The sequence below is a fragment of the Oncorhynchus mykiss genome, chromosome 8, assembly GCF_057628025.1.
Source record: "Oncorhynchus mykiss isolate SJ-2025 chromosome 8, ASM5762802v1, whole genome shotgun sequence".
NCBI classification, from domain to species: domain Eukaryota; kingdom Metazoa; phylum Chordata; class Actinopteri; order Salmoniformes; family Salmonidae; genus Oncorhynchus; species Oncorhynchus mykiss.
Genome location: NC_143029.1, coordinates 52,527,980 through 52,597,500, shown reverse-complemented (window position 1 = coordinate 52,597,500; position 69,521 = coordinate 52,527,980). Strand labels below are relative to the sequence as shown.

The 69,521-nt window shown below is 42.8% G+C and overlaps 1 protein-coding gene across 1 annotated transcript; it reads right to left on the bottom strand.

The window, feature by feature from the left end:
- Positions 1-12,589: 12,589 nt before the first annotated feature.
- On the bottom strand, positions 12,590-58,982 carry ephb3a (eph receptor B3a). Its single transcript, XM_036985602.2, has 15 exons — positions 58,237-58,982; positions 43,701-43,765; positions 38,986-39,658; positions 34,950-35,105; positions 33,083-33,418; positions 32,430-32,554; positions 31,604-31,760; positions 30,586-30,694; positions 30,274-30,326; positions 29,319-29,441; positions 27,243-27,490; positions 19,866-20,081; positions 19,071-19,220; positions 16,987-17,180; positions 12,590-14,573 (listed from the first exon to the last, which is right to left on the bottom strand). The coding sequence occupies exons 1-15, from the start codon at positions 58,298-58,300 to the stop codon at positions 14,459-14,461; spliced, it is 2,784 nt and encodes a 927-aa protein (XP_036841497.2). The 5' UTR covers positions 58,301-58,982; the 3' UTR covers positions 12,590-14,458.
- Between the last annotated feature and the right edge of the window lie 10,539 nt (positions 58,983-69,521).

The window sequence follows — 69,521 nt, the reverse complement described above, 5'->3', positions numbered from 1 at the left end:
AAGTGTCACGGGCAACATCATCATGAAAGTCCATTCACTTGAAAACTTGACTGCTGATATGCAAAACGTTTTGGATACAGTGGTTTTTGAGTGGATTTTCCCTTCAACCTTTTACTGCAGTGGGCTAAATCAGGGTCACACAGAGTCTTTCTTGGTAGTCTTAAACAAATAGACTTTGAAACAAAAGTATACACCTCACATACATGGTTAGGGGATTTGTCAGACATAGAGTTGAAATGTATTAGATTTTGAGTTTGCATCCCAATATTCCAATATTACACTTATAAATATCACAGAAGACTGAAATACAACAAAACTGTTTGACATAGAAAGACCAGATTTGTCAGGTTAATTGTTTTAATAAAAAATAAAAACAATTATGAAATTAATATTAATAACATTCCACCCATGAGGCCAACAAGGCGCTTTTGGTCATTGACTGCAGGAAAGGGCTACTGGAAATCACACTACTGAGGGGGGGGGGGGGGGGGGGGGTAAACACAGACGGTCCCGAGTTAATGACCTTAAACAACATATTGACTCCTCCCCTCAGAAGGCTAATTTACAATAATGTAAGTTATAGAAGTTGTCTGCTGCTGGGTACTTGACTTAGCTTAGCCTACACAATATAAAAGGCTTAGAAGAAGTCAATGACACTCTTTTGCACTGTCCTAGTTATTTCTGCATTTAAAGGATGATAAAATCTTGACATTAGATTAATTGGGGCAAAAAAATCACGTGGTTATGTGTTATACTGGCTGCAAAGGTCAGCATTTTCTTCCCTTAAAAATGTCAGGGTTTTAGATTTTTAAGGAGACAAATGTGCGGGAGTATCTCTTATGAGGGTGCTACTTTACATAATAGCTATGCAATTGCTTTTTTTTTTTTAATCAAAAGACTAAAAAAGGTGCAGCATTACCAAGAAACTAATACCATTGTATTCATTCACCTACTAAAGCAGTATTGCCAGTATGAATGAGAACGAGAGGGAAAAAAGAGGAAGCAACGTAAAACTCTCTTTGCTTCCTGTTCTGAGTGGGCCTCAATGTGTCAGTTAATCATTAATCTAACTCCATCTACTACTGATAACTTATGTGGTTAAAAGCAGTGAATATACTTTTTATTTATTTATTTGATTGAACCTTTATTTGACTAGGCAAGTCAGTAAAGAATAAATTCTCATTTACGATGACAGCCTACCTAGGCCAAACCCTAACGACGCTGGGCAAATTGTGCGCCGCCCTATGGGACTCCCAATCACGGCCGTTTGTGATACAGCCTGGAATCGAACCCGGGTCTGTATCACTGAGACGCAATGCCTTAGACCGCTGTGCCACTCGGGAGCCCAGTATCAAACATTCATCAAAGCTAAGATTAAGTTACCATAGTAAACACAATCAGTCTTCTTTTTTACAGTTAAACCATATGTGTCAAGTTCTGACCATAGTTTTGAGCCGCCAGTCTCCCATCTGTCAGCCAGGAGCCGCCAGAGCCGCCAGTCAGCCAGGAGCCGCCAGAGCCGCCGGTCAGCCAGGAGCCGCCAGAGCCGCCAGCCAGGAGCCGCCAGAGCCGCCAGCCAGTCAGGAGCCGCCAGAGCCGCCAGCCAGTCAGGAGCCGCCAGAGCCGCCAGCCAGCCAGGAGCCGTCAGTCAGCCAGGCGATGCCAGAATCGCCCTTCACTCCAGAGCTGCCGGAGTTACCCGCCTGTCCGGCGCTGCCGGAGTCTCCCGCCTGTCCGGCGCTGCCGGAATCTCCCGTCCATTCGGGACCCATGGCTAGGGTCCCCAGTCGGAGGTCGGCGGTGAGGGTCGTCACTCGTAAGAGGCCACGGGGGCGGTTGAGGAGGTGGACAAAAACTGTGGTGAAGTGGGGTCCACATCCCGCTCCAGAGCCGCCACCACGGACAGACGCCCACCCAGACCCTCCCCTATAGGTTCAGGTTTTGCGTCCGGAGTCCGCACCTTTGGGGGCGGGGGGGGGGGGGGGGGCCTAGTATGGTTCTCAATCAGAGGCAGGTGTCGTTAGTTGTCTCTGATTGAGAATCATACTTAGGTAGCCTGGGTTTCCCTTTTGGTTTGTGGGTGTTTGTTTCCGTGTGAGTGTTTGGGCCACACGGTACTGTTTTGTAAATTCACATCATCGTTTATTGTTTTGATTCAGTGGTCAGTGCCTTCTTTAATTAAAATCATCATCAACACTTACCACGCTGCGCTTTGGTCCTCCTCTCTATCTACCGACGAAAAACGTTACAATATGTGCATCTATCATTACTTTCTGCAGCGCCCATCTCACCAAATGACTCACTGTTCATGAATTTAAGATAAAGGGTCCTCGTAAAAATCCATCTCCACCTGCCTCTCAGCCTCAAACCCCTCCCTGGCCTGGCTCTCGGGCTTACGTGCCAAATGGCACCCTATTTCCTACATAGTGCACTCATTTTGACCACTGTATAGGGAGTAGAGTACCATTTGTGACGCAGCCTCAGCTTCTCCTTTACTGTCGAGGGCTTTGTTTGCACTAGCTCCCGCAAAGGCTTCATTGTGACTCTAACGACAAAATCAGATTAGTGAGAATTCACAGTTTGGTGGCATGCCAAACACTTTGATGACCAAGATACAAGAGCTGCAAAGAAAATCTCATCTTCCAAGAAGTCCAATGCCAACTGATTTAACTCATTGGGGTTTAGTTCAGCGGAAATGTCAGTTTTTAAATCAGTTTTCTGTGAAGTCTGGGAGAAACTCATGTTATCTTCAGTCAGCCCTAAGAAGCTGTGCAGATGGATCCTTTGAAAACGATGCACTGAATCATTCATAGTTTTGTTTCCTCAAGTTCAACCCGCTAGTAATACAAAGCATCCAATCATCTTGGTATTTTGCAAACATGAAAGTTATCTTAAGTATGCTATTGAAATATGTATATTTAATATAGCCTACATACATTGTTTTGAAAATCCTTCATTTCTAGAACTATTTTCTTAAAATTGAAGTTTTCAAATATACTTGCAGAACTACATGTTGTACTAGCTAATAGTGAGCCCCAAAGTACAGCAACCCTCCCTACTGTACTCCAGTCTATCTCCCAGTACTCATTATCCTGACAAATCTTTCACTGTGCTATGTTCTGCTGTGAATGAACAAAGGGAGCTCGGGGCGAGGAACAGGAATAGAGGAATAGAGGATGAGAGTCTCGGAGCTTGAAGCGATGTTGGGTGTGTGGAAGTAGATTCACATCTCTTTACATACAGCTGGGGCTCAATTAGTGGCCATTTTGCCTAATTAGGTACACTCAGCCCAATTCATTGCTGAGAAAACAAATGTTGTGTGTCCAATCCCACCCCACATCTGTCTAGCTGCCTCTGAGGCAGCCTTTAGGCCTGACATACTGAAGCACACAAGCAGCTTCTTCGGCAGTGTGAAGACTCTAAGGAAAGGAATTGAGCATCTATTTCAATTCCAGTAGCTTCTAAGCCAAGGTAGCTTTGATTTTGAGTAAAAAAGTATTTGCTGTACCCAAATTCACCTCACTGTTTTTGTTGTTGTTACTGTTTATGACTGCAATTATACCTTGACAAATGAGTCGTCTCATAAAGTAGGCTGGCTTTCAAAGTGTGTTTCTAATAGTGAGTGAAAAATAAAGTAGTGGCAACTTCACTTTAAATGAGTAAAGTGAGAAAGATCCATCTAGAAATTTGTGAAAATCGCCTCAGAAGTGTCTGTGTCACTCTTGTCTCATGATATGTGTTAAATTGCCCCCCAAGAGAGTTTGGGGGCCCATACTGTCAATCTCTATACTCCAACTGCGTACGCTATTAATTCACCAGACGAGACAGGTCCTTGGCAGAAGGGTCAGGCTTCTCCAAACGATCTGCCGACCCTTTCATCCCATTCTCTCATCCCTTATCATCGGCGCGCTTCTCTCCATCTAGCTGTTGCCATGGCTACCGTTCGCCAGGGACGAGGGAATGAGAAACCCACTGGAGTTCAGTGGAAAAATAACTCCTATTCTCTGTTATGTAGGGCTAAATCCCGTCTTTTCAACCTCCTTTGATGGAGACATTAAACTTGTAGGAGAGAAGGGTGTACCTCACAACCTACTGTACAGTTAGAGCAGCTGAGGTATTCAGCTCAGAATGTTTTAGGTAGGTCTACATCCAATGGTTATTATTCCCAAATTTTCCACAATTTGTGAATGGGTCCTTCCATGTGCATTTTTGGAAGTTATATATTTATTTCACCTGAGACCTGGAACACATTTTTAAGGGCTCATCCGGGAGTTTAATATCTTACACTCTGGGACGATCTAACGTATGAAATACATTATGGAATGTATAGCATGTACAGTATGACGTCACTTTTACTTTGGTATGCTAGGTGGGAAGGAACAAAGCTCATTTAGACTCAACAAAAGGTAAAAGGTCACTTATAGTACACCTTGATGATTTTTTTTTTTAGGTCAAAGAGTGTGAAGAATAGAAGAGACAACTGGATGACTTCACCATGAGGATGTTTCTATCCTGGCCCAATGGCAGGATGACTATACTAGGGAAACATCGACATCACTGACAGATCGTTACACACACACACACACACACACACACACACACACACACACACACACACACACTGAACTCCGCAGAGGTCTGTGAGAGAGCATTGTGCACTGCTCACCGCTACTACTCTTACTCACACACGACGGGTTCCATTCAATTACAGAGGTCAGCAGCAAGATACAATGTAGTCCAAAACTGACAACAGTACTAAAAGGTTGTCATTGGTAATAATAATTATTTCAATCAAGTACAGGCTTAACTGAATGACAACAGAGGCAGACTACAATATGGAATTTTACTGAAAAGTTCGGTGTAGGCCTCGTCTCCAAGGAATGCTCCTCAGAGTCAGATGCTGCTGACAGGTTGCCCTATGCTGGGCAGCTGGCATCGAACCCCCCCTGGGGATCCGATGACGGGGCTTCAGTTGGTGGTAGTGGGGGTGTGAAAGGTCATTGGAAGACCGTTGCTGAAAAACAGCAAGTGGAAGACACAAGGTTGGAGTTGACATATAAATACTCCCCTAGATTCAAGCCCATTGGTTGAAAGAAAGGAAAGTGGTTACTGCACGAGTGAGCCTACAGGTTAATCAGCAACCGTGGTGTAATTTCCTTAGTGTGACATGCTCATAGACTGAAGTTAATACAGTACGTGAATGACATTCCACACATGTGCTAATAGTAAAGGAGGAGTAGAGAAGTGACGCTACACTGATGAGGTAGCATCATGACACTTCCTATAAATACCTGTTATGCTGACGAGGTAACATTATATACACTACCTACAAATACCTGCTATGCTGACGAGGTAACATGATAGACACTACCTACAAATACCTGTTATGCTGATGAGGTGACATTATACACACTACTTACAAGTTCCTGTTATGCTGACGAGGTAACAGTATACACACTACCTACAAATACCTGTTATTCTGACGAGGTAACATTATAGACACTACCTACAAATCCCTGTTATGCTGACGAGGTAACATTATAGACACTACCTGTAAATACCTGCTATGCTGATGAGGTAACATTATAGACACTACCTGTAAATACCTGCTATGCTGATGAGGTAACATTATAGACCTTATCTATAAACACCTGCTATGCTGATGAGGTAACATTATAGACACTACCTACAATTTCCTGTTATGCTGACGAGGTAAAATTATAGACACTACCTACAATTTCCTGTTATGCTGACGAGGTAACATTATAGACACTACCTGTAAATACCTGCTATGCTGATGAGGTAACATTATAGACCTTATCTATAAACACCTGTTATTCTGACGAGGTAACATTATAGACCCTATCTATAAACACCTGCTATGCTGACGAGGTAAAATTATAGACACTACCTACAATTTCCTGTTATGCTGACGAGGTAAAATTATAGACACTACCTACAATTTCCTGTTATGCTGACGAGGTAACATTATAGACACTACCTGTAAATACCTGCTATGCTGATGAGGTAACATTATAGACACTACCTACAAATTCCTGTTATGCTGACGAGGTAACATTATAGACACTACCTATAAACACCTGTTATTCTGATGAGGTAAAATTATTAACACTACCTATAAACACCTGCTATGCTGACGAGGTAACATTATAGACCCTATCTATTAACACCTGTTATTCTGACGAGGTAAAATTATAGACACTACCTATGAACACCTGTTATTCTGATGAGGTAACATTATAGACCCTATCTATAAACACCTGTTATTCTGATGAGATAACATTATAGACCCTATCTATAAGCACCTGTTATTCTGATGAGGTAACATTATAGACCCTATCTATAAACACCTGTTATTCTGACGAGGTAACATTATAGACCCTATCTATAAACACCTGTTATTCGGATGAGGTAACATTATAGACCCTATCTATAAACACCTGTTATTCTGACGAGGTAACATTATTAACACCACCTACAAACACCTGCTATGCTGACGAGTGAGATAGGAAGCGATGTGAATTATATGGATTTACTGGATGAATGAAAAAGCCTTACGGATTGACCTTTTGTAAACTACATCACATGCCACCTGGGACATAAATGTATAACCTCTCATGTCCGTCAATAACAAAGGACGCATCACACACAGTGGCATACGCCAAATTGATTGGACTAAGCCGTTCACTTTTTACTCCCGTATAGTCATTTGTCAGCTGAGGGTTGTAAAAGTTAAAACAGGGGTTAAGCATGTGCTAGCTGGAGCTTTATGGACCAGACTGGAGTATTATGGGGTGTGTGATAAATTGTCGATGTCAGGCGTTTCCATGGGGATGATGACTTGAAAGCAAGACAAGGGAGCATGAGCATGTGAGATTGCAAGCCAGCCCATCAAACGCTCAACAGGCTCATTCATTTCACATATACCAGGTAGTTTCAGATAATAAGAATCTGCCACGGTATGCCTTTGTGTTTGTTAGTCATTGGAGGTGGCTTTGTTGCTATGGTAAACGCATCTCAAAATCAAGACTTTTGTGTTGGTTGAGGAGATCAGTTTGCCTGTCTCTCCTTATCGTTTCAGATATAAATCCTGTTGAAATGGTCCCCAAAGCTGTTCTCACTCCAGTGTCAACATGCCCTAGGGCCAAAACAAGGCCATTCTTGAAATAATATTTTCGAACTACAACTGCCTGCTATGGCTACATTGCACAGATACAGCTTTTTTGGTGAGGAATTTCAAGCTTTAGATCCAGCAACCCCTTTCACTTTCTCTCTTTCTTCCCATCTGTTCAGAGACATCATCGCCCCAGTATCAACCAACCTCCAGTAAGTTTGCTCAAAGGCCTATGTTACCCATCTATCCCTCTTTTCCCCTTCCCTGGTGTGGTTTGCAAATGCAAGTCGGAGGTTTGTGGGACCTTCCAATCCCATCAGCAAACACACGGACGCATAATCAGGCCAAATCTGCCCTTTCTCCTTCACCTATTCACATGCAAGCTAATTGTCTCGGTAGGCTCTTCTCTTCAACCAGTGTCCATCACTGTGATTGGATGACTGCTTGACACCACAAGTCAGTGATCAGGCCTTCTTTCCCACAATGCAATTGGGTAACACTTTACTTACAGTATTTTTTGACTCTCGCCAATGGCTTAAATCTCTGATTTGAGGTCTTTGAGCTTGTGTGATTCCAATAATAGGGCACATTCTCGTTGAATGACGCCAGACTCAATCATCTCAAACTCCCAATCAGTGGATTGGCATAATTGTGATGCAGCTCCACATGATGTGTAGATCGGTGAATTAGTGTCATCCCTCGAGCCATGATGAGCAAGCGTCAAATAACAAACCACATAGGTTCACTTATATTCAGAGACCAATGATCAAAACGTATCTACTTTTACTTCTACCACAAGACCACTTCATCCTTCTCTCTCTTTTCTTTTTCTGATGACCCCCTTCGTCCCCCCCAGGCACATTCTGATGCGCATCCGGCACCCTGTCCATCAGACTCAGGCCCTCTGGAGCATTGACACCAATTGGATCAATGGTAGGCTTAGGTGGCCTCTTAGCAGATCACAACACTGGCACACATGCTTCATGCCTCCTCAGCCTCACCGGCCGAACACAAAGTGCACTGTCATGCTAATGCGAAAACATTGGAAACTAAGGATGTTAATGACAAAGGCTGCTGGGAGTTGCTGGGTTGACTTCAAGACAGGAAAACAGGGAAATGTTTGGCAGCATTGCTTAGGTTATTTTTGTTTGTCACAATTATACAATTTTAAGAATTATTACAATTATTACAATTCAATCGAGCTATAACGCGGACCTTCTGCGATAAGGTTTGAATCCATCCCTATGTTCGTTAGCGGTATGAAGGTTCACCTCAACAATGTTTCTGTGTGTGATGCGATCACTATAATAAAAGTGTATGGGCCTTATTCATACCGCAACATTTTGCAATTTCCCAACAACTTCGCCTGTCAACTTTTCCCCGTCCTCCTTGATACAACCTTTCATCTGCTGTGTTGAGGTTTCCTCCGATAGAGAGATAGCAGGCATAGTTGAAAGGCAGATCTTTTTGTGACTATCCCAGCAGTTTTCAGCCAAGCAACCTTTCGTTTTCTACATAAAGGGGGTAGTTTTCCACTGATGGGACCGTACAGACACCATCATCTGCCCCACCGGCAGAAAATCGCTACTCTGTTAAAATGCCCTGATGCGTAGCAAACTCTGGCTCTGACCTCGCCCCAAATCTGCCTGCTTGCAGAGCCTCCTGTAATTGGAGACATTACATTTGCTTTGGACAGAATGGCAAATGAGTGCTTTGAGCTTAGGCAGAAACCGTACCGGTGAAATCAGAAGGTGATACATGAGAGAGGGGGAAGTCACTGCCAATCCACTGGTCGTATGTGGGGGCCGGGGTTGGGGGATGTATCTGTGTGTGTGGGGAGTGGGGAGTGGAATAGGGTGGGTGTGTGTTGGAGGGATGGCATGTGTGCTTTATGTGTGTGTGTGTGTGGCTGTGTGCGGGTGGGAAGGGAGTGTGTGCGTTGTGTGTGCATGTGCAAGCAAGTGTGCATGTATGTATTTGTCTGCGTTTGGATACATGTTTGAGCGTGGGTACATGCTGGCACGTGTGTGGATGATTATCCTTCCCCCACACGCAGTCTCATGTAGACACAGTATTAAGTACAAGAGCTTGTCAGTTGTTAATCTCACATTTATCATAGGATCACACTGGTGATGTGGGGATTTGACGTTTTACTGCACGAGTGTCTGGCCATCGATGAGCATACGACAAGTAAGCAGGAAATAAATTGCCCTGAAATTGACTGTCATCTATGTGCCGCGTCCTCCATTTTTACTCCATCAAGCACACTCATTAAAATCTATGGATGAACTGTCTCAGTTGATTTCTCATTACCTAATAGTCTGTAATATGGGGATGGTGTCGCATCTTTTCCTGTGAGCTTGCTGTCATCTCGCATTAAATTGGAGAATAAAAAATTAGTTCCGAGACACTCCCAGTGAGATTAAGTGAGCGATGGAAGATTGAAGATTTCTAGTCCATGGTGGCCCTGAGAGATTGTAGAAAAATAGAATGCGAAATCCCACTACGGGCACTACTGGTCTTAGTCAATATCAAGCATACACAATGTCTGAAGCCAATAGCAAGTCAATGCCCTCTCCTTTGAAGAGCTAGTGCACTGAAGAGCCTCTATGAAGCAACAGCTACAGTACTAGTAGTCTTCTTCTTTGCTACGAGTCTCACGTCAAAGGGTCCGAATACTTCTGTAAATGTAACAAGAATAAAGCTATATGAGAGAGCCATGTGAAGGGAATAATAATTATTATATTTAGCCCAAGGGCACCACAACCACTGGCTGCAAAAGACATGGATTTTTTTTAGGGGGCATTACGGACACACAAAGGACATGCTGCCGGGAAATTCTGGGCATTATCAAGTGCTTGTCAAATTGTGAATGAGAGACTGATGAAGTGTGTGCAGCCTGTGCAAATAACAAAGCGGAGCTCATGCCTTTCATGCAACCTTTTTCAAATCATCATTGGAGTCGCATCTTGCAGCCTTATAATGTACTGTATTCCAAAATGAAAACATATAGCCCAACGTTTGTATCACAACTAAAGTTGCATAAATAACTCTAAATTAAGCAAATAGGAGTACCTGTTTCTTTGTTAACCCCTCAACACAGAATAGCCGCATGTGCGCACTCCCTCAAATCGCTTGGAGAAAATATCCTTTCTATTTTATTCAGCTATATTCAATTGTATTCTTCATACAATAAAATCATATAAAATAAATGCCACGAAATTCTAAGCAAATCTAAATAAACTAGTGTACCCCACAGCCATATGGTCAGCTCAGAGAATGCTATTCTGTTATTCTGAAATAGACTACATTTTCTTCCTGTCATGTACCTTTAGACCTGTCTAAAATAAATAATGGATTTATTGTGATGGTGTAGGCTGCAGGAGCCTACCTTATCCATTCGATCCCTGATTTATTGAAGGAGGGACTCATTTTATAAATTCAAAAGTATTTGGCTGTAATGTTACAATATTTTCAGACAAGGGTGGCTACCATCCTCCAGGATAGCTACTGGGTGTGCAGGCTTTTGTTCAAGCCCTGGTCTAACCACATTGTAGCCTAAACATCAGCTGATCAACAGGACCTTGATAAGCAGACTTGGGTGTTTCAGTGCTGGATCAAAAGCCAAGCCTGCACACCCAGAAGATCTCCAAATGGAGGGTTGACAACAGTGCAGTTCTATGTGTGGGGCTGTGCCTTGATCAAGGGCACAATGGCAGGAGGTGGTAGGTCGACATGGGATCAGACACAACAGCATTCCAGTGTCAGTAATGCTTACATTTTCATGTAGGCTATAATAATAAACATGGACATTTGGTTAAAAGTCATGGAGAAGTCATGGAAAATGTGTATACCCTTAACAGGGAATAATCAGAGGTCTCGATAGCATAATGTAATGTGTGAAATTTGGTGAACATAGTCTAATGGACGGACTTGGAAAAAGAGCTCCTGCACGTATTCCATCCCAAGTCAAGCACGGTAGAGAATGGAAGTTTGAAGACGTTCAAAGTTCCTCCATAGGTATAATTCTGTGAGCCTAATTCAGATAATGTATGTCATAACGAGATGTCCAGCTCTTCACGCCAAGCCTCCTCCTCCACCCTCTCTCCCCACCTAGACAAATTTCAGTCGCATCTCACGCACTACACTGGCTGTCCATCGTGTATGTATACAACCCAAGCCTAGGCAGCTGATAGCACCCATGCACTGCCTAGGCTAAAACAACTATTGCTTGTCCACTCCATAGCAAACTGCTCTATCCTCACTGATTGCGAAGTCATTTCATGTCGAGATAATTTAAAAACATTTTTATTTTAGAGGTTTAGATGTAGGAACAGAAAATAACAATGTAAACCTGCACTTTGAAGGGGGTTTGAACCGGTTCGGAAGTTATTTTGCAGATAGGAACAGGGGAACGGAACAAAAAATCATTACAGTTCGGTTCAGAGCTTAACAATTTCAGTTCCAATCCCTTCTTTTCATGTAGCCTAATTTTGGACAAGCAAATGTTTTAACCACCGATCAAGCAACATTATGGACTAAACGTTCAAATCCTGTTTCTGCAACAATACTGATCAAATTAAGATCCTACACTTGTATATGAATAGGCTGTCTCCCATCAATGTATAGTGATGTCCGTCACCATGCAACTTACTGTGGGCTATAGTAGAAGAAGCATATCTTCCCCACAAGCCACACTATAACACAGATATACTGATACCAATTATATACAAGATGGAATTCATGCCAGAGCTGACCCATATATCTCAATGACGATCCCCATGTTGTTTATGAACTGGGACACAGTAGCAAGTTATCTCTAACAATTCTATATGGTTTCTATATGGTATGTCTCTCTTGATGGGCCTAGTAAAAATACAGTATGTCTACCCTCTCAAGGACATATCGGAGGAGGACGGACAAGTCACCATTGATCTCTCCTCAGGGAGATTCTCCTATGCCTGCTGGCTCAACATTGAGTCCAAAGAAATCCCTAAATATGCATAGGGCTTCAGAACCCTCCGTGAGGATCCGTTTCAACGCAGTCAATAAGAACATAACATCAGTCTCCACAGCTAGCGTGTTGCCGGGTGACAGCTCCGCTCATCAATATTGACAAGAGAAAACCGATGTGGCATGATGCGATTGTGTACAGGTTGCCAAAAAAAATGCACAAAGACACAGTACCAGCTTTAGAGTGATGCCAGGGTATCTTGCTTCTTTGAAGCTTCTCCAACGACGGAGGGCAAATCTATAGTCCTGCTTTCTCACTAATCAGCTGTGTGGACTGGTCTTTGATTAAGCTTAAAAGTGATTGGGTTCTATAACTAATATGATATTCCTAAAAGCTGAACGTACTTGCTATTTCCTCTGTTCGTCCTACAACTGGAAGAAGAGAAGACATGGAATGACTTTCTGCTGGACCCGCGGAGAAATCAAAGAGAATACCATAGATCACTTTAATAATTTATTTGCATATGATTATCGTAAAAATACTCAAAGAGAAATGTGTATTTTGTTCTTTTTTTTACAATTCCATACATCTTACTCTTACAGAAAGAAGTCTGCACTGACGGACATACATTTTCGTATTTTTCTTCTTTCACATAGATTTTCTTTTTTTTCCTGGTACATGGCCCCTTTAAACGGTAATTTTCCTTTTGATGTTGCCTCTCACCAGCAACCAACATCCAAACAAGGGTTCACACGGAGGCCAGAGGGTGAAGTGAAGATGAACTCTGAGCGGATTGGTGTAGTACGGATGGGGATCATATAATAGCTATAGCACAGCGGCAGTGTTAATGTGAGAGATTGATGCTGACAGCTGGTCGTACTTAAAAATAAAAAAAAACGAGTAATTAACTGAATAATTCAAACTACATTAACATTTTGTGGGTCAGGTTGATGTTACGGTCACATAGTTATTATCTCAATGGTGACCTTTTTTATTTGCATTGATCCTTGACACATTTGACTAAAGAATAGATCTGACACATCAACAGTCTGGTTCCATACTGTATGTGCTTTAGCCAACTCCCCTGACTACCGTTGTCAGGCCAAACATGTTAGGCATGACAATGGATGAACACAGAGAGGAGTTGGTTGAGGCACAAAGGGACTGGAGCCCCAGGCTAAGATATCAGCAGCTAGTCCAGAATAATGGAATTGACAACTGTACTGACACGTTGAAAATGTGAGCCAGCACTGGTGACTAGAAATAGCTATTGTTCACCATTAACCCTTTCCTACGAGCAACAGCCTCCGTAAAATATTTGATTCTTGTTTAATCATTAAATTCACTGTTTAGTGTATTGAGTTTAATGTGTGAATATTATATATATATATTTTTTTAACAATAAGTAATAACTTAGCATCCAAAACAAGGCATAGTTGAATAAAATAAGAGTATGAAAATATGGCATATGTCTGTAGAGTAACAGTTATGCGGAACCGTCGTCTCTTGTTTCCATGGTGTTCATCCACAACAGTTCCACTTTGGCATGGCATTGCACACGACGGTGTGTCCTGTACAGTCAGACAAGTCCTTCTCAGTCACCCCCTTTATCCAGAGTAGGTGAAGAGGACACATAACAACACATACAGCACCATGAAACCAAAACCCCCCAGGAACATGGAAGACCACATTTAAAAGAAAGTGGATGAAACCAGATATAATAAAAAAAACAGCAATTGTTATAGACGTCTAAAATCAGGTTCTCTGGCCATGGGCACTGGGATACAATCTTTCAGGTGCCCACATTCATTTAGAATCCATAGAACCCATCCTTAAAGTCCCATGTGTGAACAAGCCTTTTTTGCATCACCATTGCCCTCGTTCCTTTCCAGACGTCGAAGTCCACAGTATCCATGCCCATTCCCATCCATGGTCAAAGTCAACGATAAGAGGCATGGAAAACATTTTGGGAAAAGAACACATCCCAGAAAGCACATGCAGACATGCAAACACAACCTGAGGGGGAGTTTGGCTTTCTGTCAATGAACGGTTCACAAATTCAATTCAACATCAATGATGGGTTATCCACAAGCTTCGCAAGTCTATTTTCTATGGTGCCCTACTGAAGCTGTCCAAAGTCGAGACTTCCTTTTCCATGTTAGTTTTGTCTAGGTAGAGTAGACGTTTTTGTCTCCTGTGGACAATGTTTTGTCTAGTTACAGTAGACAATGTTTGTTTTGTCTAGGTAGGGTCATTAATTCATCCATTGGGCTCTGCAAGTAGAGTTCCTAGGTAGTTTCTAGTGGGTCCAGTTTCCCATGCTGTCTCTGGTTTGGTTGTTTGTTGGTTTGTTGGTCCAGACCCAAACCTTAGACCCTGATGGGGAGAGTTGTGCTCATCTGTTGTCGAACTATATCATTCTGACTGCTGTCTAGACTCTTCCTGTGGTGGCCAGGCAGTGTCCCCCCGATCCGCAAAAGATCCCTGTCAACAAGAGAGGCAAAGATCAGTCACAGGTGGTTCTTTCAAGAGTACAAATTGTTAGACCAGTCTTGTTAAATTCCTAGTCTTGGAGTGGAGACCCTGGGAGACCCAGGGTTTTGTTCCAACCCAGGGTAGCGCATTGCATTCAACTTATCAACAAATCATCAAGCCCTTGATTTGTTGAATTAGGTTTGTTAGGCTTGTTACTATTTAAAATATACATATTTTAACCGTGGTTAATTAAAGGTTAATAAAAAATACTTTATTTAAGCAGGCAAGTCAGTTAAGAACACATTTGTATTTACAATAATCATCTGGTAAAAGCCTGCATACCCTGACGGCTCTCCAGGACCAGGATGGAAGAATGCTGCTGTGTTTAGGTATAGTATTACGCTGGCAACAACATTGAGGATGGGAGGCAGCACACAGCACACAGCACACGTAGCAGCACACAGTGAGAATCGATCACATATGTGTTGATACCGATCATGGAAAAGACAACCTATTTTAGAAGCCAGTTCCACCAATTACAAAATCCAATTTAACCTCTGAGCAGAATCAATTCATCGTTCTGGGGTTGTAATAAAACTAGTATCTCCTTCATCTACCTTCTGAGAATGCTACATTGTCTTTTTTTGCATCCCAAACGGCACACTATTCCCTATATAGTGCACTACCTTTGATAGGGGTCTCTCACTCTCTCTCTCTCCCTCTGTGGCTGTCACATACAGATGAGGCCATAAATCAATCATCCGCATGCCATCTGCATACAGTGATATGTAGCATAACACATGCCAGACACACTGACATACACATACAACTCCCCATTCGACCCATCAAAGCAAATGGCTTGGCCTCCCTTGGAGCATAAAAAAAGCTAATTAGCAACCTAATTAAACACATTCCTCTCTTTTAGCTTCTCCTGAATCTGCCTTATTACACACACTCCATCACCTCAGCCCTCCGGTAGTTTGTTTCCACATCGGCAGCCCCGGCTCTGTCTCTGTCCTATCACCTACATTTAAGAGACAGCCAAGAGCACAGGGAATTAAACCTAGGTCAGTCATTATGTTTCCACACGCAAATTAGGCCCACTCCTTGCAATGGGAATCGTCCGTGGGGTAATGCTGCGACAGTGAAACGCGGAAACGAAGACAGAGCTGGCCGGCTTGTAGTCCTAAAAAAATTAAAAATAAACGGTAATGAGTAACCTCTGGTTCGTCCAGCCGTTCCTATGGAGGAAATGAATGGGGAAAGAATGGAGTTTGGGGGAAAGGCTTATTAGCGATCTTATACGTTTTGAGATAATATTGGTCAGTGAACATGACCTTATATGAATTATGAAGCCTTTATGTGCTTTGTGTGTTTGTTTGGACAACATAAATGCTTCAAATTTGACAAAAAGTGACGTTAGCTAATGAAGATTATCTCATAGATTCTCATAGGTCTCCTAAGCCTGTGTTTACCACGGACCTTACTTTTGACGTCTTTCCAAAGAAAACGATGAGCCATGGTGGAGTTAGTGCCTACAAAAAAGACATCATTACCATCGCTCTCTATTGAGGCTCAAGAGAGGAGCTGTTAAGTGAGGGAACATGATCATTTTGCGGTTTTTGTTTGGTAAACAGAGCTGATCCAGAGCTTTGCCACATAGCAGTTGATGCATTAAACATACACTGAGTGTACAAAGCATCAGGAACACCTTCCTAATACTGAGTTGCACCCACTTTTGTCCTCAGAACAGCCTCAATTCGTCGGAGCACGGACTCCACAAGGTGTCGGAAGCGTTCCACAGGGATGCTGGCCCAGGTTGACTCCAATGTTTCCCACAGATGTGTCAAATTGGCTGGGTGGTGGACCATTCTTGAATCACACAGGAAACTGTTGAGCTTGAAAAACCCAGCAGCATTTCAGTTCTTGACACACTCAAACCGGTGCACCTGGCACCTACTACCATACTCCGTTCAAAGGCACTTGCCTATTCACCCTCAATCACACACACACACACACACACACACACAATCCATGTCTCAATTGTCTCAAAGCTTAGAAATCCTTCTTTAACATGTCTCCTCCCCTTCATCTACACTGATTCAAGTGGATTTAACAGGTGACATCAATAAGGGATCACCTGGATTCACCTGGTCAGTCTTTGTCATGGAAAGAGCAGGTGTTCCTAATGTTTTGTACACTCATTGTACATTTTAGGGCCAACTAACCACGGTCGATATTGTTGATCGCACCCCAAAACGACAAATCAAACCAACAATAAAGATTGTATAATCTCTTAGGTTTCTGATCTCCCCTGCACACTCGTATATACTTATTTTGAAACTGTTGCCTTGTTACTTTGTCTTAACACCAGTCTTGTTGTGCAAATCAAAAATAACGCTTTCCAGTCCCCTCCACTCACCCTGAGTATGTGCTGGTGACCACCTTGAGGGTGGCGGCGTTGCGGAGAAGCTTGTCCAGGGTGCTGACGATTTGGCAGAACTTTGGCCTCAGGTTCCTCTCCTTCACCCAGCACTCCAGCATGAGCTGGTGCAGCACCATGGGGCAGTCCATGGGAGGGGGCAAGCGGTAGTCCTGCTCCACAGCAGTCATCACCTACAGACAGTAAAAGGGTTAATATGATATACAGTACGGTACAATGCAACACAATATATCTTGCGATGCAATGCAATATGATATGATGTGTCACAACAACATACAATACAATTTCGATACTCTGCGGCACAATATGACACGCTACAACGCGATAGAATATGTTGTGATATAATACAATATTCCGGGTCCCCCCCCCAAAAATCTGGCAATTCAAAAGGAGAATGTTACATTACAATTCACGGTGGAATAAAATAAACCTCTGTAGATGTCCACTCATTGAATAGTTACGACATGTTTCAGTTCCCTTTACTCATTTTCATACCTTCACTTTAACGCATGCATTTTTAACTGCTTGCTACAAAAGCAGTTGTGCTTTTTGATCATGATAATGAATCTCTCTACTGCACTCCACAACTTTCCTTGTTTTCTCATTTGATTTGTTACGACATGTTTCTATTCTCTGTACAGGGAAGCTATTCGTATCCATATGCTGTCTGTATGTATTCGAATGACATCTTCCTGCAATGGAAATGTGCCTCCGGGGATACTACAAAATCTCTCCTATACTATTCCCACTTTTCTGTGCTGCTCTATTGAAACTAGCTGCAGTAGTAATACAACACGTTTGGATGAGCATCATCGTTCTCTATTTATTAATAAGGTAGAAGCCCAGTGAGATGGTAAGATGTGTTGCGGGGATAGAGAGAGTGTGTGTGTGTGTGTGTTTACTACTCTGCCGTAGTAAATATCTGTGGGGTGAAGATGCAGGTGTAGATAGGGGTGGCAGGAGGCAATAAAGTAAAATAAAATGTAAAAAAACGGCAACCAAGGCACACAGCCGCACTGACCACCTGCACAGTGAAGATAAAAACACACTTAGGCATAACTGTCAAGCTCAAGCTAAAAGTAGAGGCTGCAATGTCACTGCAATGTAAAGGAGCCCTCCTGAAATTAAACAGTGGCTAACACATTACCAATACTTCATTTTAGGTCATTTATTAAAAGGGACTAAAATAAGCTTTGTTGCTAACTCCGGTTCTTTAACATTGACTTTCACCCTGAAAATAGTTGATTCATGTGCACTGTCCCTATCAAATCAATACCATGAATACATAATGGAATACATAAATAAGTAGCATGCGAGTGTTGTGGAAGACTCTATCTAAAGAGTAGGCAGAGAGTATAACCCAAAAATATTAAACGAAACATGCAACAACTTCAAAGACTTTGCTGAGTTATTGTTCATATGAGGAAATCAGTTAATTGAAATCAACGAATTGGCCCTAAACTATGGATGGGTGGCCCACTAGGCGGGTTCGTACTGCAACCATGGAGCGCTCTGTTCACAACGTTGACATTGGCAAACCGCTTGACAACACAACGCCATACACGTGGGTCTGCGGTTGTGAGGCCAGTTGGACGTACTGCCAAATTCTCTACAACAACGCTTATGGTAGGAGAATTAAACAATCAATTGTCTGGCAACAGCTCTGGTGGACAGTCCTGCAGTCAGCATGCCAATTGCACACTCCCTCAAAACTTGAGACATCTGTGGCATTGTGTTATGTGACAAAACTGCAAATTTGTTAGTGGACATTTATTGCCCCCCCCCCCCCCCCCCCCAGCACCAGGTGCACCTGTGATTAATCATGCTGTTTAATCAGCTTCTTGATATGCCACACCTGTCAGGTGGATGGATTATATTGGCAAAGGAGAAATGCTCACTATCAGGGATTTAAACAACTTTGTGCACAACATTTGAGAGACATAAGCCTTTTCTAAGTATGGAACATTTCTGGGATCTTTCATTTAATTTCAGCTCATGAAACATGGGACCAACACTTTACATGTTGCGTTTATATTTTTGTTCAATGCGTATAACTAACTCACATCCTGGTTGCTCATGTCCCAGTAGGGCCTTTCTCCGTAGGATACCACCTCCCACATGACGATTCCGTAGCTCCACGCGTCACTGGCCGAGGTGAACTTCCTGAAGGCGATGGCCTCGGGGGCGGTCCAGCGGATGGGAATCTTACCTCCCTGCAGAGACACAGGGAGAGGCAGTGTTGCTACATTGGAGCATGCTGTGCGATGGAGTAAACACAGTCAGAGACGCACCCACACACAGGCAGAGACGCACCCACACACAGGCAGAGATGCACCCACACACAGGCAGAGACGCACCCACACACAGGCAGACATGCACCCACACACAGGCAGAGATGCACCCACACACAGGCAGAGACGCACCCACACACAGGCAGAGACGCACCCACACACAGGCAGAGACGCACCCACACACAGGCAGAGACGCACCCACACACAGGCAGACATGCACCCACACACAGGCAGACATGCACCCACACACAGGCAGAGACGCACCCACACACAGGCAGAGACGCACCCAAACACAGGCACCCACACAGGCAGAGACACCCACACAGGCAGAGACACCCACACAGGCAGACACACACTGATAACCATACTCTCATATACAGACTGCAGAGAGACAAAAAGACCACACATGGTGAGCACACACACACTTACACACAAAATTGCAAACAAACAAAGATAAACAAACAAACAAGCAATCACACAGACAAACATAGACATACCATATAAACACAGATCAAGCCAACAAGCAGATCCTCCCACAACTCACACTCTCCCTCCCACACCACTCACCAGAGAGCTGGTGTAGGTAGGATCGACTGATGAGTCGTCCAGGAAACGGGACAGACCGAAGTCGGACACCTTACACACCAGGTTGCTGTTGACCAGGATGTTGCGGGCGGCGAGGTCCCGGTGGACATAGTTCATGTCCGAGAGGTACTTCATGCCCGACGCGATGCCACGCAGCATGCCCACCAGCTGGGTCACTGTGAAGCGCCCATCATTCAGCTGTGAGGTATGGGTGGGGAATGGGGGTGAGTGAGGTAGTGAAATAGAGGAGTAATGCAGACAGGGAGGAGGGTAGATCGAGGGCAATGGGGGTGAGTGAGGTAGTGAAATAGAGGAGTAATGCAGACAGGGAGGAGGGTAGATAGAGGGGAATGGGGGTGAGTGAGGTAGTGAAATAGAGGAGTAATGCAGACAGGGGAGGGTAGATAGAGGGGAATGGGGGTGAGTGAGGTAGTGAAATAGAGGAGTAATGCAGACAGGGAGGAGGGTAGATAGAGGGGAATGGGGGTGAGTGAGGTAGTGAAATAGAGGAGTAATGCAGACAGGGAGGAGGGTAGATCGAGGGGAATGGGGGTGAGTGGGGTAGTGAAATAGAGGAGTAATGCAGACAGGGAGGAGGGTAGATCGAGGGGAATGGGGGTGAGTGAGGTAGTGAAATATAGGAGTAATGCAGACAGGGAGGAGGGTAGATCGAGGGGAATGGGGGTGAGTGAGGTAGTGAAATAGAGGAGTAATGCAGACAGGGAGGAGGGTAGATAGAGGGGAATGGGGGTGAGTGAGGTAATGCAGACAGGGGAGGGTAGATAGAGGGGAATGGGGGTGAGTGAGGTAGTGAAATAGAGGAGTAATGCAGACAGGGAGGAGGGTAGATCGAGGGCAATGGGGGTGAGTGGGGTAGTGAAATAGAGGAGTAATGCAGACAGGGAGGAGGGTAGATAGAGGGGAATGGGGGTGAGTGGGGTAGTGAAATAGAGGAGTAATGCAGACAGGGAGGAGGGTAGATCGAGGGGAATGGGGGTGAGTGAGGTAATGCAGACAGGGGAGGGTAGATAGAGGGGAATGGGGGTGAGTGAGGTAGTGAAATAGAGGAGTAATGCAGACAGGGAGGAGGGTAGATAGAGGGGAATGGGGGTGAGTGAGGTAGTGAAATAGAGGAGTAATGCAGACAGGGAGGAGGGTAGATAGAGGGGAATGGGGGTGAGTGAGGTAGTGAAATAGAGGAGTAATGCAGACAGGGAGGAGGGTAGATCGAGGGCAATGGGGGTGAGTGAGGTAGTGAAATAGAGGAGTAATGCAGACAGGGAGGAGGGTAGATAGAGGGGAATGGGGGTGAGTGAGGTAGTGAAATAGAGGAGTAATGCAGACAGGGGAGGGTAGATAGAGGGGAATGGGGGTGAGTGAGGTAGTGAAATAGAGGAGTAATGCAGACAGGGAGGAGGGTAGATAGAGGGGAATGGGGGTGAGTGAGGTAGTGAAATAGAGGAGTAATGCAGACAGGGAGGAGGGTAGATCGAGGGGAATGGGGGTGAGTGGGGTAGTGAAATAGAGGAGTAATGCAGACAGGGAGGAGGGTAGATCGAGGGGAATGGGGTGAGTGAGGTAGTGAAATATAGGAGTAATGCAGACAGGGAGGAGGGTAGATCGAGGGGAATGGGGGTGAGTGAGGTAGTGAAATAGAGGAGTAATGCAGACAGGGAGGAGGGTAGATAGAGGGGAATGGGGGTGAGTGAGGTAATGCAGACAGGGGAGGGTAGATAGAGGGGAATGGGGGTGAGTGAGGTAGTGAAATAGAGGAGTAATGCAGACAGGGAGGAGGGTAGATCGAGGGCAATGGGGGTGAGTGGGGTAGTGAAATAGAGGAGTAATGCAGACAGGGAGGAGGGTAGATAGAGGGGAATGGGGGTGAGTGAGGTAGTGAAATAGAGGAGTAATGCAGACAGGGAGGAGGGTAGATCGAGGGGAATGGGGGTGAGTGAGGTAGTGAAATAGAGGAGTAATGCAGACAGGGAGGAGGGTAGATAGAGGGGAATGGGAAAGGGAGAAAAAGACAGAAGGAAGAAGAAGGAAAGAGAGACAGAAGGGAGAAGAGAGAGAAGGGGGAGATGGGTGAGGAAAAAGTAAGAGGAAGGAGAAAGAGAAGGGGGAGATGGGTGAGGAAAAAGTAAGAAAGGAGGGAGAGATAGAGAAGGGGGGATGGGTGAGAAAAAAAAAGTAAGAGGAGGGAGAAAGAGAAGGGGGAGATGGGTGAGGAAAAGGTAAGAGGGGAGGGAGAGAGAGAGGGAATCGGTAGATGAAGTCAGTCAGTCAGTCAGTCCCTAAGCTTACATAAACATAATCATGACATATGCCATAACCATCCATGACTGGTTCTGTCAGTCTGCAACAGACAAACTTTTCAAGCTGTCTGACCCCATCTAATAAGATTAATAATTTAAATGGATATTTAATAACTAAATTCCATGTGCTGTGCTGTGTGTATGTGTGTTTCTGTTTGTAACTGCAGATGAAACAGCGTGAAAGTGAATAGGAAAGTCCGCTGTCAACTAGTTACAGTTAGAATTCAATTGTCCTTTCACAGAACGACAAGAGGTTCAACCTTTTTCTGCGTGATCCAGTCTTGACTGAAAGGAAATGAGCGTTACATTGATGGTGCCATGCTAACTATGCTTACCCTCACTACAGCTCCACAGAATTAGAAAAACTAGAATGGAAAATCATGGCTCCATGACTTGAATGGGCATTTTTGTTCTAGAAATTATATTTCTATTACCAGCTTCAATACATAATCAGTCCCATTTCTTATTAGTATTGTTCATGCATGAGAGCACCAGCCGTTCCGGACGACTGCGTGATAACTCTCTTAATAGCCGATGTGCGCGTGACTTTTAAACAGGTTAACATTCCCAAAACCGCGGGTCCAGACAGATTACCAGGACGTGTACTCAAAGCATGAGTGGACCAACTGGCAAGTGTCTTCACTGACATTTTCAACCTCTCCCTGACAGAGTCTGTAATACTTATATATTTCAAGCAGAACGCCATAGTCCCTGTGCCCAAGGAAGCGAAGGTAACCTGCCTAAATGATTACTGCCCTGTAGCACTCATGTCGGTAGCCATGAAGTGCTTTGAAAGGCGAGTCATGGTTCACACCAACAGCATCATCCTGAATACCCTAGACCCACTCCACATTAACTCGCTACTGGTACCCCCTGTATTTAGCCTCGGTATTGTTATTTTATTGTGTTACTTTTTACCTTAGTTTATTTGGTAAGTATTTTCCTAACAGTATGTTATATACTGTATTCTACAACATCTACTGCATCTTGCCTATGCCGCACGGCCATCGCTCATCCATATATTTATATGTACATATTCTTATTCATCCCTTCACATTTGTGTGTATAAAGTAGCTGTTGTGAATTTGTTAAGATTACTTGTTAGATATTACTGCATTGTCGGAACGAGAAGCACTAGCATTTCGCTACACTCGCATTAACATATGCTAACCATGTGTATGTGACCAATAAAATTAGATTTGATTTGGAACTCTTTCTTAAACTGCATTGTTAGTTAAGTAAGCATTTATGACAAATAAAGTTTGATTTAATTGGATGCCATACTTCCAAGTCTCACAAGGGAGCCTGGAAATCGAGGTTTGTTTCTCAACAACTCAGGAGGGGAACATTCCAAACATGCCAAATATGTAAACATTGTGTTTTGTACTCTACACTCAAATTTAGTTTGACAGGAAAACAAGTTTGGATGGATATGTAAACAAAATGCTTCATAACAGGCATAGATGGTTAAGGCCTGTTAGGGGGCTTGTATTACTATTCTCGTGGGTACCGAAAATCCCCAAAAGTCCCCAAAAGGATAGTAAAATGGAGACATTTCCCTGGTTCCCACAAGGACAAAGGCTATTTTAGGCTTAGAGTTTAGGTTTAGGATTACAATTAGGGTTAGGGTTACAATTAGGTTTAGGGGTTAGGTTTAGGGGTTAGGGTTATGGGTTAAGGTTTAGGGCTTAGGTGTAGGGGTTAGATTAGGGTTAGGGGTTAGGTTTAGGGTTAAAGGTTAGGGAAAACATGATTTTGAATGGAAATGCATTTTAGGTACCCACAAGGATAGTAAAACATATGCTGTGTGTGTGTGTGTGTGTGTGTGTTTGTCCTTACGTGCAAACATGTTTGTTCTTGTTATGCATGTGTTGTGTGTGTGTGTTGTTCTGCCTGCATCCCATAGTCAGGCACAATAGTTTGGCGGGCCATCACTAGATCACGGCAGAGTGTATCCATGATTCACACACACACACACACACACACACACGGTTGGATGGACATCTGACTGAGAGGAGTGCGTGAGAAGGAGTGAGAAGCTGCTCTTCAGTCACAAGATGAGATAAGACAAGGAGGGCTATGGAGATTGCACTGTGGTGCATGGTCTTAAGCTTCCTCATCGTCCTCTGAGAGAGATCATTTGTGAATGACTACGTTAACCTTGTCTCTAACCTCTAGGGTCTTTCCTGGTTAAAGGTTAAATCTGGGTTGTTGTTTTTTTGATTCGTAGGCGGGATCTTGGTTTACTCTTAAAGGAAAGGAGCTACACCTTATGTAAGCTATAGTACGATGACCTAAGAATGGACAGTGCGTCATTCCTAAGAGCTCATCAAGGATAACGGCTAATAAGAGCCAGCAGCATACCAGCAGCATACCACCCTGCATTCCACTGCTGGCTTGCCTCTGAAGCTAAGCATGGTTGGTCCTGGTTGGGTGGGGGCCAGTAGGAGGCCCTCTTTCTTTCCTCTGGTCTAAAAAAAAAGATCCCAATGCCCCAGAGCAGTGATTGGGGACATTGCCCTGTGTAGGATGCCGTCTTTCAGGTGGGACGTTAAACGGGTGTCCTGACTCTCTGTGGTCACTAAACAATCCCATGGCACTTATCGTAAGAGTAAGAGTGTTAACCCCGGTGTCCTGGCTAAATTCCCAATCTGGCCCTCATACCATCACAGCCACCTAATCGTCCCCAGCTTCCAATTGGCTCATTGCGCTCCCCTTTAACTAATCCCCAGGTCGTTGCTGTAAATGAGAACGTCTTCTCAGTCAACTTACAGTGGGGCAAAAAAGTATTTAGTCAGCCACCAATTGTGCAAGTTCTCCCACTTAAAAAGACGAGAGAGGCCTGTAATTTTCATCATAGGTACACTTCAACTATGACAGACAAAGTGAGAAAAGAAATCCAGAAAATCACACTGTAGGAGTTTTAATGAATTTATTTACAAATTATGGTGGAAAATAAGTATTTGGTCACCTACAAACAAGCAAGATTTCTGGCTCTCACAGACCTGTAACTTCTTCTTTAAGAGGCTCCTCTGTCCTCCACTCGTTACCTGTATTAATGGCACCTATTTGAACTTGTTATCAGTATAAAAGACACCTGTCCATAACCTCAAACAGTCACACTTCAAACTCCACTATGGCCAAGACCAAAGAGCTGTCAAAGAACACCAGAAACAAAATTGTAGACCTGCACCAGGCTGGGAAAACTGAATCTGCAATAGGTAAGCAGCTTGGTTTGAAGAAATCAACTGTGGGAGCAATTATTAGGAAATGGAAGACATACAAGACCACTGATAATCTCCCTCGATCTGGGACTCCACACAATATCTCACCCCGTGGGGTCAAAATGATCACAAGAATGGTGAGCAAAAATCCCAGAACCACATGGGGGGACCTAGTGAATGACCTGCAGAGAGCTGGGACCAAAGTAACAAAGCCTACCATCAGTAACACACTACGCCGCCAGGGACTCAAATCCTGCAGTGCCAGACGTGTCCCCCTGCTGAAGCCAGTACATGTCCAGGCCCGTCTGAAGTTTGCTAGAGAGCATTTGGATGATCCAGAAGAAGATTGGGAGAATGTCATATGGTCAGATGAAACCAAAATATAACTTTTTGGTAAAAACTCAACTCGTCGTGTTTGGAGGACAAATAATGCTGAGTTGCATCCAAAGAACACCATACCTACTGTGAAGCATAGGGGTGTAAACATCATGCTTTGGGGCTGTTTTTCTGCAAAGGGACCAGGACGACTGATCAGTGTAAAGGAAAGAATGAATGGGGCCATGTATCGTGAGATTTTGAGTGAAAACCTTCCATCAGCAAGGGTATTGAAGATGAAACGTGGCTGGGTCTTTCAGCATGACAATGATCCCAAACACACCACCCGGGCAACGAAGGAGTGGCTTCATAAGAAGCATTTCAAGGTCCTGGAGTGGCCTAGCCAGTCTCCAGATCTCAACCCCATAGAAAATCTTTGGAGGCAGTTGAAAGTCCGTGTTGCCTAGCAACAACCCCAAAACATGACTGCTCTAGAGGAGATCTGCATGGAGGAATGGGCCAAAATACCAGCAACAGTGTGTGAAAACCTTGTGAAGACCTACAGAAAACGTTTGACCTCTGTCATTGCCAACAAAGTGTTGAGATAAACTTTTGTTATTAACCAAATACTTATTTTCCACCATAATTTGTAAATAAATTCATAAAAAATCCTACAATGTGATTTTCTGGATTTTTCCCCCTCATTTTGTCTGTCATAGTTGAAGTGTACCTATGATGAAAATTACAGGCCTCTCTCATCTTTTTAAGTGGGAGAACTTGCACAATTGGTGGCTGACTGAATACTTTTTTGCCCCACTGTACCTGGTCATATATGGGTTAAATAAAAACAAACTCAAAACGAGCTCTAACTGAGTCAGAGAGCATTGCTGTGTGTGTACACCGCCCACTGTCATTACAGTAGGTGTCATGTAATAGAACTCTCGAAAGTTGCAGAAGTTCTCAACTCCCCCCGCGGATTTGTTCAGCATCCACTGATGTGTAGGAGGTGCTATGTGCAATTGTGCTTGTCCCCAGGCTTTTACGTAGCACAGTCAAAGAGTAGCTCCATCAATGGTTTTGTGCAGGAGAATCCCTATCCGTCAGCTGTATTGTGTATAACTATGCAGGTCTTAGGATTTTCTGCACAGCCGCTATCAATATTCATCAGAGGGGTCAGGAACGGTTCCACGGATTGTCATAACTGGTGTGTGTTCGGTACGACTCAAAGCCTCCACTGGTGAGTAGGTTGTCGCACAGTACGTGTGATAATGCGTGACTCCAGGATTTGATTCGGTAGAGTAGACTCGATATCAATTGAATATGTCCTGTATGATTCCATGCATCATCACAACTCAGTCAGTGTTCCCCTGAGGAAGGAGCCCCGCGCTCCATTCTCCATGAGCCTTGGGATTTTAAACAGTATGCAACTCCTCGGCTATCAATATCAACCAGAGTTGTCATGTACAATTCCTCACGTCGCCACAACTGGTGTCAGCCTCACTCACCCTGAGAAAGGAGTCCAACGCTCCGTTCTCCATGAACTCGGTGATGATGAGCACGGGGCAGCTGCGGGTTAGCACGCCCTCCAGCCGGATCACATTGGGGTGGTCGAACTGGCCCATGATTGACGCTTCCCCCAGGAAATCCCGCCTCTGGCGCTCTGTGTAACCCGCCTTCAGCGTTTTGATGGCCACCACCCCCTCACGGCGGCTGGCCTGCTTCAGGCGCCCGCGGCACACCTCCCCGAACTCACCTGGGTGGGGAAGGGAGTGAGTGGAAGGAGTGGAGGAGGGAGTGTGGATTGGGGAGGGGGGGGGGAGTGAGGGAGAGGGAGGGAGCATTACTGGTTTGAACTGAGGAGGAAGAAGAGGAAGACGAGGAGGAAGAGAGCAAGGGATGGAGTTTGTGAGGAGGGGAGGAAAAGAGAGCGAGAGCTCAGGGGTCTGAGAGGTTGGGGAGGGATTGAGGGACGGAAAGATCAACCTGCGACCGGGAGTGGTGCCTGGGACCGGTGTAGGGGGAGAGGGGACGGATGAGGAGCTTGGGGGTTTTGGTGCCTTGGTAAAAAGTTGTGTGTTTAAAAAGGAAAAGGAGAGAGAAAGAAGAGAAAGAGAGGAAAGCAAAGGAGGCATTCAAGGTTGAAGTTAGGAGATAGACGACATGCTCTTAGAGAAGAAACAGCAGACTTGGTGGATGACAGAAGCAGACACTCCAAACTCCCCCTCCAATATGCACATACCCCCTCAACAACCGCTGCCCATCCTCTGAACACACACACTGCCCACCCAGCACAAATCCTGTTCAACCAACCCCCCCCCCCCCCAACATTGACCACTCCCCAAAACACAATCGACTCTAAAAAAGCCTACCCCTTAAAATCCACATTTCAAAAAGGCCACACTAAAAAAGGTATAATCTTTGAAAATTATAGTTATGTCACACATGATGCTAACAAAAATATATGGAAATGTCTGCTCTACTTAAAATTACAACCAACTAATTGCAGCATTAACGCAAAAATGGAAGAGGAAAGTGGAAGGGGGAGAAGTAAGGAACTTGTCTGTCAACCCTGCATTAAAGACCAAAATTGTCTGAAGAAAATGGTGATAAATTAAAAAAGTAAACCTGTTTCATTTCAGGACCAAAAAATTGACAGCTGTGCCATATAGATTGCATAATAGTTGGGAAGAGATTTCTGATGTACCAATTCCATGGCACGTGGTTTATGAACTGATACACAAAACAACCCTGGATTCAAAACTCAAGTTTTTAAATTAAAATGTTGTACAAAATTATTGCAACCAATAGAATGTTATATATTATGGGGGATAAAACCATCCCGGCTCTGCAGATTTTCCAGCGAAGAGACAGAATCATTAGATCATTTGTTTTGGTACTATCCATACGTAGCTTGTTTTTGGACACAGGTTCAGGAATGGCAGAAGAATTGCAAGAATTTACCTGGAGCTAACACTGCAAATAGCAACTGCTGGGTGATTTTAAAAAGGCATAGTCAATCGATCAATAACGTCATAATACTCGAGCAAAAAAAATGTTATCTTTAATTTACAATATGTAGAATCTAAGGTTCAGAACTTTTGTGAAGCATCACAGCACAGTCGAAAAATATGTGGCAAATAGAAACTGGATGGTGTTCAGAGATAGATGGGATGGGTTGAGTGGAGCTGAAGGCTGGGACTGGATGGTGTTCAGAGATAGATGGGAGGGGTTGAGTGGAGCTGAAGGCCGGGACTAAAAAACATACAAAAGACACATTTTGTAAAATGTTTGGTGTCCGTAAAATGTATATAGTATGAATAAGCTGGAAGTAGAAGCCTAAGTGTTGTTGTCCATTAGTTTACTCCAATTAGGGGAGGGATGGTAGGGTTAGGAGAACATAATAAAGGTATATATAATCTATATCTAAACAAAAAATATGGGGATTGGAAATGAATGTAGACAATTACATTGATGGAAGCCGCAATCGATCTGCAATATTAAAGCTGATCCACCCCCTGAAAAAACACACTTAAACAAACAAAAAAAAAGACGAAACTTCAACAACTAGCTATATTGGTTACCTGCACCAATGACCTCCTCGATCTTCACACACGAGATGTCTATCTCCTTGGCAAACTCGTGGATGGCCTCGTTGGGGTCCTCGTAAGTGAACGGGTCAATGTATACTTTCACCCCCGGGGAAACTAGAGAGATGAAATGAATGAAGGGAGGATTGCATCAGATGTTTTTCGCCAGGTCTTGAACACACACTGAGTGACTATAATACAGTCATGACTGGTCTGAAATTGGAAGCATGAACAGCATATGAGCATATCTATCACACAGCTCGGGGAGTCTTGAAGAGCGGGTTGATAAACCTGATCTAGATAATCATGGTTTTCTGTGAGCAAATGCAGTTTCCTGCCTTGGTCAGATGACTGAATAATTCATTCAATCAGGTGGTTTACCGTCTTGGTTTGAAAAAAGGACCACAGAAGCTGCAGCTCTTCAGGATTAGAGTTGTATAGTATGCACACACATGCACGCACACACACAACCTCCTCCCCAAACACACACACATACAACCCCCTGCCCCCAACACACACACATACAATCCGCTTCCCCCAACACACACACAACCCCCTGCCCCCAACACACACACACACACACAACCCCCTTCCCCCAACACACACACACAACCCCCTGCCCCCAACACACACACACATACAACCCGCTTCCCCCAACACACACACACACACACAACCCCCAACACACACACATACAACCCGCTTCCCCCAACACACACACAACCCCCTGCCCCCAACACACACACATACAACCCTCTTCCCCCAACACACACACAACCCCCTGCCGCCAACCCACACCCCCTCCCCCAGTGCTCACCGTACCGCTGCTGCACAAATACACAACACCCTCCCCAAACACACACTCACAAAAGCACAACCCCCTGCCCCAAAGACACACACATATACAACCCGCTCCCCCAACACACACACACTCTCCCCCAGTGCTCACCGTACTGCTGCAGCTTCTCTGTGTACTCCAGCTCCGAACCGCTGTGTTGCTTCCTGCAAACAAGGACCACACACGCACAATCTCATTCGTATGATCAATCCTCATTCCTGGCTGGCACTCCACAGGCTGCTTTCAAATAACAAGCGGATGATAACAGATTGTATTCAGACAGTCGGGATTGGAAGAATGGAACAATGCTAAGGTTGGCTTAAGCCTTTCTAAGGGCTTTTCAGGATTCAAGAAGTTGCCAAATAATGACCAAAAAGGCCTGTGTTAGATACATAGATACATACATAAAACATTTTTTTTTACCTAGAGCAAACTATGGCCATGACCACAATGGCAACAATGACCACTAGACCGGCCGACGCCGAGCCCACGATGAGCGGCAGCTGGTCCTGCACCGATTTCTGAGGGTCACCTGAGGAATAAAAAAAACAATGATAAACAAACAATAAACACCTGAAATGTCACTGAGGAATTCTTTTTAAAAAACAGCTAGTGAAATATGGAATCGGATTCATGCCAAAACAAAATAAATGGGATGTGAATTGTATTACAATCTGTGTTTAGTTTTTCATTTAGACACAAGGTTAGCGGCCTTGTGGTTAGTGTCCGCCCTGCGATTGGAAGGTTGGGAGTTCGATCCCCGGCCAGTGCGTCTCTGCTTGGCACTCAGCATTGAATCAGATTGTGGTTAAGGCCTTGCGATAGACTAGCGTCCTGCACATCAAGCTGCCTCACGCTACAGAAACAGGAGACTGGCTGCTGCTCCTAGAAGCCAAGCCTTGTGCAAGGCTACTTACTTATTCCAAAAAGCTATGCACTCTGGTAGAAAAAGAAAACACGCATATTGAAAAACACAACATTTTATTTCAATGTTTGTACATGTATTAATCCTGCATTAATCTGCTTCTGTAATAGACTGTAGAAATATCACACAGCCATTAAGAGCAATTCTTTTTATTTTAAAACAGACAACTTCTTCAAATGGCTTCTTCAGTGTTCTTTCACTACTTGGGTGGATTGTACTTATTAAAGTGAACATAGAAAAGCTTTGAAACACCGGTGAAAAAAAAACATGAAAGGCATTAGCAATGGTGGAGGATACTGATAAACAGTGAAGGGAGAGAGAGAGAGAGACAGAAAGAGGAGGAGAAAAAGACAATGAACTAGTGAAGGCAGAAAAGGAAGAGAGACAGAGGGAAAGTAAGAGGCACAGAGACAGATGGGGAGGAAGAGCTCGACACAGAGCACAGAGAGAAAGAATGAGACAACGAAGGAGCACAGGAGGAGGAGGAGAGAGAGAGAGAGAGAGAGAAATGCTTACTGTGTATGGAGGTGCTGAAGTCCATAGGGATACTGTAGTGTCCGTAGCCAGCCACAGTGCGAGCCCGGACCTGGACAACGTAGGAAGTGGCAGCCCTCAGTCCCTCCACACGGGTTGAGCTGTGCTGGGCCGTCACCGTGTGTGACATGGCCTGGCCCTATGGAACACATCAATCAATCAACCAATCGAACAAATGTACTTATGAAACCCTTTAAACATCAGCAGCTGTCACATGATTTTACAGTAACACAGCTTAGACGGAAATCAGAGGCAGACTGACAAGGAAAACTCCCTAGAAGCAAGAAAACCTTGAGGAACCCATGGATTAGAATCGAAAAAATGCTAAATTCTTCTTCTTTAAAAAAAAAAAGGGACAGCATTCACTTGATGTAGTTGAGTTAATTTGGTTTATAGTCTTTTCTATATGAGCAGCATGTCTATGTCCATCGGGCACATGATGCTGATGCTGCTGAAGAAAACAACACACATCACAACACACATGTTTCCTAATGTAAATCATGGTTGAATCAGAGAACAGTGAGCCTGGTCCCAGATGCGTTTGTGCTTGTATAGTCAACACCTATGAGTGGGCTATACAGCACAAACAGATCTGGGACCAGGTTAGAGGCTGGGAAAAAGGCAATCGGAGTGGGCTATACAGCACAAACAGATCTGGGACCAGGTTAGAGGCTGGGAAAAAGGCAATCAGAGTGGGCTATACAGCACAAACAGATCTGGGACCAGGTTAGAGGCTGGGAAAAAGGCAATCAGAGTGGGCTATACAGCACAAACAGATCTGGGACCAGGCTATAAAACAGTGTCTTACCCTTTCGTAGTACTTAATCTCGTAATCCAGGATGACCCCGTTGGGTTTCTCTGGGGGAAGCCAGGACAGGCTGAGGGTGTCTGACGTTGACTTCATCAGGTGCACTGTGGGTATTGCTGACGGTGCTGTGATTGGACAACAAAAGAGGCTGATGTAAAATAAGTAAAAAGAAATGCAAGCGTTCATGTTGAATATGTTAAGAGCATTTTTGTTCCACTGTATAAATGAAATTAGCAAAGTGTACAAGCTCTTCATCGAGCGTTGTTTACGGTTATCTGACTTCTTACCATGACATTTATCTGACCATTCTCCATGACATTTCAGTTGATTGATTTGGTACTAAGCTGAAATGACACACACTGAGGCCATAAACTCACACAAAGCACCAGTCCTGAGAACAAGATGAGACGGTAGAAAGTAGATGACTTTGTTGCTGCTAACCTGAGTTGAGTGGTAAAAGTTGGTGACCTTGAGTGGTGTGTCGTCGTGTAGTCAGAGAGGCGATGTTAAGTGGTAGGTAGCTACTTTACTTACAGTGGTGACCTTGAGTGGTGTGTCGTCGTGTGGTGAGGTGAGAGTGAGTGCCGATATCAATTATTCATGTTGAGTGCTGCTAACGTTAAGCGCTGACAAAGCGTCACGACGATACTAACCGGCCTGGTTGGTGGTGATGTTGACGGTGGCGTATCGCGGTGCGCCGGGGCTCTTCCCAGAGACGCCGTTGACCGCCTGGATCTCAAAGCTGTAGCGGGTGTGCGCCTGCAGGTTCCTCACCACCACCTTCCTCTGGGTCAGGCCGAGTCGGCGCGGCGACATGTCCATGTTGTCGTCGCAGCGCGAGCACGGGCTCTGGTCGCGCTGACACTTCTTACACACCACGTTGTAGATGACGTCGTCCCGCCCGCCGACGTCCAGCGGCTCCTCCCACTCCAGGGCGATCGAGGTCTCGTTCACCGTGGAGATGACGTTCTGAGGTGGCGAGGGCACGGCTGGACAGAAACGCCACATACGGGTTAGTGATGTCCTCTGAACACCGCTTATAGAGGCTAATATTGTAGAACCTCACTGTTAAAACCAAAGTCTTCAAACCCCACTCTAAGCATTTATGATTTGCTTACTAAGATACCAATTAGGGCTTATCTTCCTGGGTCCATAAAGTTCATACAACTGTCCACTTTCTGGTGGAGAAATATGATCTCCAGCACATACTGAATTGAACAGAAGTCTTCATTTATGTTATATTTACCATGTTCATTCCATGCATGACTTCCAACATTATAATTCATGGAACTTAATAAATCATTACCCATTAAATAGCAATTGGGAGTTCATTCCATAAAGTAGAAATATGTTCTGCTATATACATGACGAAATAAATAGCAGGATTCATACAGCGAATATAAACCATATCCAAGCCACGCTTGACTTAAACATCACTATTCATGAAACGTGATTCATTACCCATAAAATAGCGATGATCTGAATTGAAATGATCCATTGCACAGCGGTGGTGCATAGTGGTGTATACCTATGGAACAGTGTTACTCAAATGGAGACGAGTTCTTTAAATAAGAACGGTGTGAAATCGGGGTAAGGTGTGATAAATGCTACAGGGGACAGCTGGAGCAGCAAGCACAATGTTTCTTTCATCCAGTTACAGAGGCTGGGGGGGGGGAAATATAAACCCAAACCCCTCTCAAAGCCGACTCAGACAACACCTACTACGGCAGCAGCACATGGCGAGGTAATGCTTTCAGAGTGTGTCAGTTCACGCATCTCAACCAACTCAGTTCAGCTCCTCTGCCTGTTCGTCCTAAGTGGAGCTAGTCCCCCCCCCCCCCCCCTCCCCCCACACACATGCTCTGTCCTATCCAATTAGACTGGCACAGTTTAGAATGTGGCCTCATCTAATTGGGCACAAAGTCTGAAATGCTGGGCTCCCGACGTGAGCCCGAGCTGAGCTTTTGAGTACAACACCCTCGACCCCTTGCTAAACATTGTCTGCCAGGCCTGGCACACGCTCTGACAGGCGATAGGGGAAGTATGGAGTCCGAATGGTCTGCGACGATAGTGGCACAGTGGTTTGAAAAGATTTGGACACAGTGACACAGTCCAAATTTTCTCAACAAGGAGAGTGTGCACGAGTCATAGGGGCTCAGTCACAGTTAATGTATGTTATGCCAGAGGGGGAAAAAAGGCCTTTGGTGTTAGGCTATATCACAATGTCAAAGCAGTGCATGTCTATCACACACACATTGTGATATCTCTGAGAAAAAGGGGGATTTCTCTGATAAAGGTGTCTGGAAACAACCGCAGTTGCTCAAGTTAAAACTAAACTGTCTTCACAGACACTTGCACCATGGCGGTTTTCTAAAACTCTCTGGGCCAGTTCCTCAGACAAAGGTTAAGCCTAGTTCTACACTAAATCGCATGGAGAATCTCCCATGCTCAACGGAGAATCTTCATTGAATATCTACGGCCAATGACGACTGCTAATGAAAAGCGGTGAGCTTGACTTACTGGTGCAGGCTGAGTCCGGAGGGTCACTGTCGGCACGGTAGAAGCCATTCTGGCATAGGCAGATGTTGGCACCCCTGGAGCTCGTGCGACTGTTGGGGGGGCAGGGGTAACACGAGCCCTCCCCCTGCTTGTACTTGAATGACCCGGGGGCGCACGCTATATTGGGAAGACAAAAGTGAAAGGGACAGTCAGAACACTGTCAAAGTCAATAAAGCACAACACCAAACCAAGGCCGGCACACATACTACAAATCTCAGTCCGGCTGGGGGTCAAGAATGTTAGAAAGGCCTAACTATTGATATTAGGGCCGTTCTCGTTGAGTTTGAGAGAGCTACTCTGTCCAAATCTTTCAAACCTCTCTTTCGGGGTAAGTTTGAATGGGTGAGGAGCACCTAAACTCTTTATCATGGAAACTTCTAGCAAGGGGTGTGAACACAATTGCGATCGTAAACAATGAAGAGAAAAACATTTTCTTTCCCCCTCCCACAAAATTAAAATCACAGTGCAGTTATCACGAAACATATTCTTTGCCGTGTTATAGCCTAACTAGACGATAGGCTATAAAGGCCTGGGGAAAGTTGGGTAATTTAAATAAAACCAGAGAGATAGAGGTGAACTTTAGGCTACTTGGCAAATTTGCAAGACAAGACATTGCGAGATACAGATTACCATGACATATCCACACGGTTCTTTCTGCCTGCCCCCTCCTCTCTCTGCCTCGTTCCGGCTCGTCTGCTCTTTCTCTTCGCTAATGATGCAAGTGTGTGTTCAGTCTTCCGTCTGGTGCGTGTAGAGTATACTAGCATATTCCTTAATGATAGGCCCTGCTTTACTGAAGTTTGCAAGATAAAGCATTCCATTGTGAGATTCAGCTTTTGATTGCCGATAGATAGGCCTGGTGCACGATTCTGACTCTGTCTACCTAGTGGCCGACCTGCCTGTACTGTGCCCGTCCCCTCTTTCTCCCTTGCTTTGGAAGACGCTAACTAATCAGTTTCCTCCGTTCCAAAAGTATCCAAATCGTAGGAGTCGATTCCTTGCAGATTCTAATCTTGGCACTCAGAAATGGGAGTCGACACCAGGATTCGACGTGCAAGGAGTCGATTATTTTGGAGACGACTCTCCACCACCACGTCATTGCTGTTAACAGGTGGGGAAAAATGGCAGAGGAAGGCAAGCGACATCAGCGAAGTCCTACACTGCAATGCTTTGAGAAGTTAAGTGAGAAGGCGGTAAAATGCAACATTTGCGAGGTGGAACTGGGGTACAGTAATGGTAATACAGGTGCAATGCTTAACTATCTGAAATGGCCCCACTTTGAAGTCACACGGAATTTATTAACATTTCTTATCGTTTTAACGGAAAACCAATACAAAAAAAATTAAACGCTAAGGTTTTTTTCTCTCTCCTCATTTGTCACATCCCTCTAGCTAGTCTGTCAAAGACCTCCATGTCATATCGTCACACTCGACTACCTCAGTCCGTGTGGGGTGGAAATATGTCAGGATGCCGTTAGAAACTTCTAGCTAGTCTGTGCAAATCCTTCATACCCTCTCATTTTCATCATAACATATGAGGGGTTTCAATCTATCCCAGAGAGGACTATGGATGACAGGTAAATTGAGAGCGAAAGATGAAGATGGACGGATTACAGTAGATTGTTCCGGTCTGGCTAACAAGGGTGGAGGATACTATTGAAAGTAAGCATACACCTGAATCCATCACTCAGGTGTCTATCTGGGGCTTAGAAGAACACAATTCAAAAACGTGGGTCCGAACACATACAAAGCAGCTTGATCATCAATCATATGCAACTATAGGGATGCTGTTTTGCTTCTCTTTGTCGGGGCCCATCCTCTATCAATTCAATCGCCAACGTCATTGACAAAAGTGTCAAGATAAACCAAAAAAGGTCTCAACCTCAAACGGGGTTAAGATTTGCACTAAAAGTCGGGTTAAGGAGGTTTACACTAAGAGGTTGTAAATATCACTTAGAAACTAGACTCTACTTTCACCTTTCTCACATTCCTTAAGTGTGGTGTAAAACCGTGGCTCTGGCTAACATCTGTCTTATCAGCATGGGTGCTCGTAAAAACCTTTCTGGCGAGAGGTTGTGATTAACTAGTCGGGCTAAGTGGTTTGATTTTAAGCTAAGTCCTAATTCTCCGGGAATGCCACTTTGTGTGAATTTAGCGAACTTTAAAGTTCCGCATTCTAGCTAAAAAAAACATGTAATAAATAGTTTGGTTAAGATAACATGAAAATGTGTTTTGGATCTCGTAACTCGACTAAGACCTCAGACCCAGATACACTCTTGAAACATTAATCTGATTTATGTTTGTCTTATTATATACTGCACCATCGTTTTCTTTTGTTTGTTTGTTTTGTTTCTCGAGGACAATCACTTGAATCCTCCGCTTTAATCCATTAACCTTGGAGGGAATGCCCATTTGTCTTTCTCTCTCTGATACCGGAAAGTTCTGTGGCCCTCACTGGCCTCTCCCTCTCTACCCCACCTCCTGCTCATCCTCCCTCTCCCTCCACCCACCCTCCCTCTCCCCCCACACACCCTCCCTCTCCACCACCCCTACCTCTCTCCTCCCCTCTCTCTCTATCCCTTCTTTCCTCTCCATCCCTCCCTCTCTACAACCCCCCCTTCTCTCTTCATTCCACCTCTCTCTCTAGACTGAGGTAACGTCCCTGTGATTAATGGTGAGCGGTGGCAGTGTTGGCTCACGGTGGTCTGAGCGGTGGTAATGAGTGCAGCCGCCTGTAGATGAACTAACGGTGGGGAGACCATACAGGAAATTACACTTCCTCCTCCTCGCCACCGCCCGCCTCCGCCACGCCTGAAGCCTTTGGAGAGCCTTTTATCAGGCGTCGACAACAGGCTTTTAACCTTGAGCCGCCAAATGGCCATAAATGAGCTCTCTGGCGCGTGTTATTCACCGTTTCTCACGCCCAGGTGAAGAAAGGAGAGAGACGAGGAAGCTTCTCTTTCTTTCTCTGACCGTTCCTCATTTTGGCATGGGCAATCAGCAATTCACAGCTCAATCTCATTGTCCTTCTCTCTCTCTCTCTCTCTCTCCCTCTGTCTGTCTCTCGCTTTATCTCTCCTTCTCCGTCTCACAATATATCTCTCTCCACCTCAATATCTCTTTCTCCTTTACAATCTCTGCCTCTCCCTCACACAATATTCTCTCTCACAATCTCTCTCCCACTATCTTCCTTTCTCTCCTCACTATCTTTTTCCCTTTCACTATCTCATTCTCCCTCTCCCTCCGATCCCCCCCTCTCTCAATATTTGTATGCTGCTGCTCTCCGCAACAGCTCATTAATGCAAACTCTCCACCCTCCTTCACCCTTCATTCATGCGCCACACAATACATACAGAGGGTGGAGTAGACTGTGTGACTTGAATTGAGCATAAAAAACCCAGGCTTTGGCTAAGCATTAAAAACCAGGCTTTGGCTAAGCATTAAAAAACAGGCTTTAGTTAAGCATTAAAACCAGGCTTTAGTTAAGCATTAAAAACCAGGCTTTGGCTAAGCATTAAAAACCAGGCTTTGGTTAAGCATTAAAAACCAGGCTTTGGTTAAGCATTAAAAACCAGGCTTTGGTTAAGCATTAAAAACCAGGCTGTAGTTAAGCATTAAAAACCAGGCTTTAGTTAAGCTCTTGAAGCTAGGGGGCACTATTTTTATGTTTGGAAAAATAATGTTCACAAAGTAAACGGCCTATTTCTCAGGACCAGATGCTAGAATAAGCATATAATTGACATATTAGGATAGAAAACACTCTAAAGTTTCAAAAACTGTCAACATTTTGTCTGTGAGTTAAACAGAACTGATTTTGCAGGCTAAAACCTGAGGAAAATCCAATCAGGAAGTGCCCCTGTTTTTGAAACCTCTCTGTTGTTATGCATCCCTATTGCCCATTTAAAGGGATATCAACATAAAAAACAGGCTTTAGTTAAACATTAAAAACCAGGCTTTAGTTCAAAGTAAAAACAGGCACCTATAGACTAAAAACTCACCCTGGCACTGTGTGTCGGCCATAGCAGGCTCAAACCCCGGCATGCAGGTACAAGACCCCACGGGAACCATCCACTCCCCATCCCCGTTGCAGTATAGCTTAAGAGGGACGGACAACTCCTGAGCGTTAGACACACACGCCCCTGGGGCGATGACCAAGGAGGTGGCCTCGGCCCCTGTGGCCGTCTCGGGGAAGACGGCGAAGTTTGCGATGGTCGTCGAGCACTTCTTGAAAAAAACCCGCACGGATATCAAGGACATACAAGCCCCCAGGTCCTGAAAGGCCAGGTAGAAGCCGGCCTTGGAAATAGGGCCAAAGCTTCTCACTTTGGTGTTGATCCTGCCTGCCTCGAGCAAGGAAAAACTCTCATCAGGGGCAATGGTGTCAACTTTGACATAAGGGGTCTCCCTCCACAAGGGACTACTTTCCGTAGCGGTATCGCCATCAGACTCGTAGTAGAAGAGGTTAAAGGTCTCCTTGCAGGAGCCGGGGATGTTGGGAATACTGGCACAGTCACGGACGGAGAACTTGAGCTCCACGTAGACGCGCAGCACGCCCTTACGGGGGATGAAGTCCGTCCTCAGCCAATTGTTCTGGTTGGGTTCGCGCACATTGCACACCTGGTATGTCCTGATAGGACTCATTGAATCGTCGTAGCCACTCACCTCCTCCCACTGCAGGAAAACAGACAAACAATGTTACTAGTGAAGAGAACTGTAGATATCATCAGACCTGGGTTCAAATAGTATTTATTTTATTTCAAATAGTTTAGCTGCGTTTGGTTGAGCTTGCTTGAACCAATGCAATAGTGCCAAAAATGCAAACCCTACTCATCTGGCACTCGAGACAGGCTCTAACATGCAAAGCCTTTGAAAGAAAACAAATACTAATTGAACCTAGGTCTTCATATAATCATAGTATAATTGCACAGGAAAGGTAGCAATCAGAATGTCCTTCCTAGGAAATGTTGGTTCTCCAAATGCTACAGTAATTTAGTAAGTGCTGATATTGAAAGAGATTATAGGGCCTATTTTTAATGAGTTCTGCCATTTCTAATGTCAAATCGTGTATAATGCAAACAGTTCATTATTTACTAAAGGGGCAATTCAAATGCAATGTCCTCTTTCTGGTTGCATCATGAAGGTGTTATGGTGTATAGTGTAATACTTGAATTAATAGACTGGCTGTTTATTTGCTCAAATCACTGAACACAACAGGCGCTTATTAGAGACAGGCTTCTATTTGAGCCAGGCTTCTATTTCCCTAATGCACACAGCTTTTGCTCATTTGAATAGTTAATTGTTTAGTTCCAGCATTCACTTCTAGCATTTTAATACATTTCTTCATTTCCTTCAATAATGTGTTATCATTTACACACTGTCACGTTTTATTTTGTCTTAGTATGCCTCTATTTCAACCCCCAAAATGTTTTTCTTTCACAGAGCAATTGTTTTCGTCTTTGACCATACATTTTCGTCAGTTCTTACTTTTGCCGTTAGAGGGCGATCGGACGATTTCTGGGGGTGTGTACTCCCCAAAGTTGTTGACTGTTTTTATGCTTGCCCGTTAGCTAGTGGTTCTCAGCTGTTCGCAACCAATGGCTAGCAGTTTCTTACTTGTGATGAAAACGGATGATTGACATAATCTTTTCGAGACGTTACTGAATTATTTCATGCAGCAACTCAAACGTTACAACTCATAAACAATTCATGGTAATTCATGGTTACCGCATAAAAAAAATTCATTTAGACCCGGTGTTTATTTGAAACAGGTGTTTGTGTGTTGAAATGTGTGCCGTTGCTCGGCTATTAAAAGGGACAGGCGGCTATTTGAGACTCAGCGTTTGATTGAAGTTTTACGGTACTTTACGATTCAAGTGGTATATTTCAAGTGGAACGTTTCCAAGCCTACTCTTCAAAGCCGTGAGAAGTATTTTTTGCATGCTATGAAACGTGGTCAGTATACCTCATTGAGTGAAGCAGTCAATTAATTATTTCACAGCACTTAGCTTCAACAACGGTCTAACGATGATATGGTTCTCTACAGTCAGCAAATAAACCATTTACACCAGTTCATATCCCCAGATATTCTACACCAAATATATTCTACAATATAGGCATGACTACCTATAGGAAATATTCAAAGAGCTATCTATTACAGGATTAAATCCATGATTAACCATGATCCATGATTAACTGGGTTATTAACATATTTTTGCCCAAGGAATAAATCACCTTTTCCAAGAAGTTAATCTTTTGATTCTAACAACTCAACCTGAATAATTCATTTCCATTCTTAATGAGGGCTCCAAACATTGATCAATTCAACAAGAGGAACAGAATGCATAATTCCATATTTGGCAGAGCACGCACGCATGCAATTTATTCCAAAACGATGAGTCCAGGAGTCAGCGTTCTACACCATAAATCAAGTGCAACACGTCGCAGCAGCAATACCTCAAAAATATGATAATTGCACCCGGACAGAACGTATGGGCTTGTCACGCATTTTGAGAGGGCCGCCTTGCCCTAATGACATATGACTTCTTGGGGTGCAAAGACATTCGGTGTGAGTCTGCAGAAAGGCCTGAAAAGAATGGACTGCCGAAGATTGTTGCCATGGTAACCCATCGGTTTCATCGACTGACTTTGCGCTCACGTACAAAAGACAAATTACACTGCCCGGGAGTGGGGAAGGTCTGTCAAGCTGTTAGCCTAGGGGTCAAATATATGTTGTTTTATTTTCTCACCATTTCTATGGGGGATATGATCGGCTGAAATATTCATTCCCAGTTGTAATTTGCCTATTGGCTTCTTCCACTTTAAGAGAAATACAGTACAAGTCAAAAGTTTGGACACTCATTCAAGGGTTTTTCATAATTTTTTTACTATTTTCTACATTGTAGAATAATAGTGAAGACATCAAAACTATGACATAACACATATGGAATCATGTAGTAACCAAAAAAGTGTTAAAGAAATCTAAATATTTTATATTTGAGATTCTTCAAAGTAGCCACCCTTTGCCTTGATGACAGCTTTGCACAATCTTGGCATTCTCTCAACCAACTTCACCTGGAATGCTTTTCCAACCATCTTGAAGGAGTTTACACATACGCTGAGCACTTGTTGGCTGCTTTTCCTTCACTTTGCGGTCCGACTCATCCCAAACCATTTCAAATAGGTTGAGGTCGGAGATTGTGGAGGCCAAGTCATCTGATTCAGCACTCTATCAATCTTCTTATTGGTCAAATAACCCTTACACAGCCTGGAGGTGTTGGGTCATTGTTCTGTTGAAAAACAAAATGATAGCCCCACTAAGCGCAAACCAGATGGGATGGCATATTGCTGCAGAATGCTGTGGTAGCCATGCTGGTCAAATGTGCCATGAATTCTACATAAATCACCAACAGTATCACCAGCAAAGCACCCCCACACTATCACACCTCCTCCTCCATGCTTCACGGTGGGAACTACACATGTATCACACATCATCCGTTAAACTACTCTGCGTCTCACAAAGACACGGCGGTTTGAACCAAATATCTCAAATTTGGACTCATCAGACCAAAGGACAGATTTCCACTGGTCTAATATCCTTTGCTCGTATTTCTGGGCCCAAGAAAGTCTCTTCTTCTTATTGGTGTTCTTTAGTAGTGGTTTCAACCATGAAGGCCTGATTCACACAGTCTCCTCTGAACAGTGGATGTTGAGATGCCTCTGTTATTTGAACTCTGTGAAGCATTTATTTGGGCTGCAACCTGAGGTTCAGTTAACTATAATGAACTTATCCTCTGCAGCCGAGGTAACTGGGTCTTCTTTTCCTGTGGCAGTCCTCATGAGAGCCAGTTTCATTATAGTGCTTGATGGTTTTTGCGACTGCACTTTGGATTGACTGACCTTCATGTCTTCAAGTAATGATGGACTGTCATTTCTCTTGCTTATTTGAGCTGTTCTTGCCATAATATGGACTTGGTCTTTTACCAAATAGGGCTATGTTCTGTATACCCCCCCTCCCTTGTCACAAACACAACTGATTGGCTCAAACGCATTAAGAAGGAAAGAAATTCCACAAATTAACTGAACAAGGTGCACCTGTTAATTGAAATGCATTCCAGGTGACTACCTCAAGAAGCTGGTTGAGAGAATGCCAAGAGTGTGCAAAGCTGTCATCAAGGCAAATAGTGGCTACTTTGAGATTTTTCAAATACAAAATATATTTTGATTTGTTTAAACACTTTTTTGGTTACTACATGATTCAATGTGTCATTTCATAGTTGTTATGTATTCTCTATTCATCTACAATGTAGAAAATAGTAAACAAAGAAAACCCCTGGAATGTGTAGGTGTGTCCAAACTTTTGACTGGTACTGTATTTCCAAATTCTTCAGCTAGTGTTGCTGCAGCCGTGTTTGTTGCCATTTTGGGTCTATATGTATTCAATATGAGTATGTAGCAGAGTTTAGTATTTTTTTTTACTATATTGGAGATTTGTGTTTTGGACTATTTTGGAGGTTTGAGGATCTTCATTTAAGAAAAGCTTTGCTTAAAAGTAAAACTTAAAGGTGTATGTTTCTCATTTGTTTTTAGCAATGAAGAAAAGAAAATAAACTTTACAAAGAGAGGTATAAAACAGTGGGAGGTGTGTCGTTTAAGTCAGGGGGAGCTGTACTAAGTAGCAAATGTAACAAATGCTGTGGAATAACAACACACTCACCCCACTCTCCGGAAATGTGGTCCAGGCCAGTTCTGTGGTCGCCCACTTGCTGTCCATTAGTGTTTCTATAAATCAAGAACAGGAGTTAGTTAAACCAAGAAGCTATTGTAACAAACAATAACTCGGCGTTTCCCAAACCCGGGGCCCCAAGGGTTGCACGCTTTCGTTTTAGCCCTAGCACTACACAGCTGATTCAAATAATCAACTAATCATCAGGTTTTGATCATTCAAATCAGCTGTGTAGGGCTAGGGCAAAAACCAAAACCCCCTTGGGGTCCTGAGGACCGAGTTTGGGAAACGCTGCAATAACTAGTAAGTGGTGGTTGGAAATAAAAATTAGTCCTAAAAGCAGAAGTCTATTATTTACCTTATTTATTATTTTTGTCTATTCTTCTCATAAGATGTAAGTCTATCGGCATCAATTCCACACGGATACATAAAACACCGGGTACACAGAAAACTGTTAAATCCTCATAAAGCTCTAAATAAAAAGATGATGATGGAAGAAAAAACCTGTCTGCCTTTGATATCACTGAAAATGTAGAAATTTTTAGAAAATGTCCCTTCCCCTAGGAGGGAGAAATAATCTCGATCAAATTTCAAAGCTTTATTACTAAGTGATATCACAATCAATCACAAATCACTACTCGGCCCAGCCATAGTGGATTCCCCAGAGTGGTGACCTCGTATTGTACAGGTCATTTTGAGAGAGTCAGGAGTATGAAAATCGAAGGATGAGGAGGTTAAACAAATACAGGGAAGAAAGAGGAAATAAGAGGATCAATAGACCTCGTTGTCACCTGTCAATCTGTATGATGGTTGAGAGAAGTCATCAAAACACACCAAAGACTTGCAAAAGTTTATCTTCTTGTTGTTTACTGGAATGCACCTCCAATTTACAGTTGTGTCAATTACTTTGAATAGAAGCTCAAGCATGGGAGCTTGGGCCCCTGTGTTGCGCAGCAGTCTAAGGCACTACATCTCAGTGCTTGAGGTGTCACTACAAACACCCTGGTTTGATTCCAGGCTGTATCACAACCAGCCGTGATTGGGAATCCCATAGGGTGGCGCACAATTGGCCCAGCGTTGTCCGGGTTTGGCCAGTGTAGGCCATTATTGTAAATAAGAATTTATTCTTAACTGACTTGCCTAGTTAAATAAGGGTAAAAACTATCAGGGTTGGGTAGGTTACTTTCTAAATGCAATCCATTACAGTTACTAGTTACCTGTCCAACATTGTAATGTAATGTAACTTTTGGATTACCCAAACTCAGTAATGTAATCTGAATCATGGTGGTCTCCGACTTGTGGTCAGAACAAACTTAAACTTGCACCTTTTTTCAATGCTGAATTGAATGACATTGAGAAAAAGGTGTCAATGTATTTTCGCAAAAATCCTTTCTGAATTTAAAAGTAATCCAAGAAGTAATCATCTAGTTTTCAAAAGTACCCGTAATCTGATTAGAATGCTTTTTGCTGGTAACATATCTGATTCCAGTTAGTTTATTTTGTAATCAGTTACTCCCCAACCCTGAGGACTAGCTTCCTTATTACCATAGTTTGGATCTAGATTAGCTATAAAGTGTAAAAGGTTACCTTCTTGATTCTCATTCCCTTTACAGACAGACTTTACGGTATGGTGCCTGCTAAAAACAATCTGCCAATGTTTTTTTAGAACCCAATTCATATAGTCCCATTTTTTTACCACATTCTTGCCGGAATAAGCCTTTTAAATCTCCAGTGTACATGCGGGCAAGTTTAGGAGTTCAGTAGACGTTTAGTAGACGTGGGCCCATGTGGGTGGACGTCTATTTGAATAAATCCATTGAATATACACCATCACAAGGAAATCCGTTATTAAATTTGTTTTAGGCAGGTCCTAAGAAACATTTATAAGACTAATAAAATGTCATTTCTAAAGAATCGAATGGCATATTGAGATGAATTATGTTACTGGTCTGTGCAGCCCACAGTTGTTTTGTTCATTAAACAAACAAGACACACTTAGCCGTCTGTAAAATATGTGTGTTGACTGCGATTAGGGTAGCCTAAGAATAGAATTCAAGCATAACAGAATAAAATACAAATAGTATTTATAGATACAGCAAGGTGTGGAATGGCTGTCATTTTGAATTGAGCCCATGGCAAGCAAAATGCTTTTTTTAAATCCACGTTTCATGTCTTTTCCTACCCTCACTCCGCTTTGTTAGGGAGAAAGGCGTCGGGTCTTACAATGAGAGTGTCTTCATCCCGATACCGATAGAAAATAATCGAAAATCTATATTTTACAAAAGCACGTGAGTCTTGGGTTCATATTTCACAACCTCCGTGGGCTTTTGGAGTTGCCTACACGCGATCAAGCTAAATAATAGGCCTGCACTTGATTTAGGCTACATTATTGCAATGCGAACTGTATCTAATCAGTGATAGATGAGCTAGCCCCTCTACTTATTTGCCCAGACAGAGATTTAACCGAATATACAGACGGCGATTCACTGAAACAAAATCACATTGATTGATTAAGAGAAGTCACAGGCGACTGAAGAGGAAAATAATCCACTTGTTATATGCTACATACAGTAACATGCTTGGCAAAATGCTCTGATCAGTGCTAACAAATGAGCCAACGAGACAAGATGATCATGAGCAGCACCTCAATTTGGCTAACATTTCCACAGCCTAATTGCAGCCCAACCAATATCCAAACAAAGATTTAGTGAAAAGAAAGAAATCGCACATTGATTGATTTATCAAGACGAGTCTCCGCGCTTGTCTCAAAGCAGCGCGAAATGGCGCCAAAACAGTTGATCACACTATCGCTTCAAATGTATTATAATACAATTTAAAAGGCTGATTGAGCACCTTTTTAATGAAGAATGTGTTTGTTTTCCATGACTGTGTTTTGCTTTTTGTGTATTGATGTGAATATTGGCATGTGTATTTATGTGTATATATGTGTATTGATGTGAATATTGACATGTGTATTTATGTGAATATTGACATGTGTATTTATGTGAATATTGACATGTGTATTTATGTGTATATATGTGTATTGATGTGAATATTGACATGTGTATTGATGTGAATATTGACATGTGTATTTATGTGAATATTGACATGTGTATTTATGTGTATATATGTGTTTTGATGTGTATACGGGGTTCATCTGTAAAAGGGCAATTCCACGGTAACAGAGTGACGCTGAGACTCACTTTCTCACATTAAAATGTATGCCAAGCAAAAACCATTGATTGCAAAGTTTAACAAACCATACACCTATGAGAGTCTACTTTTAACAATTGCTACTGACAATTTTACTAAAACACATTTACTTGAGCAACAGCGCCAATGCAAAGTTTGGTAACAAAATGACAGTAAAATCTCTCTCAGTTTTTTATGTGACCACATTTTCCAAACTCTTTGTTAAATATCTAGTCCGACTTAAGATTCAAAGATGTCCGCAGAAAGAATGGGGTGTCAGCTATAACATGACACCTTGAGTTTGAAAAAAATCTACTTTGATTTATTGAACTAAGTGGTAACAGAATGACGGTAACAGAACGACACCATGGGTCCTGGATCTGTACTATACAGAAATGTATAATTGTGAATGTCATTCTCTTCATGGTGATGCATCCTAAATAGGTACACAAAGGTAGAACATTTTTTGTTTGAGTATTATTCTACCCACTGGCGATTATTCTAATGAGATCTGCCTCCCAAACAAGACCCAATTTGGTTGGTCCAGACTAGAGGTCGACCGATTAATCGGAATGGCCGATTAATTAGGGCCGATTTCAAGTTTTCATAACAATCGGAAATCGGTAACTTTGGACACCGATTTTTTATTTTTTTTACACCTTTATTTCATCTTTATTTAACTAGGCAAGTCAGTTAAGAAAACATTCTTATTTTCAATGACGGCCTAGGAACAGTGGGTTAACTGCCTTGTTCAGGGGCAGAACGACAGATTTTTACCTTGTCAGCTCAGGGATTCAATATTGCAACCTTACGGTTAACTAGTCCAACGCTCTAACCGCCTGCCTCACGAGGAGCCCGCCTGTTACACGAATGCAGTAAGAAGCCAAGGTAAGTTGCTAGCTAGCATTAAACTTAATCAATCATAATCACTAGTTATAACTACACATGGTTGATGACTAGTTTATCTAGCGTGTCCTGCGTTGCATATAATTGATGCAGTGCGCATTCGCGAAAAAGGACTGTTGTTGCTCCAACGTGTACCTAACCATAAACACCAATGCCTTTCTTAAAATCAATACACAGAAGTATATATTTTTAAACCTGCATATTTAGATAAAAGAAATCCAGGTTAGCAGGCAATATTAACCAGGTGAAATTGAGTCACTTCTCTTGCGTTCATTGCACGCAGAGTCAGTGTATATGCAACAGTTTGGGCCGCCTGGCTCATTGCAAACTAATTTGCCAGAGTTTTACATAATTATGACATAACATTGAAGGTTGTGCAATGTAACAGGAATATTTAGACTGATGGATGCCACCCGTTAGATAAAATACGGAACGGTTCCGTACTTCACTGAAATAATAAACGTTTTGTTTTCGAGATGATTGTTTCCGGATTCGACCATATTAATGACCTAAGGCTCGTATTTCTGTGTGTTATTATGTTATAACTAAGTCTATGATTTGATAGAGCAGTCTGACTGAGCGATAGTAGGCACCAGCAGGCTCGTAAGCATTCATTCAAACAGCACTTTTGTGCGTTTTGCCAGCAGCTCTTTGCTGTGCTTCAAGCATTGCGCTGTTTATGACTTCAAGCCTATCAACTCCCGAGATTAGGCTGGTGTAACAGAAGTGAAATGGCTAGCTAGTTAGCGGGGTGTGCGCTACTAGCGTTTCAAACGTCACTTGCTCTGAGACTTGGAGTGGTTGTTCCCCTTGCTCTGCATGGGTTACGCTGCTTCGAGGGTGGCTGTTGTCGATGTGTTCCTGGTTCGAGCCCAGGTAGGAGGGAGGAGAGGTACGGAAGCTATACTGTTACACTGGCAATACTAAAGTGCCTATAAGAACATCCAATAGTCAAAGGTATATGAAATACAAATGGTATAGAGAGAACTAGTCCTATAATTCCTATAATAACTACAACCTAAAACGTCTTACCTGGGAATATTGAAGACTGATGTTAAAAGGAACCACCAGCCTTCATATGTTCTCATGTTCTGAGCAAGGAACTTAAATGTTAGCTTTCTTACATGGCACATATTGCAGTTTTACTTTCTTCTCCAACACTTAGTTTTTGCATTATTTAAACCAAATTGAACATGTTTCATTATTTGAGGCGAAATTGATTTTATTGATGTATTATATTAAGTTCAAATAAGTGTTCATTCAGTATTGTTGTAATTGTCATTATTACAAATACATTTTAAAAATCGGCCGATAAATCGGTATCGGCTTTTTTTGTCCTCCAATAATCGGTATCGGCGTTGAAAAATCATAATCAGTTGACCTCTAGTCCAGACCGGACAAAACTTTACCAACCATAGATATCTATGCTTCACAAGTTTTCACAATACAGTAAAGAAAATAAAAGTTGAGTATAGGGCTGTGACGGTCATGGAATTTTGGATGATGGTAATAGGCCCGCCAAATGACCATGGTCTCCGTAATAACGGTTAGAATAGCAAAAAGAAAGAAGAAGAATTTACAAATGAGTTTACCTGCCAAATTGCCAAGGTTAGAAGTTCCAAACCCAATCTATTCATCATTTGCTGCAACACCTTGCTTGTTTTAAAAAATGGGGCAACAAAGTTTAATCACGTTGTTAAGAGTCCATGTTATCTCAGAAACAGACTCAACCGCACGAATGCCCGCCGGCCCCTCTTCAGTCAGCTGTCAATTCAAAATGATTACATACAGTACCAGTCAAAACTTGAGACATCAAAATGATGAAATAACACATATGGAATCATGTAGTAACCAAAAAAGTGTTAAACAAATCTAAATATATTTGATATTTGAGATTATTCAAAGTAGCCACCCTTTGCCTTAATGACATTTTTTTCTTTTCGGTTATGACGGTTATTTTATTTTGTCCATAACCGTCAGTCACATGGTTATACGGTAATTGTGCCAGCCTTAGTAAACTATACAGTACAGCACAGCACAGGGAAATGATTGGAAAACGTATCCATGCCTTCATTTCCCAAAAATATAAGACTCTTCACTTTCATTTTACACCAAATTCTATATGCTCCTATAGATATAGGATTTGAAGGCAGTTTGCTACTTAAGGAAAATAACCCTGCTGTAACATAACATGTTCATTATTATGTGGATTACAGTTAATGGACATTCTTGTAGGGGTTGATACATTTTTGTCAGGGCAAATCAAGTCAAATTTCAAAGTGAAATTAAAAACTTTAGAAGCCTTTTAAAAAAAAAACAAACAGGCTACGTTTCCTGCTGAGCAGGAACATTCTCAGCAACAAAAGTGATCAAATTATGATCCTACATCTGTATGAACTTCATGTTGGTGCTCACGGGTCCTTTTACATGGAAATTGTCATGCCCTGATCTGTTTCACCTGTCCTTGTGATTGTCTGCACCTTCTCCAGGTGTCGCTTTTCCCCCAGTGTATTTATCCCTGTGTTTCCTGTCTCTCTGTGCCAGTTCGTCTTGTATGTTTCCAAGTCAGCCAGCAGTTTTCCCGTTCTCCTGCCTTTGCCTTCGCCTTTTTCTAGTCCTCCCGGTTTTGACCCTTGCCTGTTTCTGGACTTGCCTGCCTGACCATTCTGCCTGCCTTGAGCACAAGCCTGTGTACCACTCTGTACCTCCTGGACTCTGCTCTGGTTTTGACCTTTTTGCCTGTCCATGACATTTATCTTGCCTATCCCTTTAGATTAATAAACATTGTAAGACTCCAACCATCTGCCTCCTGTGTCTGCATTTGGGTCTCACCTTGTGCCTTGATAGAAATTACCAAAAGAGACATTGGTTTCAGCATGACTCCCTGTCAAAATAAAGGTTCAATAAAACCTATTAGTGATTTTGGAATGTACTAATAGAGTAATTATACACCTTTGGCAGCGATTATAGCCTTGAGTATTTTGGGGTATGATGCTACAAGCTTGAGAATCTTGTTTCTCATGGTCTGAGAGTCTTTTAGGTGCCTTTGGCAAACTCCAAGCGGGCTGTCAGGTGCCTTTTACTGAGGCATGGCTTCTGTCTTGCCACTCCACTATAAAGAACAGATTGGTGGAGTGCTGCAGAGACGGTTGTCCTTCTGGAAGGTTCTCCCACAGATCTCCACAGAGGAACTCTGGAGCTCTGTCAGAGTGACCATTGGGTTGTAGGTCACCTACCTGACCAAGGCCCTTCTCCCCCGATGGCTCAGTTTGGCCCGGCGGCCAGCTCTAGGAAGAATCTTGGTGGTTCCAAACTTCTTCCATTTAAGAATGATGGAGGCCACTGTGTTCTCGGGGACCTTCAATGCTGTAAAACTGTCTTGGTATCCTTACGTCAGATCTGTGCCTCGACACAATCCTGTCTCGGAGCTCTACAGACAACTCCTTAGATCTCATGGCATGGTGGGACTGTGGGACCTTAAATAGACAGGTGTGTGCCTTTCCAAATCATGTCCAATCAACAGAATTTGCCACAGGTGGACTCCAAGTTGTAGAAAAATCTCAAGGATGATTAATGGAAACAGGATGCAACTTAGTTCAATTTAAAGTCTCATAGCAAAGGGTCTGAATACTTTTGTAAATAAGTTTATTCATATTTTTATAAATTTGCCAACATTTCTAAAAACCTGTTCGCTTTGTCATTATGGGGTATTGTGTGAAGATTGAGGACATGAGAAGAGTTCCACGCACTAACATACAAAGAACATTGTAGATTAGAGGTCCTGTATCCACAGGCTTAACACATTAGTTCAATTCAGATTGAGAATAATTTACTGTAGGCCCAATACTAAATCAAACATGCTTTAGAAGCATTGTTTTTGACAAGAAACCTAAAAGCCGGGCACAGCTTTCGATTGGATAGCATCCCAAGTGTACCACTCTCTACCTACGCATTTGCTTTCCATGTACATGTACCGTTTAAGTCTCCCCTTGCTGCTATAACTCAAATCTGGCAATTTGATGGGCTTCTTGAGGCAGCAAGAACACTGACTAGCTGTCTTCACATTCAACAAGAGCCAAGACAAAAAGCCCATCTAAGGGTCCAGGTTGATTCTTTTACGTTAGATCCAACGCTCTGTGTGCATAGAGGTAACATAAACTCTACTCCAACTGAACTCTCCACAGACCCTAGCGAGGCTCATTATTACTTAACATGTGTTTGCCTGGGAAGAGTTCCACGCACTAACACACAAAGAACATCAGTGTAGATTAGAGGTCCTGTATCCACAGGCTTAACACATGAGTTAAATTCAGATTGAGAATTAACTGTAGGCCCATTACTAAATACATTTTTAAAAACGCTTTAGACGCGAATGAAGTATATATCGTTTTTGACAGAAACCTGAAAGCCGGACACAGCTTTTGATTGAACAGCGTCCCAAATGTACAGCTCTCTACCTACGCATTTGCCCTTCATGTACATGTACCGTTTAAAAGTCTCCCCTTGATGCTATAACTCAAATGTACACCCCCCCCCCCCCCCATCATAAAACTGGCAGTGATGATACCTCCCCCAGGGCCAAAAAAAACTGTGCTCAAACGGGAACTTGTTGTCCTTACAGCATCTCATTCACCGCCCATGGTGTATACTGTTTTTGATCACTGGAGCAAACATGCTCACTGCTGCTATGGGAGCACACATGCTAATATTTAATTCACTTTGTTGAGATGGGCTGCTATGGAAGGAAAGCCTCTCCTCGTATTCATTTCACACTCCCATCCACAAACAGATTAAATATTCAAAGGTGTAACATCTCTCCACTGATGTTGTGCATGGTCGGCTACATACAACAAATGGGTATTTTGACTGTAAACAGCAAATTCGTAGTGCAAATTCAGAGTGCTTAGGCCTACTGTATGACTATCTCGCTGTCTAGTTTGCGTGTGAGAGCGTCTTCCTTTTCCTCTACACACAATTGCAAGATTGAGCAATGTTATCTTTGACGCTTGTTGAACCGCTTTAATCAACTCAAGCAGACCCCAATTCAACGTTCTCCTTCTGGCTATTTGCATCTGCGCATATGGTTCCATTCATAATTATGAGTATTTACTGTATGCTCTACAGAGAAGAGATAAATAAAGCGTGCGCCGATATGGAGATGCTCTTCCGTAGCTATTCGTGTGGAAATGATTGGATATTAGTGTGTTCTTCTGCAGCCATGCATACCTAGTGAGCTATTTCTGTAGGATGTTAAGGTTTTCTGAGCTATTACGTAATTGCAGCTACGTCCCAATACCATGCGACTCTGAAAATAGCACAAGTGCACAACATCACTGTTATAGGGGTTAGTCATAAAGAAGATGACAGGGTCAGTGAGTCACATGTCCATTGCATGGGTGACTAGGAGGCCAGAGCTTATGTCACTAGCTAAACTCATGGACAGACCCAAGGACACAGTTGGACATTGCACTCAAATCCACCCAAAAAATTTGACTGACATACATACTGGTGTTGAAAAAATACATATCCTAATGGAAACCAACGTGAATGAATGAACCAACGTGAATCCATGAATTCCAATGAATCTATTGGAGTGAACTAAACGGCACTGTACCTCACTCAAATGAATTGGATTAATTCGAAGGACAAAAAGTAAATAAATAGACAAAACAAAAGTAACGGAAACCAACTGCCAATTCAAGAACCAAATTCCAATGAAATCTCTTGGAATCCACCATACTGACAACGAGGCATCGATCCCGACAAACCTTAAAACCCATAATACACTTCAACTACTCGAACCTGCCCCCGTCCTCAGAGGACAGACATTAGTTAACAACCCAGTGTTGTGTAAGTGAAGTTGTTGGTCGGTGGGAAAACTGGCTGATCATCAGCCTATGAAAATCTCTGTGAGACCAGCTAGGGAGGCTGCCGCTGCATTGATTTAGACGCTGGCACCATAATTGATGAGCGATAACACTGGCTGGCGTCCAAGAGAAGCACATTTTACTCAGGGAAGGAAAGGCAGGCGGGGAACGTGGCGGAATTTGGAGAGAAATATATAAAGGAGCTGGTAGAGTCTAAATGAAGGTACCTTGGTTTAGGTTTTCTTTAAGTATGGTACATGGGATACTTTGACATGGACCATACCATTACAACCAATCACAAATTATTGGCATAAAAACCATATTCAAGATATCAGATTGACAATTCATAAATACACAGACTTCAATTAAAAGTGTAGGACCCTGCACAAAGCAGAAATGAATCCGGTGACATTTATCTCTCCCTGGGATTTGACCAGTTTGGCATAACCCAACACAGAGGATAATGCCCCGTTCATGTGCTAGTCGGAACTAGGAAACTCTGAAATGTCCGACCTGCTAAACTACAGTAGTTGGCCAAAGCACAAGTAGAAATACAACCAGTTAGCAAGTCGACTAACCCATGAACTCAGCACAAACCGCGGACCTGGTTTGCCAACCCTCCTGATGTACAGTACCAGTCAAAAGTTTGGACACACCTACTCATTCCAGTGTTTGTCTTTATTTTTACTATTATTGTAACAGACATCAAAACTAGGAAATAACAAATATGGAATCATGTAGTAACCAAAAAAGTGATAAATCAAAAAAGCCCCCCTTTGCCTTGATGACAGCTTTGCACACTCTTGGTTGAAGTGAAGCTGGTTGAGAGAATGCTTGTCTGTGGATATTTTGTCTGAAATGTCAAGCAGCTGAAGGAAAAACTGCCCAGACAACAGGTAGAGCTAGCTCAAATGTAATTATATTCAACAGTCTGGCTTGTAAGGAAATATTACATGATTTTGCACTTCAATATTTTAGGCTGTATATACCAATTACATTGTGTATTACAGTCTGCTTGATCAGACAAAGCTAAAGGCAACTTGCCTACATGTATCTTTGGCCTGTCATTTTGTATGTGTCCAATGACACACACAATTGACTGGTATTGATTGGCTAGAGAGAAAGCTTCAGGATATTAGAGGATTTGTTTATTCTTTCCTCTTTAAATTGCCAGAGATATTGGCTTTTCCCTAGAGGATGACATTTATAGACTGACGCTAAAGTTTTTTACACTGAGCATGTTGTAATGTTTGGCACCTATTTTGAACATATATGAAAACAGTCAGTATATAACCTCCCCATCAGTGTAATGTCAAAGACACTGATAACTAGTTCCTATCTGTGGTACTTTGTGTACCTTGTGTACTTTGTGAGAAGCAAAATACAGTATGTGGGTGTTTTATTTAGGATGAATCCTTTGTCATATTGAGCTGTGTCATGGGCTTGGTCAAGCAACCCAACATAATGAAATACTCAACTAGTGGGTGTGACAACGCAGCAAAAGGTACTCGACAATAGCGACGGGGATGCAGCTGCAATGACGTGTGACCCATATGGGTGACACGTGGAGGACCGAAAATGCATGGGGCGTCCCTGCTTTCCTTTGTGGGGAAAGCTATACCAAGGAACTGTTGCTGTGTGTGTGTTGTGTGTATGTTCTCATTAGTCTGTTTTCCTTGAATAAATCCAATGCGTGACTCAACCACAGCACAATACAGTGGTGTGATACAAAACAGGCCGTACCCGAATAGTATGAACATAAATGGTAACTTTGTATCCAAACAATCGATCTACTCTATCCATTTTCAATTGTGGCAACAGAGGCGGTTTAGCAAAACAAAACTATTTTTAAGCCTATCACAGTTAAAACCTGCAATGAAAATAACAGATTTTTGAATACGCCATGCCATTGGCAAAATAAAGCTGCGCTTCATCTTATTATACAATGTAATATTCATATTCAAACATAATCGCATTTTTGGCAGTTCATCATGGCTTGCAAACACCCACATTCTTTGGAAACATCTAGGCTGCTAGTCTGATTAATCAGGCTGTAATACGCAATTCATTGGTATATACAGCCTGAAACTAATGCCTGCAAAATTGTGTAAATGTTCCTTACAAGCCAGAATACAATTATATCTAAACTTATTCTACCGGTTGTCTGGGCGGTTTATCCTTCAAGCTGTTCGAAATTTGAGACAACATTTCCACGGGAAAGTATTGTTTACCTGACTTTCTGTAGAGCCTGTAGGTATATGGTTCAGTGACATCTGCTGATGGCTTTTTAAATTAATTGGATTGATTGAGTTCAGCACCAAGGTAAAATGCATTTTATATTGGATATTTGGTTTTCTCTTGTCAATTTCTATTGAACCAAGCATGCCATGACATTTTATTTATTTAAATAGGCAAGTCAATTAAGAACAAATTCTTATTTACAATGACAGCCTACCCCAGCGTAACCCTAACGACACTGGCCCAATTGTGACTGCCCTATGGGACTCCCAATTACATACAGCCGGTTGTGATACAGCCTGGATTTGAACCAGGGTCTGTAGTAACACCTCTAGCACTGAGATGCAGTGTCTTAGTGCGCTGCACCACTCGGGAGCCTGACATTGACAATGATATATTCGGACTCCTTTTTTGTGTGAATTTCATTATTAGTTTTTTTATTCTGATTTACATAAAATATATATATTTTAAACCACCCAACAAAAAAGGTTTTGATTGTTCGCCATCCTCCCTTGATTCAGAATATACAATATTCAGTGTCATGGTAGGCTTGGTTCAATAGCCATTGACGAGAGAAAATCCAATATAAAATTCACTTTACCTAGGTGCCAAACATATACAGTGCAGTGCCTTGCAAAAGTATTCAAGCCCCTTGGATTTCTTCACATTTTATTGTTACCAAGTGGGATAAAATTTGATTTAATTGTCATTTTTTTGTCAGCAATCTACACAAATTGCTATTTTCAAGTCATGCCATAGATTGTCAAGCAGATTTAAGTCAAAACTATAACTTTACCACTCAAGTACATTCACTATCTTCTTGGTAAGCAATTCCAGTGTAGATTTAGCCTTCTGTTGTAGGTTATTGTCCTGCTGAATGGTGAATTCCTCTCCTAGTCTCAGGTGTAAAGCAGACTGAAGCAGGTTTTCCTCTAGGATTTTGCCTGTGCTTGGCTCCATCCCATTTCTTTTTATCCTGAAAAAATCCCCAGTATTTGCCAATGCTTGAAAATACGGCCGCAGTTATTCAGTGATGTGTTGTGTTGGATTTGCCCCCAAACATAAGACTTTGCATTTAGGCCAAAAAGTGTATTCCTTTTTTTGCAGTAATATTTTAGTGCCCAAAGATGCATGTTTAAGAATATTTTTGATTTAGTATACTTGCGTTCTTCTTTTCACTCTGTCATTTAGGTCATTATTGTGGATTCAGTACAATGTTCTTGATCCATTTTCTCCCATCACAGCTTTTAAACTTTGTGGCTGTTTTAAAATCCCAGATGGTCTCATGGTGACATCCCTGAGCAGTTCTCTTCCTGTCCTGCTGCTCAGTTCAGCAGGATGACTGTGTCTTTGATGTGTCTGGGTGGTTTAATACATCATCCACAGCATAATTATTAACTTGACCATGCTTAAAGAGATAGTTATTGTTACCTACCTACCAATCAATGCCCTTCTTTATGAGGCTTTTGAAAATTTCCCTAATCTTAGTAGTTGAATCTGTGCTTGAAATGGAATACTTGACGAAGGGAACCTTTTATTTAACTAGGCAAGTCAGTTCAGAACAAATTCTTATTTACAATGACGGCCTACTCCAGCCAATCACGGCCATATGTGATGCAGACTGAATTTGAACCAGTGACGCCTCTTGCACTGAGATGCAGTGCCTTAGACTGCTGCGCCACTTCGGGAGCCAAACTTACAGATAGATGTAATGTATGGATGGGGGACAGAGGAAAAATTAAAGTAAAAAAATAATGTCAAATCCTATTATTTCACAGAATGAGCCCATGTAACTTATGTGATTTCTTTTAAGCTAAATTTGACACTTTCACCAAATTAGGCTTGTGGAAAATGTACGCAACGACTATATTTGTTAGATTTTATATATATATATAAATATATATATGCTATAAAAAAACGTATATGAAACCACGTCCACTTTGACATGAAAGTATGTTGTGTAGATTGTTAACAAAAAATGACAATTGCATAAATTTTAATCGCACTTTTGAAACACAATAAAATGTGAAGAAATCCAAGGGGTCTGAATACTTTTGCAAGGCACTGTACCTACCGGACTCCTAAAAAGTCGAGTAAAAAAATATTTCCTGTGGATATTTTGCCTCAAAATCCGAGTACAGATTTTTATATTTATTCAACATTCTGTCTTGTGAGGAATATTTACACGATTTTGCAGTCATTAGTTTCAGGCTGTATATACCAATTAATTGTGTATTAGAACCCGATTAATCGGAATGAGGCTACATGTAAAAAGAAAAGTTCAAGCAAAAGTGTAGTATATTCAAATGATTTGACATACATACCTTCAACAGCTAATACCACGGGAAGCACAAAGCTGCATATCCACAGCAAGTAATCCATTGTCATAAACTAGGATCTTGCAACATTAATAAAGGTTTTGCCTGGACCCTTCAGATGGTGCCACACAATACACAGCACCTAAACCACCCGAGACGTAGAACCTTTTACAAATCTCTTTATTCGCATGTCTTGAATTTATGCAACAAATAAAAACCATCCCATTCCACTAGCCTACATCCAATCGCCGAAAGTAGTCATTTTTGTTATTCATTCAAATCATCGGCCAAATCCACGGAGAAACAGCAAAGCTATGGAGCATTACAATGCTCTTTCTCTCCGCCTTTCTCGCGCTTTATCGATGCCAAATTGTAGTCCAAAAGCGCATCTATACACTCGCACATTGCTCCAAAAATACTGCAAATCTTCTTCTTTTTTTTCTTCGAAAAACTCAGTAATCCACTTCGCTGACTCAGATGTAGCTGTTGCTCCTCAAGGAGTGTTCGTTGGAATGGCAATTGGGACTGCCGAGACAGAGGGGGGCTGGGGCGTGCGGGTGAAGGGGTAAGAAGAGGGGGGTTGTCGGCTGTGGAGCAGCTGCCCTGCTCTGCGAGTCACACCCCTCCCGAGACGCAGAGAGAATGTCGTGAACTTTGGGGACCAGCATCAGAGACAAGATAAAGGCCTTGGTTTATGTGGAGGTTCTGTTCATTCAAATCCGAACCTGTCTGAATCAATCCATTTTCGATACAAAACGAACTGTGGATAGGTGACGAATGTCGATATCTACGCCTCGTTTTGAAATGGATAGATAGCGCCTCCCGCGGGTTATTGAGTGTCCAATCATATTTTATTTGTCACATGCTTTGTAAACAACAGGTGTAGACTAACAGTGGAATGCTTACTTACGGGTCCTTTTCCAACCATGCAGAGATAATTAAAGATAAAAATGAAAAATAAATCGAAATTGTGACAATAGGAATAAATAGACAGTGAATAATGAATAATAATAATGAGTAAAATAACATGGCTATATACAGGGAGTACCAGTACAGAGTCCATGTTCTGGGGTATGAGGTAATTGAGGTGTATATGTACATATAGGTAGGAGTAAACTGACTAGGCAACAACATAGTAGACAGTAGCAGCAGCGTATGTGGTGAGTGTGAAAGTGTGTGTGGCATCAGTATGCATGTGTGAGAATATTATGTTTGTGTGGTGTGTGTATTTGTGTTTTGTGGTGTCAGTGTAAGTATGTTTGAGTGTGCGGGTAGAGTCCAGTGTGAGGACATAGAGTCAGTGCAAGTAGTCCGGGTAGCCATTGATGAGCTATTTAGCAGTTTTCTTGGCTTGGGGGTAGAAGCTGTTCAGGGTCTTGTTGGTTCCAGACTTGATGCAGTGGTACTGCTTGCCGTGTGGTAGCAGAAAGAACAGTTTATGACTTGGGTGGCTGGAGTCTTTGACAATTTCTCGGGCCTTCCTCTGACACCGCCTGGTATAGAGGTCCTAGATGGCAGGGCCATACACACCACCCTCTGTACCGTCTTGTGGTCGGGTTCCTTGCAGTTGCCGTACCAGGCGACGATGCAGCCAGTCAAGATGCTCTCAATGGTGCAACTATAGAACTTTTTGAGGATCTCGGGGGCCATGCCAAATCCTTTCAGCCTCCTGAGGGGGAAGAGGTGCTGTCGTACTCTCTTCACAACTGTGTGGGTGTGTGTGGACCATGTTAATTCCTTAGTGATGTGGACACCGAGGACCTTGAAGCTCTAGACCCACTCCACTACAACCCCTCTGTTTCCTGTAGTCCATAATCAGCTCCTTTGTTTTGTGGACGTTGAGGGAGAGGTTGTTGTCCTGGCACAACACTGCCTATAGGAGGCTCATCGTCATCGGGGATCAGTCCTACCACCGTCGTTCCGTCAGCAAACTCGATGGCTACTATAGCCTTTAACACTATAGCCCATAGAAACACCTTGAATAACACATTCATAAATGGCAAAAAAGACAGTCAAAATCATAAGGAATAAGGTTTTTGAAATGTCTGTCCTATGTCTAGGAGATTTAAGGAAGCTCAGGGAATATATATATATATATTTTTTGACACACTACACCCCTTATTTGTGATGGCACAAAACTACTTCCATTTGTTTCTATGGGTTACCTTCAGATGAGTCCCGTGTCACTTGTGGTGGTCACAGAGCAAAACAGAGAACACCATCATGTTCATTTGAGTCTCCCCTGACAAACACCGCTGTAGCAGATGCGATGGATTGGAGTGCTGCCCATGCAAAAAGACCTGATATCTCTACCGTAAATTGACAGACTTTGATGGGATTTTTTTTATGATGTTACTTAGACTCATAAGGATTAAGACTCCATTACACTACACCTCTTCTCCTTTGTCTCTCCCCCCAGTGGTGTGTGTAGGCTACAGGGTATGGCACTCATGAGTCCCATGTTCAAACAAGGCTCCCCTTCAACACTGCTAATTCATCTGTCTCTCTCCTCTGTTTCTCCCCCTCCCCTTTGCCCCCTCACCAGCTTGATCCCCCCATGACCAGCTCCCCCTAGCCCCCCACGTGACCCCCCCCGAACCCACCCACTCACACAGACTCCCCAGCTCCCGACTATTTTTGTTTTGTCCCCAGTCTTTGTGGTCTTATTATCTACAGTTCAGTTCCCAGCAGGCTCGGGTCTGCCCCACCATTGAAACAGTGATGGACAGGAGGACTCTTTAAACCACATATCACTACACTGAACCAAAAATATGACGCTGCTCCCTGGCATTTTCATAGAATCAATGACATCATACTAAAATGAAGGAGGGGGGGGGGGGGGGTATTCTACATACATTCCAAGAATGCAGCATATTATATCCATACTGTATATACTTGTGTGTGTGTGTGTGTGTGTGTGGGGGGGGGGGGGGGGGGGGGGGGGGGGGTTGTAATCAATTGGTGTGGTTGTGATGTAACTTATGCATCTAGCGATGTATTGGGTGCTTTAATAGTTGACAGACTCAAAACAGTGTTTTTCTTTTGAGAATATGGAAAGGGTACTTTTTTTTATACAGGGTGTTTTTCTCATTAGCAGACGTCAAGACAACAAATGAACTGTATATTCAGTCAGTGCTATCAAGAAGCAAAGAGTAACCAGTCTATCAAGTAGCCTGTGGAGGAGGGTTTTCAAATACTTTCATTTGTGTGTAGGGGTGGTAACACTCTCACTCTCCTCCCTGTGTGTATTGGATACCCCTTCCTGTGTGTATTAGATACCTGTGTGTGTGTGTGTGTGAGAGAGAGAGAGAGAGAGAGAGAGAGAGGATCGATTTCTGTCATTTAACAAAGGACCAGTGTTTCCCGAATTCAAGGTGGAAAGTATGAAAGGCGTTAGGTGGGTTATAGGGCAAACACTGCATTTTAGACCACCACTTATAGCAGGAATTTAACAACAGAGGAGCTTCTGAAGAGAGGAAGGACTGTCATCTGAAGAGTGTTGCCAGCATCTATGCGGGTGTGAAATCTAAACCTCTCACTCATTCTGTGACTTCCTAGGAACGTGTTGGTCAACAGTATCATTTACACACTATCATTAACATGTTGCCATCAACACATTATCATCAATACCACCATGATTCTGTCTGCTATTTCCAGAAGGTTGGGGTCCTGAGAGAATGCTCTATAGTGTTCTGTATATTAATTAGAGGTCCGGTAAGTTATCTACAGTGCCTTAGGAAAGGATTCACACCCCTTGACTTTTTCCACATTTTGTTACAAAGCAGGATTAAAATGGATTTGTCTTTTTTTTTGGTCAACGATCTAAACAAAATACTTTCTAACGCCAAAGTCAAAATTATTTTTGGGGAGGATGGAAAATGAAACACAAATACATTTTCATTAGATAAATGTTCAACCCTCTGAGTCAATACATGTTAGAATCCAAATTGGCAGCGATTACAGCTGTGAGTCTTTCTGGGTAAGTCCCTAAGAGCTTTGCAAACCTGGATTGTACAATATTTGGCCATTTAAAAAAAAAAAAGTATTCTTCAAGCTCCGTCATGTTGGCTGTTGATTATTCCTAAACAGCCATTTTCAAGTCTTGCCATATATTTTCAAGACGATTTACGTCAAAACTGTAACTAGGGCACTCAGGAACATTCAATGTTGTCTTGGTAAGTAACTCCAGTGTATATTTGGCCTTGTGTGTTAGGTTATTATCCTGCTGAAAGGTGAATTTGTCTCCCACTGTCTGTTGGAAAGCAGACTGAACCAGGTTTTCCCTCTAGGACTTTGCCTGTGCTTAGCTTTATTCCTTTCCTTTTTATCCTAAAAACTGTCTAGTCCTTGCAGATGACAAGCATACCCATGTAACATGTTGCAGCCACCACCATGCTTGAAAATATGAAGAGTGCTGCTCAGTGATGTTGGTATTCAGGGAAAAAAATGCATTTCTTTGCACAGTACGACTTTCCGTTTTAGTCAATCAGCAGACACTCTTATCCAGAGCAACTTACGGTAGTGAGTGCATAAATGAGAGAGAGAGAGAGAGAGAGAGAGAGAGAGAGAAAAACAAATTAGAGAGAGCATACTTAAATTCACACAGAACACCGGATAAGACAGGAGAAATTCTCCAGATATAACAGACAGACCCTAGCCCCCCGACACATAAACTACTGCAGCATAAATACTGGAGGCTGAGAGAGGAGGGGTCAGGAGACACTGTGGCCCCATCCAATGATACCCCGGACAGGGCCAAACAGGCAGGATTCTGTACAAGCTTCCTTCTTTTTACTATGTAATTTAGGTTAGTATTGTGGAGTAACTATAATGTTGTCGATCCATCCTCAGCCATTTAAGTCTGTAACTGTTTTAAAATGACCATTGGCCTCATGGTGAAATCCCTGAGCAGTTTTCTTCCTCTCCGACGACTGAGTTAGGAAGGACGCCAGTGTCTCTGTAGTGACTGGGTGTTTTGATACACCATCCAAAGTGTAATGAATAACTTCACCATGCTCAAAGGGATATTCAATGTCAGTTTTTTTTTACCCACCTACCAATAGGTGACCTTCTTTGCGAGGCGTTGGAGAACCTCCCTGGTCTTTGTCGTTGAATCTGTGCTTGAAATTCACTGCTCGACTGAGGGATCTTACAGATAATTGTATGCGTGGGGTACAGAGATGAGGTAGTCATTCAAAAATCATGTTACACGCCATTATTGCACACGGAGTAGGTCAATGCAACGTATCTGACTTGTTAAGCAAATGTTTACTCCTGAACTTATTTAGGCTTGCCATAACAAAATGGTTTGAATACTTATTGACTCAAGACATTTGAACTTTTACTTGTTTTTATTCATTTGTAAAAATGTCTAAAAACATAGTTCCACTTTGACATTATGGGGTATTGTGTGTAGATCAGAGACACAACATCTAAATGTAATGAATTTTAATTTCAGGCTGGAACACAACCAAATGTGGAAAAAGTCAAGGGGTGTGAATACTTTCTGAAGGCACTGTAGATAGATGGATGTGCCCTGCTAAATGACTAAAATACGATGTCAGACAGATGTCTGTCTGTCTGTCTGTCTGTCTGTCTGTCTGTCTGTCTCTCTGTCTGTCTGTCTCTCTGTCTGTCTCTCTGTCTCTCTGTCTCTCTGTCTCTCTGTCTCTGTCTCTGTCTTCATTCAAACCAATCCTAACACAGGTAGTCAAGTCCATCACATACTGCATACCTTAGCTTTTGACCATGGACTGAGAATACAACCATCTGGGTTTTGCTGTGGTGGTGACATGTGTGTTATGAAGAATCATTGTGGAGAGAACCTTTTACGATCCCGCTGCAGTCCACAAATGATAATTCAGCCATTGGGATGAGGTGGGGGGAAAACACATTTCACAAAGCATGCCGAAGAGACGCTGCAGCGAGACGACACGAAGTCAAGGGTTACCTCCCAAATGGCACCCTATTCCCTATGAAGTGCACTACTTTTGAGCAGGCCAGTAGGGCTCTGGTCAAAAGTAGTGCATTATGTAGGGAATAGAGTGCCATTTGGGACGCAGACCAAGGATAAGCCTGGGAATAGAGAATTGCACTAGAGGTATCAGCTGCAAAACAGCGTCTGAAAGGGGAGGCACAGTGGCGCTAAGCTGACAGGAGAGGATGACAGATCATCTCAGAGCCTGAGCTCTCCTGCGTATTATGGAGTCAGTCGACTCTGCCACCGTATGTGTGGACGGGGTGTGTGTGTGTATGTGTGTGTGTAGGGGGGTTGTGTGTATGGGGCGGGGGCGGGGGGAGGGCATTGAAGGCCAGGGCATAAAACAAAGGTGAATAAAGCTCTCTGGACAATATTGGAAGTCTGTGTGTCTTGGTTCTAAATTATGTATATATTTCAAGACTGAGGTAAGACTTACAGCTAAGAAGGCAATAGAATAGGAGCCGGAGACATAAAAAGTTCCTGCAGTGCAGACTGATGAATAATAAACTTGAAAAAGTAATACCAAAACTCAAACACACTGTCATACCAAAAAATACATTTGTCCTGTATTTCAATACTGACGTATAATAGAGTCAAACTGTATGAAACTTTTAAATTCATTTCTCAGCCAACAAGGGCCAACAAGACTGTCATTCGCTCCATTTTCGTGCCAATGAAATGAGAAGTCAGTGGGGTTCTGGAGTAGAGCTTGATTGACTGCAAGACACTAATGATTCGTGTGGAGAAAGAACTAGTTGGTGCCCAAGGGCTCCAAGACTGTGGAGGTGGAGGGTTACTTTTTTCACCATGTGAGTGTTGCACCACAACCTGATGAAATATGAATCAATGCTCACACACCTTCAATGTGTTGGGATTTTTGAAAATAGATCCTGAACCGGGATTATTTATGAACCTGTCAGTGTCAACCTGGTAAAATTGTATGAGCAGGCTACTCAAATATGTCAACGCATCCAATGACACCTGACTACTATTATTCAACTGGTTGCCATGGGAGACAGCTCTTGTTTGTGGCCTTACCACGACCATTGTGCCCAGCCTTTCTGAGTACGCCGAACTCTCTCTCAGCCTACTTGCATAATGAGTCTACACATGAAAACAAAACGAGATGCAGCGAAACTAATTAAAAACAACTCGGGGTAGGGATACTTCATTTTCAGCAGTAGTCTTTTTTTTTATTCCAAAGTATTCCCACCCTCTGTCTGTTATTGATGATTCGCCACATTCGGGCAATTTTCCCACCATTCCCCCTCCTCCATTATTCATCTCCCTCTTTTTAATCTCCTGTGAGCTGACTCAGAACTCCTTTTCCATTTGGAGACTGTTCCTCTTCTCTGCACATGTCCGTAGCATTGATTAAGTGGGCCTCGTTGGGCTGCGGATTACATTGGGGTCTACTTGAAATGACATTTCAGAGTGTTTTTCCATTATGGAGCAGGAGGAAGGGGAATTTAGATAAACTTGGGCCTTGCACTTTTCTGCTGAGTTTCGCCTGGTTTGCCTCGTTCACTTGTGGCTCCGGCGCAAGTAACAATTACTGCCCTCGACTGATGCCTAATTTTATGTTTACATCCCATCAGCAGTAGGATTCGCCAGCCAAACAGAACTCCCATAGGAAGAGAGTGGAGGGAAGGAAACTATGGAAGAAGAGACAATAGTAGACAATTATTAAATTAGATTGTATAATGGTGTAGAATTAGGGGCTGAACTGGAGTTTTTCCTGGTCATGTCACATGGGTGATATTGGTTGAAACAACATCAGTCTGAAGTGACTGAAAACGTTGTCTTTTTGTAATCCTGAAAAAAAACGTCTTTACCTGGTTGTATTCTGGATATCTGACAAGGAAGTTACAGTTCAACCAGAAAATGGTGTCTTTATGACATCCCATGTCATATTTTGCCCCGCTGGGCAAGACCAAGCGGAAAACTAAGAAATGACAGATGGGCTGAATAGATCGCGTCACTTCAAACATCAACTTCTAATGTCTTATGTAACCACCAGTGTTGTCTCTGGCTTCTGATTGGCTGTGGAGGACCCATCCCACATCACAGAAGTGGGATTCTGTGTCCTTATCAATACAGTTTGAAGCAGAAAAAAACAGGGATCCCTTTCTGCAGGTCAAATGCCCTCTACATGTTTCATTATGGGGTCAGAGTGAGCAGGTTTGTCTTCTCCTGTATCTGTATGCATGAGTCAAGTGCCTTAAAGAAAGGCTCACTTATGTGTGAGTGCATTACTGGGACATGTCCCGGATGAATTACATGTCTCAGAGCTGAATGTCTCTCCATAGCTTTTTTTAAGGCACACTCCATAATTGGACAAATACATTGTTCACCAAGAGTAAACCAACCATATATTTTGGCCTATGATAGTTTAACTAAGATCATGGGGCTTTTATAAGTGATATTTCTAAGTGATATGGAGATATTGCATTTTTTGGGGGGTTGATTGGATTTATATGGACCATTTTAAAACACAATACATCCACACATGTGGATGTCATTAAAATCATTGAGGGTTCAAAACGTATTTCCATTGTGGTCCTCGTGAAAATATATAGATTTTTATTACATTTTTTATTTCTTTCACCTTTATTTAACCAGGTAGGCCAGTTGAGAACAAGTTCTCATTTACAATTGTGACCTGGCCAAGATAAAGCAAAGTGTGTGCGTAAAAACAACAACACAGAGTTACACATGGGATAAACAAATGTACAGTCAATAACACAATAGATCTATATACAGTGTGTGCACATGTAGTAAAATTAGGGAGGTAAGGCAAAAATAGGCCATTGTGGCGAAATAATTACAATTTAGCATTAACACTGGAGTGATAGATGTGCAGATGATGATGTGCAAGTAGAGATGCTGGGTTGCAAAAGAGCAAAACATTTATAAATAACAATATGGGGATGAGGTATGTTGGGTGGGCTATTTACAGATGGGTTGTGTACAGGTACAGTGATCGGTAAGCTGCTCTGACAGCTGATGCTTAAAGTTAGTGAGGGAGATATAAGTCTCTAGCTTCAGTGATTTTTGCAATTCGTACCAGTCATTGGCAGCAGAGAACTGTAAGGGAAGGCGGCCAAAGGAGGAGTTGGCTTTGGGATTGACCAGTGAAATATACCTACTTGAGCGCGTGTTATGGGTGGGTGTTGCTATGGCGATCAGTGAGCTGAGATAAGGCGGGGTTATACCTAGCAAAGACTTATAGATAGACATATGAAAACAAATATACACAATATTATGACATGAAAACAAAATACATATAAATTACATCTCATCAATAGGGAGGAAACAGTCAAAGGAATAAAATCAATTTGCAAGTAACATTTATTGAAACAACTATACTTTATTTAGGCCTGCGCAGTTTTAAAGCATTTTGTCCATAAACCCTTTCTTAAGGTTTATATTAAATATTTTATACGGTTTGGTACTGTACACCATTCAATTCCTCTGCACCAGTGTTAAGGAAAGACATTTTTCCAGCCATGCTCCTATAGCCAACGGTCTGATATTGCCAACACTGGCTCTGGTGTGATAGCTATGAGAGTCTAATGAAATTAAAATAACCAGACAGGTAACTGGGGGCAAGGTCATGTATAACTTTAAAAAACATCAACAGTTTGATCTGCACCACCCGGAGATCAACTGGAAGCCAGTTCAGTTCCCTGAAATGATTAGGACCAATGTGTGTCCTGAGCTGCGCTTGAGTATAATTCTCATATGTTGTTTTGGGTTGTTTGAAATTTGTCCTTCAGATTTTTTGTTATGCCACTAAACCATGAGATACAAGCATAGTCATAGAGGCACGGTATCTGAATGTTTGCCAGGGTCCTCTCTGTATGCAGGAAGTTTTGTCATGAAGTGAACCTTCCCAATGACCTTCAGAGCCATGAGTTTACCTGTCATGTGTTGGTCCAGTTCACATCCCAATTATATAACAGAGCATTTTTGCTTCACCGCTACACAATTACACTTGACTGAGAGGCTAGAAGAGTTTCACACTTTGTGGATGCATTCTGTCTTGCCTAAATGCAGAGACAGATTGTTGTCGGATAACCACTTGGTGACTATAGTCAGTTGGCTGCGTAGGGTCTTTTCAATAGTCTCCTTATTCTTATGTGAAACCAAGAGGGCAGAATCATCTACATACATGTACAGAGGGCATGAACAGGCAGAGTCCATGTCATTTATGTAGAGCAAAAAAAGCAAAGGTCCCAATGTGCTCCCCTGGGGGACACCACTGTTTATCTCCTTAGCATCAGACAGTGTCCTGTCCACATCCACCCTTTGGACCCTATCAGTTAGGTAAGACTTCACCCATCATACGGAGTTGGAGCCAAAACCAATTGCCTTCAGTTTGTATGACAAAATATCATGGTTCACAGTATCAGATCAGTATCAGATCAAGCATGACCATACCTCAGTACTTTAGGATCTGTTCATGGAGTGCTCTTTCTAAAACTTTTGACAATACACTCATTGTTGACACTGGTCTGTAGTTCCCTTGTTCAACTTTGCTTCCTTTCTTGTATGAAGGAACAACTCTTGCATGTTTCAACTCTTGTGGTTCCTTTCCACATTAAATGGAAAGGTTGATGATGTGCGTTACATAAGGTCCAATACGATCAGCAGCATCATTCAGGATTCTAGCTGGAATGTTTTCCAGTACTGTGGCTTTCTGTTTGTCAAGGTCTTTAAGCATCTTTGTAACAAACCTGATGTTGAAATCTTGGAAAATGCTAACTGTCCTTCAGAGATGCCATTGGCTGAATAACAGGTTTGAATATGATGGTCATTCATTTAAATGACAAAAAACATCTGTAAATATCACAAACTGCCCTTTAAGGGATGTTGACACTGAGTAGGTGGCAGGGGTCCCTTATAGTTCCCATACAGGTGACAGGGGTGGATTTAGGTCATCAGTAAAGAATGCTGACATTTGAAAGGGTTGATGAGTTACTCAAGCTGGCATGAGGACATTGGTTATGTTCTCTTGCACTGAAACCTGCTGGCTATTTGCTTAATCACATTATTGTCTGAATGCCAGATGTCCACTAAATTATGGAGTGGAGACGCCATCTAGTGCTTGATAGAATCATTACAAATCAAACTTTTGTACTATGTTGTTGTGTTAGTAGACAGTGTAAAATAATGGTCAATAATTACAGCATAAATCTGGGAAAGAGTTGCAAAGGTAGGATTTCTTTTCTCACATTTTCAATTAAACATAACTATGTGGTATGAATTAGGTTATATATGATTTGCTGTCTTTGAAGCGTTCCATGGT

Excerpts from the sequence above, each read along its gene's own strand:
- ephb3a (XM_036985602.2), bottom strand. The coding sequence starts at position 58,300 with ATGACAATGGATTACTTGCTGTGGATATGCAGCTTTGTGCTTCCCGTG. Across the intron at positions 32,555-33,082 it reads CATCACCACCAACCAGGCCG|CACCGTCAGCAATACCCACA; the intron begins GTTAGTATCGTC and ends GTCCAATCACAG. Across the intron at positions 30,695-31,603 it reads CTTCAGCACCTCCATACACA|GTGACCCTCAGAAATCGGTG; the intron begins GTAAGCATTTCT and ends TTTATTCCTCAG.